General features: G+C 34.5%; 1 protein-coding gene and 1 pseudogene across 2 annotated transcripts; one reads left to right on the forward strand and one right to left on the reverse strand.

Moving 5' to 3' along the window:
* Positions 1-32,034: 32,034 nt before the first annotated feature.
* On the forward strand, positions 32,035-33,944 carry LOC110648490 (uncharacterized; annotated as a pseudogene).
* A 1,424-nt stretch (positions 33,945-35,368) lies between these two features.
* LOC110648499 (65-kDa microtubule-associated protein 3) lies at positions 35,369-40,951 on the reverse strand. Of its 2 annotated transcripts, none has more exons than XM_021802759.2 (13): positions 40,718-40,951; positions 40,218-40,306; positions 39,912-40,118; positions 38,857-39,096; positions 38,569-38,778; positions 38,333-38,488; positions 38,062-38,221; positions 37,822-37,973; positions 37,650-37,737; positions 37,264-37,337; positions 37,058-37,132; positions 36,613-36,904; positions 35,369-35,976 (listed from the first exon to the last, which is right to left on the reverse strand). In XM_021802759.2, exons 2-13 carry the CDS (start codon positions 40,287-40,289, stop codon positions 35,621-35,623), a joined length of 2,082 nt encoding a protein of 693 aa, XP_021658451.2. In that variant the 5' UTR covers positions 40,290-40,306; positions 40,718-40,951; the 3' UTR covers positions 35,369-35,620. The 2 variants fall into 2 exon arrangements, with proteins under 2 accessions (XP_021658451.2, XP_021658445.2); XM_021802753.2 differs by having other exon boundaries at positions 35,369-36,096; positions 40,718-40,946.
* Between the last annotated feature and the right edge of the window lie 31,138 nt (positions 40,952-72,089).

The following is a 72,089-nucleotide window of genomic DNA, read 5'->3' on the forward strand; positions in this document are numbered from 1 at the left end:
CAAAAGGAAATCTAAAAATAATATTATTACAATTTATTTTTACAACTACTCAACTTTACATTGATACATACACATTCCTATATTTACATCAAAATTAACTATAAGGGTATAAAATAATACCCGTACAAACAGACCGATGTAGTTCTCAAGTCAATAGCAGCTCACTCTGCTGCTTTCTCCTTGCTCTTATCTGCGACAGCAAAATAAGCTATCGCTGAGTATAAAAATACTCAGTGGTGCACAATAAAAATTTGAAATACAATACATAAATCATTCATTGATGAAACACAATTTGAATACTTCTCAGTCACATTTCACAGATATCAAAACTCATAATAACACTATTTAGTCAAATAATTTATTAAACACAGTGTTGCCAAAATCATATACACTTAAGCCATGATACAAAATTTCCGGTGAATGCCGTGTTGTACACCACGACAAAGCAATGTACAACCCCATTACTCGAGATCAAAGAGGGAGGTGGCTAGCTAGCTAATGAGTACTCATCCGATCTCAACCTCAACTGACAAGGCAGAGAAGGAGGAAAATAAACGATCTCAACCCCATAAATGGAGGAGGACTAATGTGATACTGTCATGCTAAGTGTGAACATAAAATCAATTCAAAACAATTTATTGGAAATCTGGTAAATTTTCAAAGTCATATTCACAATCATAAATGGCAACACAATTCGTAATTAACTCAAGAAAAATCAAATTTTCAAGAATCATATATTTAAACAACAATTAATGTGCACAGACCTGACGTGAGTCGCCTCTAGGCCTTGACTCAGTCTCTCAGAGCTTCCAAGTCTTTTTTAGCTGAAACACACAATTTCACAGTATTTCAGTACCATAACTTAGCATAAATCCAAAAATAAATTTCACTTCATTTTTACCTAGCTTTATTGCGCTAAATTCGACGTTCTCAAAGTTTTTATATTTCGGGTTACTATTCACTACACTATTCAAGTCAAATTGTTGACTTTTTAAGGCTTAATAGGTATGGGAACTCCAACTTCACCCACATACCACATTTTGGTCATTAAATTTGTTGGTTTTGGTCATTTTCTCAAAGCTTAAGTCCTTTTGGCAAAATTATCAAATTTTCAGTTTTGGTGTCCCTAATTTCACTGTTCCATTGGTCAATCTACTTTTGGAATTTGACAAAACTTCCTTCATAGAAAATGTTCCTTATTGTCTTAAGTTTATTCTCATTTTTGGATCACCCCAATTGGAGTTTTGTAGCTCAAGTTATGGTTATTTGAACGAGGGCTGCCGGATTGGACACAACCCAGATTTTCTGGGCAAATTTTGGTGCTGGCAGATTTGAGTCACTAACTTGGGTTGGCCAAATGACTTAGTTGCTGGCAGAATTTGGACTTGTGTTCTTCATGAAAGTTTTAGGTCTATATCTCATCTAACCACTGGTAAAATTTCAGGTCATTTGGACCTGCCTAGCTCGAGTTATGACCAAATGAACAAACACTGTTCATTTGGTCAGTTTGTACAGTGGCAGACTGCTCTTATTCAACTTTGGTCAATTGGTTCACTAAGTTTTGGTCACTTTTTGGGCATGGTTCCTAAATGAAAATTGTGTCATTTTATGTCTATTTTCATCCCCAATTGGTACCATATCAATTGGACTTGTAAAATTTCAGTTTTGGTCCTTCAAAGTTGACTTGGTCATGCTGCCAGCAGCATGACCATACAACCTCCGAATTTAGCTTCCATTCCAACCATTCCAACACAACTCATTTGGTCACAATTGACCATTTTTCACTTCACAATTGGTCAAAGATATCATTTACTCATTTCTCATATTTTTGGTTCAAACCCTAGGTTTCAAACCCTAATCTCACTACTTAATTACCATTAGCAAATTTCAAAGTTCTCAACCATAATCATTCAACTAAGGGAGGTCCATAAATTCATTCAAACCCATTAAATTCATGCCAATCATACTCTCCTTCAAGCTGGCTGAAAATTCAGTAATGGTCCTTCCCCCATATTTTTATTTCATTTCATTAGTTCTAAGCTCATTTCAACAACTAATTATGCATTTAAAATGGAAAGTAACAAGTTAACATACTAACCTCTCTTAAAACTTCAAAACCCTATCTTTAACTCTTCTTTCTTCTTGTAATCCTCTTCTCAAGTTGCAATAATAAGCTCTGGTGAAGTTTTTATGAGAGTTATTAAGGTTGAGTAAGGAAAAATTAAGCTTAAGTATAAGCTTAAATAAAGAGCTTTCATGGAGGATTTATGGAAGAAGTGAGGCAGCAAAGAGAGATGGAAGAGGACTTTTTGTTTCTTTTTTTTTTCTTTTCTTTTATCTAATTTAACTTATGGAAGACCACAAAAATCTAAATTAATAATTAACTTAATTAATTTATTTATGGCATCATGCATGAGGTCATGCATGATGTCATCACCTTTTTACTTTTTCATTTTCCTCTCTTTTTTTTTTATTTTTTTATATTAGTTCTTTCATTTAATTCTCGATTTGGAAATTTTCTTTTCTCAGATTTTATTTGACAGTTAGGTCAGGAGTCAGCTCTCGGGGTCAATTGACCAAATTGCCCCTCGCCGGTTCATCTCGGTTTATAAATAATTCCATATTTCTTTTGGCTCCCTGACCTAATTATTTGACTGGCTTAACAGTTCTTTTTCGTGATTTTCTCTTTTCCACTGTATTCATAATGGTCCTAAGGACTGCAGCGTCACATTTTACGGTTCGAAATTTGAGTTTAAAACGACTTCGCAGTCGTTCCCGAGGAGGTCACCCATCGCTGTGACTCTCGGCTCGTTTAACTTCTTATGTTCTGTTTTTCTTATTTATACTTAACTAATTAAACATTACTAATTATTTGTGTTTATGGTTTCTCTAGTTGTCATAAGTATGGTTCTAATCCCCTTAATTGTCTGGACCGACACCGGTCACCGGAACAGTGAAATCTACCAGGCTATGCAAACGGGGGTATTACAATTGGACCATATGAGGTTCTGCAAAGGGTGGGTCCTTTGGCATACCGAGTGACACTACCTTCAGAGTTGGAAAAGATACATAACGTCTTCCATGTGCCCATGTTGAGGAGGTATAGATTAGACCCATCTCATGTACTACCAATAGAAGAGATTGAGCTGAATCCAAACCTCACATATGAGGAAGAACCTTTAGAGATTCTGGCTTATGAGGTGAAGCAGCTAAGGAACAAGCAAATACCGCTAGTGAAAGTGTTGTGGAACCATCATTCAGGCCAGAAGGCTACTTGGGAACGTGAGGAGGACATGATGAGGCAGCACCCATAGCTATTTAGAGACTAATACCAAGTAAAATTTTGAGACGAAATTTATTTTAAGGGAAAGAGAATTGTAACACCCATATATGCATAGCTTGGTATATTTCACTATTCCGGTGACCGGTGTCGGTCTGGAAAATTAAGAGGATTAGAACCATGTTTAAGACACCTAGAAAGCCTTAAATGAAAATTAATGGTGATTACCAGATAGGTAAGTATAAATAAGAAAAATAATGCATGAAAAGTTAAATGAGCCGAGGGTCACAGCGATGGGTGAGCTTACCGGGAAATGACTACGAGGTCAATCCTAACCCTACTTTTGAACTGGAAAATGTGACGCCGCGGTCCTAAGGACTATTGCGAACCTAGTGGAAAAGAGAAACTCACAGAAAAGAGTTGATAAGTAGGTCAAATAATTAGGTCAGGGATCCGGAAGAAATATTGAATTATTTACAAATCGAATTAGACCGGCGAGGGGTAATTTGGTCAATTTCACCCCTAGAGGTGACTCTTGACTAACTGTCCAATAAAATTAGAGAAATGAAAATTTTGGAATAGAAAATTAAATTAAAGAACTATTGAAAAATAAAAGGGAAAAGAAAAAGACTAAAAAATGGAATTATTGCATCACTTTGATGACATCATATATGATGTCAAAATAAATTTTTTATTTCCTTAATTTTTTACTAAGTCAAATTAACATAAAAATATATAAAATTAAAAGAAATAAAATTTGCTTCATCTTCCTCAAATTGTGTCGTCCCTCTATCTCCAATTTTCTCTCAAACCTCCATTAACAACCTCCATTAAAGCTTGATCTCAAGCTTGATTCCTATGCACTTAACCCTAATTTCCCCCAAAATTCTCTATAAAACTTTGCTATCTTCACTTGAGAAGGAGATTGAAGAAGAAAAAGAAAGGAGAAAAGGGAAGAATTGAGGAATTGGAAAATCAAACAAGGGTTAGTGAGCTAAACTTGTGATCTCTAGTTTAATTTATGTGTTTCTAGTTAAAGTAACTTAGAATTGAAGAAAGAAATGAAATAAATCAAGTGGGAGGACTCATAGTGGAATTTGGCTAGCAATAAGGGGGGGTAGAAATTTCATGATTTGATGAAATTGAAGTGTTAATTAGGTTGAATGAAGTATGCAGATTAAGGATCTACACTTTGATTTCATTAAAGTGAATAAAAATTAGAATTAGGGTTCTTGAGTGTTGAGATTGGGAGAAAAATTGGAGGAAATAGTCAAATAATGCAAATGGCCTTAATTGAGATTAGAAATGGTCAATTGGGACCATTTGTGATGTGTTGGAATTGATAGAATTGAAAAGTAATTCGGATTGGTTAAGGGTCTCAATCTGGCAGTTTGACCTAGGTCCTTTTTGAGGGACCAAAACTAAAATTTTACCAACCCAATTGGTGTGAGGTCAATTGAGAATGGAAATAGATACATAATGACACATTTTTCATGTAGAAACCATGCCCAGAAAATGACATTAACATGGTAAACAATTATGTCAAATCCGGGTAATGTACACTGCCACTGTACCAAAATGACCAAATGAACAGTGTTTGTTCATTTAGCCATAACTTGGGCTAGATAGGTCCAAATGACCTGATTTTTATGGCATTGGAAAGGTATGACATAGCACTACAACTTTAATGAAGAAAATTAACCCAAATTCTAACCATAACCAAGTTAGATTGTCACCCAAACTTAGTGGTCCAAAACTGCCAAAACCAAATTAGGTGCCCAGAAATCTGGGTTAAACCAATCCGACCAGCTATGTTCAAATAGCCATATCTTGGGCTGCAAAACTTCGAATTGAGTTATTCAAAAAAGGGATTAAAGCTAAGATAATAAGGAACAACTTCTATGATGAAAACTTAGCCAAATTCTCATAGCAACATGATCAATGGAATAGTGCAAAACAGGACATCAAAACTGAAAATTTGAAATTATGCCTAGGAGACCTAAAAATTGAAAGGGCAACCAAAATCAACAAATTAAGCAACCAAAATGTGGTATGTGGGTGAAATTGAAATTCCCATACCTATTAAGCATAAGAAAGTCAACAATTTGACTTGAATAATGTCGTGAATAGTAATCTCGAAATGCAAAATTCAAAGAATGTTAAATTGAACATATTAGAGCTAGAAATAAGTAATTGTGAATTTATTATTGAATTTATTATACGTTATAATACTGAAACACTATAAAATTATGTGTTTTAGTTGAAAAGAATACCAGGAGAGAACCCAAGACATCGAGTCAAGGCCTAGAGGCGACTCGCACAAGGTTTGTGCATAACATAAAATTTTTCTATAAATTCTCTTGACAATTTGTTTTGATGAATAAATTGTGATTTATTTTTGTTGCAAATTTGTGAATGAAATGAATATTATGCTTTGGACTTAAATTGTTGGAAATTTAATTGTATGTGTTTGAATTGTTAATAAATGTTTAGTAAAATATTAAGATAGTTTTGAAACCACAGTGTCATGACCACATATTTGAATGCCTCACTAGCATGCCTAGTGGGAAAAATTAGTTTTGAATTTTGAATTGCCTATTTGGCTGAAATGTTTAGGTGTGTGCCAGTAGAGAAAGAAATTGAATGGGTACTCATAGTTTGAGCTAGCTAGCCTTGAGATTCCTCATAAGCCTCTGGCTATTGAGATGAACATTGTATTGATGACATGATATAATTGTGTGTTTTTATGAAATCTGTTTTGGGACTTCCAAAATGAGACTGTTTTGAATTAAATTATAAATTGTGCTTTGTATTTGTTTTTCATTTTTAGTACTATATTTGAATAAATGTGATTTGATTTATGCATAAAATTTTATTTTAGTATGTTGTGCACCACTGAGTCATAGTACTCAGTGATGGCTGTTTATTGCTGTCGCAGATAGAGAGACTAGTAGAGCAGTGAAGTGAGCTGCTTAGAATTTCAGAGTTACTTCTGGACCTTTTGTCAGGTATAATTTTATACATGTTTATTTTGATGTAATTGACTGTATATACATTTGTAAATTGATCATGAGCAGTTGTACAGATTTTGTAATAATTTTATTTTGGAATTTCTGATGTAATTTTTGGACTGATAAATGTAAATTAATTTTTCTTTAATGCAATGTATAAGAAATTAATCATTACTATTTTTGAAAATAATTGAATTGAAATTTTGAGTTATGACATATTGATTGAATTGTGGAGTTTGGAGGAAATTTTGCTGATTTGAGTTATAATGGTGGCTGTGATTTGATAAAGTGTTATATTGAAAGTGTTTTCTACAGGTTAAATTTTTGATTTTTCTCAAATACTGCCAGCATACTGCCAAAATTTTTTTAAAATTTACGAAAAAATCAAAATGGAAAAAAATTTTATCAAATCTTTAAACTTCAAGTAAATATTTTTAATACCTGCTAGAAAAGCTCACCACTTTCAAAAAGTAAAAAAATTGTTTTAAAATCCCTTGTAGTATATTTAATGGGTTATTGGTAGATGGAGTATATAATTCATTAGGTATACTACGGGATCATGTTATGCCTTACAGAGGGGTAAAGTATGACAACAACTTTCTATATTTCTCTCCCCAGTGAACTTTTTTCGAGTTTTCCCATATATGCCTGGCATAATTCTTGTGCTCAGTAAGAGGGGCCAACCTATTGATGGCATTAATAAGACCCTGCAACAATATCAAAACATAGTTATTCAACATTCATATGAAATAATATCTGCAACAATTAAGTTTAAGAGAATGACTTACTTTTTGTTGGTCACTAATGAAGGCCCATCCATATCCATCCCTTATGTTTAGTTCTTCAAATAATATCCATAAGAACCATTGCCAACTATCCTCTTTTTCACCCTCAACTACTGCCCAAGCCACATGGAACCTTTGATTGTTCCCATCCTTGCCACCAGCTACTAGGGGAGCACCACCATCTAATGTCTTTAAGAATGTACCATCAAACCCCAATATAGCCTTACATCTTACCATAAATCCCTTCCCTAAAGCACTGAAGCCAATATAAAACCTTTTAAATATTGGTTTCATGGTCAACGGATCATTATCCAGCATTAAATTAAACCTTCCTTCCCTATCAGTCCTTATCAACTCAGCCTTATATGACCTAACTCTTGCATAATGCTCTAAAAATGACACCCTTTCAATATATTCAGTGCCTTCCACTTGCCTCTATACCCCTGCTATAATGTCATAGTCAAAGAATATTTCTCCTTCAAACTTGCAACCATGTCTTTCACAGTAAAATCAGGGTTTAACCTAATTTTGTCAAGAAATTCATGTGCAATCCATTTAGATTTAGCTTCCCTATTTGTTAGAGATCTAAAGCATGAATGTTCCTTTACAACTGTTTTTATAACAAATGCACATTCATCCTACAATTGACTTCCATAAATCCTCCACTTACATCCATCCTTACACCTAACACCTAATTTTTTTCTTTTCACTTTTTGCAAGCCAAACATTAAATCCATTACTTAATGCATACTTTTGCACTGCATGTTCGCATTGCTTGCTATCTGCAAATTTCATACCAACCTCAAACACAATGCTGTTATGGTCATAAAAAGGATCATATACATAATCTCTTCTTTTTCTATTACCCTTTTGTGCTATGTAATCATCATCACTTCCTACTGGTGTATGTGATAAGTCATCAAAATCAAACTCCTTAGGCATATTATCACCCATAGTACATCCTCTGCATCTTCATTTTTATGAGGGATTTCAATAAATGGAGCATTAGGCAAAGCAAGAATACAATCCACGCCTGACAAAGGTTGTTCATCATTTTTCTTTCCTTTCCTTACAATATGATATTCACTGTTATCAATAATGTAGTCCTCAAAGGCTTTATCATCATACTCATCATCAATTGCCTGAAGCCTAGTAAGGAAGGCTTCATAATCTTCATCTGTGCTATCACCACTATCTTCATTCACATCATCTTCCTTACTAGGATCATTTTGCAAACCTAAGTTAACACTGTGATTGTCACCCACAACCTCAATATTCTGACTACAAGCATCCTCATCATTTAACTTTGATTTTGGTGTAAGATTCACATTTGCATTATCAACTATTGGGTTGTTTTCACCCTCAGAAATTATTCCTTTCTTTGCCTCCACATAGATATGAATGTCACCATCCTCATCTGTGAATTTTAGCATGTTTAATAGATCTCTATCATTATATTTCCTAATAAACCTAACTCCATCTTTCTTAAGCTTACCAAGCTACCAGGCATCAAGTAAGCCATTTTTCTGATTTCCCCATAACCCAGTTTCTTCAACTCTTCCTCTATTTCTAAATACCCCATTAAGTCTGGGTCAAGGTATTCTAAATACCCCATTAAGTCTGGGTCAAGGTATTCCCAAGGAAACATATCACCACCCTCATGCTCATAGGTCCCATCCCCATCCCTTACCACCCCACTATGGTGCAAAAGAATGGAAATATACATTCTCTAAACCTTTATAACCACACAAAATAAACAAAGAAAAACAGAGTACAATTAATAGCATATCAAACCCATGCTACATTTTTCACAAAAGAACAAACACTAACATATTATGCATGCAAAAAAGGAGTGCAAATTTCACAAAATTTATACCTTTACGTCAAGAAGACAACAAAAGGCATCGATGCTCTTATAATTCTTTGGCTTTGATACGGGACCACACACTACATCTGCTAATTGCTTCTAAGAACGAATTGCTTTTGAGAATTTTTAATTGAAATTTTGAAAAATGGGAGAGAGTTTATAAGGGACTACAACCATTTGCTTCTTTAAAGGGGAACACAACTTACTGTTCTTATGAGGGTGAAAATGGCCTTGTTTGACATTAATTAGGGTTTTTTTAATATGATAATTAGGGGGTAATAATGCTGACATGACATCTTTTGTTATATTTAATGAGTATTCTGACGGTAGGGTAGAATCATAAATGATAATATAAGCTAAAAATATTTTTGTTGAAAAAAAGTTTAGGATAAAATTATTAAAATTTTTAAAGTTCAGGATTTTTTTTTGCTGTCATCCCTATATATTATTGATTAACATTTACTTTTTGTAAATAGGAATAAATTTATTATTATGATATTTTAATTTTAAGTATTTTTTATTATAAATAGTTAAATATTATTATTTAAAATATTAATGAGAAATCAATATATTTTATAAAATATTTATATATTAAAATTTAAGTAAATAATATTAATTATAATAAAATATTATTAATTTTATAATATTTATTCAATAACGTGTCAATTAAATTCTCATTCGATTTTAACCGTAAATGATTCTACCCTCATCCACTCATTATAATGTACTGTATAATTACACAAGATAGAGCGTGGGCAGAAATGGAAAAGCAAAATCATTGGTCTGTGGGACCACCAACTGTCAAGGAAGCAAGAGATTCGTAAAAGGTGTAGTGGGGACATGGAAAAAAAAAAATATATATATATATAAATATAAAAAAGGAGAAAGAATGGAAAAGCCGAAGACCGAAGGTCTTTCTCAGCTTTATAGAGCCTCGCTTCCTTGCACTTCAGTAGTTCCATTACAGGGTTTTTAACCGTACCAGTATATAACATTATGGGATGAAAAATATGAGAAAAGAGTTTGAAATAGTTAAATTATTAAAAGAGTGTGAATCTTTTACGTTGAAATACCTAGACGCCACTCATTTAGTGTAGCGTGCAAGGTATTTTTTGAGGAGATTATCTGCAAACTCTCAAGTCATGGAGAGAGATATCACTCAAAATGACATGCAGATTTGAAAACGCTAATTAAAAAAGCGTTCAAGCTATTATGGGTATTGTATTCTCGCACATATATATGCTTCGTATTTATCTTTGAAACTGTATCACCGAAAGTATGGAATAGAATTTCTGTACTAATTCCACTTGTAAACACAGTACTAGGCAATGAAACAGTCCCTACATTCACACTTCTGAACAGTCCAAGAGCATGCTCAGGAGATTCGCTCCTTGTGTTAACCTGGAGATTCGCACCTTACTTATCCGCATGAATTTTCTTGTACGTCTGTCTGGATGGGTAATTGCATCCTAAGGACACCCTCTTTGCAACCTTTCCACCTCAGCTCAATTTACCCTTCCCCATAAATTTTTTCATTGACACCCTTTTCCCCTAATTTAAGTTGCACAGGACCCCTGTATGGTCATATTCCCTCCATTCTATCAGTTTGATCGTTATAAACCGCCCTCGGTAACCCTGTGAGTCCCTTCTGCCGAATTAAACCGCGTCTTTCTGCCGCCGGCGAAACTAAACACATTTACTCTAAGCTCCTCCTACTTGACCTTCTCGCACGTTCCGCGCCGGTTTTCCTCTTCAGCTATAAAATCCAACGGAAAAATCAGATTAAGAACTTGGAGTTTAAGACTCTTGCAGTCGATTTAAGATATTGTTAGAGCATCTAGGAGCGTGGTGTTCCTGCGAGTCGCCTGGTTATTCGGTTCCAGTTCTAGTATCCGGCGAGGTTCAACAGTGGCAGCGGGACTGCAAGTGCAGAGGAAGACTCGTTTTTGGTTAAATGTCGACAAGCCATTCTTGATTTACCTGCGATTTCTTGCGAACACAGCAGGTAAAATCACACAAATCCTGCCTCCGGTGTTAATGGCTAAAAATGTGACTTGTTCAAATAAAATCCACATTTTTCTGGTTAGATATCGTAAGGGTTTTCGTGGAAGAAGAATGGATTTGGGATTTTGTTTTATTAAAATTTTTAAAAAAATTGATAAAGTAAGGCTTCAGTTCAACTTGTTGCTTCTACAAATTTTGATATTTGGCTATCGGAGTTATATAAGACGAGAAAAGAAAAAGAAACATCAATTGATATTGATGCAAAGAAATTAAATTTTTTACTTAATAAAATTAAAATAAAATTTTTGCTATTTCATTATTTCCTTTTGTTTCTTTTTTTTTTTTTAAAAAAATCAAATGAAAAGTTTCTGGGTTTCCTGAATTAATTGCGATTATTTTTGTGATTTTGAGGATGTTAAATTTTCCTAAGTTCTCTCTGTCTATTGAATCTTTCTTTGTTTTTGAGAAGTTTGAATATTTCCTTTCTTTGAAGTAATTTTAATGCCTGTGGATTTTGGTGGTAACATTGTCTAGGATTGATAGGGATATTTTGTCAGACTGAAGATTCATATACTCTTATACTGTTAGGCTTATAACAGAATCATAGTTGCTTGCATGATCTTAGAAACAACTTTAGTTACGTGCAGAATTATTTGTTTGAATTTTAGATAATATTGTGTTTAGTTAAGAGAATTTTCATTTGAATAATTTTTTTAAAATTTTTTTTATGAACATATATATACACATATGGATTCTTACTTGTAGTTTAACTCTTCAGGGTCGAGTTCTTTTCAACAAACTGGGAACAACATAGGAAATACTAGTAATTTTAGGAAAAAAATGTAGGAAGTAGAGTTTTATTTTATTTGGCGTTTTGTGTGATTTGAAATTCTCATTTGATTGGGGTTCCTATTTCTAGTGTTATTAGGATTACTAATACTCTATTTATAGGCCTTAGGTTCTCTCCATATTTGGTAGATTTTTGTTATGATTAAGAATTGCTTTGAGCTAATAAAATTGATAATGTGTTTCTATATTAGTTGAGAATGTGTTTATTTACCCCTTGAGAATTTGTTTCTTACCTCTTGTTCCCTTGGTTTTATATCAGTAGGGACTCAAACCCTAAGCTCTAATACCATGAAGAAAAGGAGAGGAGAGAGAGAAGAAGAGAATGGGGAGTTGAAAGCTTGATTATTTTCTCAAGCTGATGGGTATATACTGATATACATACTGATAAGGTACAACAGCTATGAAAAGAATTCAATTGATTTCCTAAGATTACTGCATATCATTAGTTTGTAATTCTAGCATAATTTACAGTACAAAATCCCTTGATTTCTGCAATCATCTTAACAATGAATAAACAAGTCACTAGAAGGACTAGAAACTACTTTATAATACCCAATATGATATGTAGACCACAATTTTAAGTTTCTTGACTCTTTTAAACTTTATTTTTCTTAAGTTTCTTGTAGTCTGTATCATTCTCCCTTGGTTGGAGAAAATTGACCATGAATTTTGAAATGCCTTAGTAACAAATATGACAATTTGTTTAATTGCCATTTTGCCCCAGTTGCTAGCAGCACTTTAAACACTTTAGAACTCCCTTTTATCAACTTTTTGGTAATGACTATGTTTCTGGAGGTAGCAGTGCACACAGTGTTGTCAAAAGCGCTAGGCCCCCTTAAGGCGAGAAGGTCCTCCATCGCTCAAGGCGCTAGGCACTCGGCCCAGCGAAGTGAGGTGCTAATTCATTTTAAAATAATAAATAATTAAACATACAATGTAAAAAACTCTAATATATTACACAATCAATAAATTGTCAAATTTCATAATATATTATATGTTTTAAGCTTCAAGATCAAAAGCATTCATCTATGTTTTCATGTTGGATCCTTTTTATTGTTTGTTTGTGATGATGCTGTAGATTTTTCAGCTATTTGTTTTGATCCCAATCAAATAAAAAAATAGAAAATAAAAAAATTCTATCATAAGAATTAAGAACACTAGAATAGATTAGAATGGTAACTTATAAATACTATAATAGACTAGATTATTATAATAGAGTACTTAAATAGATTGTAGTATGTAAATTTTAGAAAAATAATATTCATTGAATGTATTGAATGTTTCCTTAAAAAATAATATTCAGAGGGGTAAAAAAATTTGGGATGGGCAGTGTATTTGATGGAGTTAGGAATTTAAATCATAGATCAATGAAGGAGAAGAATGAAAAAATTCTTTTATTTCCACTAACTGAGTATAAGAACAATGAAATCCAAAGAACTCCACGACACTTCTAATAAGGAGTAATAAAAACAAGAAAGGAACAATAAACATATTCAGTTGGAATAACAAAAATGTGACAGAATTTAAACAAAAAAATAGAGAATACGTGCAGAATTTCAAATAATATACTGGTTTAAGAAAAAAAGCGATAGCAAAAAGAGAATTTCAGAATTTGAGGGATAGAACAGAAGAATGAAGAAAAATAATGGAAATGTTTGACCAAAAAAGAAAAAAGAAAGAAAGAAAGAAATAAAGAAAGAGGAAAAGATGATTATGTTCTCTCAACCTTTTTTTTTTTTAAAATTTCTTTCATTTTCTCGCGTTTCCTTGCCTCGCCTAGGCCTTGCCTGGGCGCCTAGGCAGCACTTGATTGAAGTCACCTCGCCTAGAGGCTTCCCAGGGGAGGTGCCTTGATTTCGCCTTGCCTGGGCGCCTAGGCGACTGCCCGGGCGCCTGATGATAACACTGGCATCACAAATTATGCATCTTTACCAACTTGAACAATGAAGTCAAATTCCTTTTGTCCCTTTTATTTTCTTTGTTCTGTTTTGAACCTTGCCCATGCTTGCATTTGCAGCTGCTTGGTCACACCATCCACCCATTATTTTTGTTGGGTTTGAGTGCAAATTGAATCACAAAACCCCAAAAGATCTTCAACAGGAGGGGCATATTTGCAATAACAACTTCTCTTTTACGCAATTTTCATAGCTATTTTGGTAATCCACACTGTCATTAATGATTTTTATCTGGTGAGAAAAAGACCTATATTAAAGTATCTCTCCTCTCATGAACCTTTTGTCTTTCCCTTTGTCATCTCTTTAGCTGTACCCTCTCCAACCTTTCTTTCTTTTCAATTTTGATAGCTTTCATAAGTAACACGAAGATTGGATTATATAAGATGATGAATCCCTAGTGGTCGAAGGCATTGGTGCTTTTTGGATTTTTTATATTTTTAACATGTTGGACCTAGTTTCATGGAATATTCTTTCACTTTCAATTAACCTTGGTCACACAATAGGTAAGTTTCGCTTTCATGGTATACTCTTTCACCTTCCATTAACCATTATGACAATGGTAAGGTTTGTGTTTACTTTCTTTGTTTCTCCATTGGAATTGTTTTATTGATTTTCTAGGGTTTATTTCTTTCCTTCTTCATATGTCACATTTTCAATGAGGTGTGCTGTAAACTTCAATTTGCACTTTAGTTTCTTAGTGGAGTTTCTTTTTTGTAGTCTTGATCTTGGCTTTGTTACTTACTTTCAGTGATCTTTATGCGTGGGTTGTTGGAAGGCTTCATTAGATTGGGTATGAACTATGAAATGATGTCAAGCTCTAAATAAAGTTTCAGATGATATCTTATGGGGCTCATAATTTCACTTGGGTTAAAAGTTACAACTATTTAAGCTTTAAACTATTTGCACTACATTTGAACCTCAAAGAATGTTTATGTGTGTGACAATTGCTATTAAGCACTATCTAGGATGTAGCTCTTTAATTGAAGCCTCATTTGTAAATGAGGAGTATTTTGGCTTTTGATTGACTAGACTTTGTCACTTCTAAATAAGTTGATACATGCTTCTATGCATAAAGAATGGTGGTTGTGCAGGTACTGCGAGAGTGAGAGAGTAACTATTAAGCATGAGAATAATTGAAGGCCATGATTGGTATATCTTCCTCAATTTCTTGAACAAATAACAACTAATGTGGATGCTTGTCATCATCTCTTGAAACATCTCTCAAGGTGGGGCCCATAAGATTTGATCATGTCCCTTCTGATAGTTTCTCCGAGCTTGCAAGAATTGGCAATTACATATGTAAGTTCAATCACAAAACTTAAGAATTTTGTTTTGGAGTCCAAAGCAATTGGAAAATTTCCTAAAATAGAATTCATACTTGTATAGCTTTGAAACGTCCTTTGCATATTTCCCATTGTGGAAACTATCATTTTTCATATTGGAAAGGCAACAGGGCAAGGCAGGGAGCCATTCGCCATCAACACCTTGTGAGCCTAACAAGGAAAAATTTCCCCTATCTCCATCCCTATGGGATCCCACGGGGTCAAGGAACCTTATAGGGATTTCAATTCCCACATTTTAAAAGAAAATTATTTTATTATTATCTTTTTCATTTAATTGTGTATGTATATAATACTAATCTATTATTTAGAAAAATATAAATTATAAATTAAATAATAATACAAAAAATAGTTAATTTTGTTGGAATTGATAAGATTTTTCTTAATGCATGGATGTCTCATTGAAGATTCCCTTGATTATGAGCAAATCATAAAACTGATTACCAAAGTTTTAGGAGTGATTTGTGATTTATTGATAATATTCTGCATATATCATGTATCTTCTATTATAAATATAGAGTTCTATGTATTATGTAAGAGATGCAACACAAGTGAATAAAATATAGCCCTTTTGAGATTTTATGTCTGTGGATGTAGGCTCTCCGTAGCTGAACCACAGAAATCCTTGTCTTGCTACTTTTCTCCCATCTTTTCTATCCTTTTAAGTTCAACATTGTATCAGAGCCTCGGTTTAAGTCCCTGCACTTCTTCTCCTCCATTAGACCCAAGGGTTGAAGTCTCTTCTCTATTTTTCTTCTTCATCAAAGCCAAAGGTTGAAGTCTCTCCCTACTCTTTTTTTCTTCCTTAGAGCCAAGGGTTTAAAGTCCCTACTCTGTTTCTTCCATTTTTCTCCTTTATTTCTCAAGAAAAGGAGCAAACCCAAGAAGAAAAAAGAGACAAATTTAAGGGAAAAAAAGGGAGAGACAAAATTTAAGAAAAAAAATTCAGGTTAAAAAAAAGGAAAGAGAGGACAGATTAAGAGAGAGAGAGACAGAGAGAGAGAGAGAAAGAGAGAGAGAAAGAGAGAGAGAGAGAGCTTGATGATGAATTCATGACTTTAGCAAAAATCTCATAAAGAATGAGTGTTTGAAATTGATGAGATTTTTCCTTAATGCATGGGATAACTCATTGAAGAATCCCATGATTATGAGAAAATCACAAGATTGATTACCAAAATTTTAGGAGTGATTTATGATTTATTGAATATTGATAGCATTACATATGCATTATGTATCTTCTGTTATAAACATGGAGTTTTTTTATATTATGTAAGAGACACAACACAAGTGAAAAAAATGTAGCCCCTTCGAGGTTGGGTGGGAGTCCAAATCTTTGATATTTCATATCTCCCAAAGCTTGATGCTCCATATATATATATACATGAAAAATTGTTAATAAGGGTGATGAATACCATATTGGAGTCCTAAATATGACCGAAACCCATATTGGAGAGTACCTATTTCACAACTACTATTCTTCCTTTATCCATTCTAGTAGCTGGAAACTTAATAATTAATTAATTTTATGTTTCTGTAGATTTTAGCAATTTTCTACCTTGTTTTGGTTAAATTATACTACTTTGGGTACAGGAACCCAGGATTTTCTACATTGAAGGGAATGAGGGAATTTTGGTCTAATCTTTTAACTAGCTTGAAAATTGCCCCTCTTGGCTTTACATTTGTTCTTCAGTGACTCAGACACTCAGTTCAAAATACCTTGTTATTCGTTTTTTTATGGTTCAACACTTTACCTCTTCTTGTGGTTTGTGTAGATGCCTTTCCAATGTGGGTGCTGAATGATACTTGGTTTGAAGTCCCCAAAGATTTGTAGATCAAGATTTTGCAGTTTGTCCTGTAACACCCCTATGTTCGGTAGTGCGTTCTACTGTTCCAGTGATCAGTGTTGTCCGGACAGCTAGTATGCCTAGAACTACACTTCAATATGAGTGAGGAGACATAAAATAATGAAATACAAGAAAAACAAAGGAAAAATAATAGTAAAGAAATGCAATCAAGTTAAGCGAGCCGAGAACCCTAGCGATGGGTGACCGCACCGGGAAGTCACGGCGTGGACCGTTGACTAGCCCTGGACCGCGGGGAACCCTGGAAAATATTTTTAGGACTTAAAGAGACATCAATTGAAGTATAAATGCCATTAGAAATATCAAAGAAAAATTAATTAATTAGTACAAAGAAAAGTGAGAAATCGAAAAACGAACAAAACCCGGTATTACCGAAAAATCGGGAATGCAACCCGAACAGGGGCATTGTGGTCATTTGATACCCCGAGTTGTCTTTTGACCTAAATGTCCATTAAAAATAAATAATATTACACTTGGAAAATGTCATGAAAAATTAAATTAGGGGTACCTAATGTAAATAGCCAAAAGTGGAGTATAAGTTGGATAATTAGCACTTAAATCATATTTAATTATTTTCTTAGGTGAGTGGACCACTAAGGATTTAAAATATGCATTAAGTGGGCAGATTACCTCCACTCACACTTCATCTTCAACCTTAAAAATCACCATTGCCGAAATGAACTCCAACAAAATCCTCCCATGGCCGCCCCATTTGCATGCCACACTCCACCCATTTTCAAGTTAAATTTTCCTTACTTGTCTTAAGTAATTTTGATCCCCACCTCACAAGGAAGAAGTAGATATCAAAATCAAGGGAGTTTAGTGAAGATTTAAGAAGCCTCATCCATAGGTAAGTTTGAGTTTTTTATTGTTGCTTTGTTAAAGTTTGTAAGGATGTTATGGGCATTTGATTTATGGAGAGATTTTGAAATTTTGGTGAATTGTTGTTATGCACTAGTTAGGCAGCCATGGCAACTTAAGAATTTGAATTATTTTCACATGCATTTGATGGGTATTAGTGTTGATTAAAGTAAATCAAAGTTTAGTAAGTTAGTTATTGATGTATGTTAAATTGAACACTTGAATTGGAAATTTTTGTTGAATTTGGAATTATATGTGTGATTGTCTAAATGGACAGCCATGGGATTGTACACTAAATGAAATATAATTACGTGTATTGTGGAGAATTAACTTTGGCTAATGTGATTCAAAGTCTGGTAAGTTAACTTCATGTATGTGGAATGGTGACCAAGTGAAAATTTTGAGTTTGAAGACAATTATGGAGGTGTACCATTGTGGCAGTTTGTTAACTCTTGAAGAATGTTGGAATTCATGCTTGGTTTATGGAATAATGATGTTAAATTGTGTTAGTTGTTATGGCAGTTTGGGTATGTGTGTGATGGTGTGAAGTTGGACATGTAAAAGTGTTATGGTTAGGTGATTGAATTGTTGTAAATTTGGTTTGAAAAATTCTGCACTTTATGGTGTATGTTGAATGTAATTGTAAGCTGCCAAAATGACCTATAATATGTTGTGAATTATGTTTAGGTCATGGTACAGCCAGAATTGGCTTGAATGTTAAGTTTGGTAAGTGTTAAAAGTGATTCTTGATGTGTATGAAGGAAATGCAATAAGGCAGTTTGTGTTTTAGGCCTAGAACTTTAAGTGTGTGGCTCCAATTGGTATGAGACCAATTAGAGGTGAAACTAGGCACAAAATGTGCCAACTTTCATGAAGGAAGCATGCCAAAATTCTGCTTGCAAGGTAGCTTGAAAAATGACCAAATCCGGATTAAGTGCAAATAAGGCCTGAAAATTGACCATTTGGGCAGCAGTTAGTGTTTAGGCCATAACTCACTGAAAACAGGTCCAATTGACCTGAAATTTTTACCATGAATAGTTAAGACCCATATCTACAAGTCTTATGAAGACACCAAAACCCATAAATGACCATAAGCAAGTCAAACAGCTTGCACAAGTTCGAGTCCAAAAACTGGCCGAACCAAAATTGACCTAAAATGACCAATTTTGGTGCAATTTGACCAGCAATAGTAAAATGACTATAACTTGGTCTACATAACTCAGAATGACCTGAAATTTTGCCCCGCGTGCAATAAGACATAGATCTACAAGTTTGTAGTTTTGACCGAAACCCAAAAATCGAGGGAACTAGGTCGTCCTGCTAGGTCAAACTAGTATCTCGGAATCCAGCAAATTGCAAGAAAATGCAGTATACACGGAACTGAAATTAGTAACATGTACTAACCCTAAAAGACTATCAAATGTGACATATTAGTAACACTAAAACCTAATTTACCTAAAACACATCGAGGGTCGATATATTAGGTTGATTAAGCAAATAATAGCGTTCAGTGAATTACTTATCAAGCATTATCGTTAGAGACAGTTTAATTTAGTACTGAAACACTTCAAATTGTGTTTCTCAGTTAGCAAAGACTCAGGAAAAGGGAAGGAAACACTGAGTCAAGACCAGAGACAATTATCAGAGGTTTGTGCACAACAGCTATTTCTTTTGAATTATTTTCAGTTGAAATAAATTATGACTATTTGTATATTGTTGTTTTGAATTGTGAAACTGTGAAAAATTGTTTGAATGATATTTGATGGATATTTATTGCTTGAAAAGTATTGTAAATGGTTTGAAACTATGAAAAATTGTTTGAATGATATTGATGGATACTTATTGATTGAAAAGCATTGGAAATGATTTGAAACCACAGCTATCATGTATATTGATTGTATTCCTCGCTAGCTTGTCTAGTGGGACGAATTGAATTCCCTCTCTGGCTGAAGTGTTGAGGTGTGTGCCTGTTGAGGACGAATCGAATGAGTACTCATATTTTTGCTAGCTAGCTATATTATTCCTCATTAGTCATCGACTTTTTGGATGAATTGAACTTTGGAACATGATTAAGCTGTGTGTGATTTATTGATTTGTATTATGAGATTGTGAAATGGAGTTAAATTCTTATTGACATTCACTGTCTTTTGAATTTAATCATGATTTGATTTATTGAAATTATTGTGATATTGAGAAATGGAGTTTAAATTCTTGTTGACATTTATTGTCTTGAATTTAACTATGGTTTTGAGTATCCACTCTTTATATGACTTATCAGTTGTGATTTAAAATTTTATTGGTTAATGTTGTGCTTATGCCCCACAAATAGGACTAGACAGTGAGAATAAACAAAGGTTTTGGGAAGATATGGATGATTTAATGCAAAACATACCGAATGAAGAGAATGTTTTCATTGGTGGAGATTTGAATGGACATGTAGGAAGTGATAGACAAGGTTATGAGAATGCTCATGGAGGTTTTGGTTTTGACAGTCAAAATGAGGAGGGAAAAAGCATCATGGATTTTGCTATGGCATACGACTTAATACTAGCAAATACCTACTTTAAAAAAAAGAGAGTCACATTTAGTGACTTTCAAAAGTGGGCAACATAGAAGTCAAATCGACTTCCTCTTAACCAGGAAGACAAATAGAGTTCCATGCAAGGATTGCAAGGTCATTCCAGGAGAGGCTCTAACAAGTCAACATAGGTTGGTGGTCTTGGATGTCAAGTTTAGGAACAATTCAAGGAAGGTCAGAAGAAATAGTATAACGTGAACAAAGTGGTGGGAGTTCAAAGGAGTAAAGCAAGTGAAGTTCAAAAATGAGCGTCTCGAGTCCGAAGTATGGAAACTAGATATGGAGGCCAATGATATGTAGATACAGATGGCATCAAAGATTAGAGAAGTAGCTAGAAAAGTACTTGGAGAGTCTAAAGGACATGGACCACCCTCAAAAGAGAGATGGTGGTGGAATGAGGAAGTACAAAAGGCAGTGAAGAGAAAAAGGGAATGGTATAAGAAATTACCTAAATGTGATAATAATGAGGCATATGAACAGTACAAGATAGCAAAGAAAGAGGCAAAAAAGGCAGTTAGTCAAGCAAGAGCACATGCTTTTGAAAAGTTATATGAGAAACTTGGAACTAAAGAAGGGGAGAAAGATATTTATAGATTAGCAAGGAGTAGAGAAAGGAAATGTCAAGATCTCAATCAAGTTAGGTGCATTAAGGATAAAGAAGGAAAAGTGTTGGTGAAAGATGAGGACATTAAAGAAAGATGGAAAAATTATTTTAATGATCTCTTTAATAATAGTCAAAATGGTAATAGTGTGAATATAGATTATAGAACAATAGAAAAGAATGTAAATTATACTAGAAGGATTCGATCTTTAGAAGTAAAGGAAGCACTTAAGAAAATGAAAGTGGGTAAAGCCTGTGGACCCGATGAAATACCAATTGAAGTGTGGAAGTATTTGGGAGATATAGGAGTGGCATGGTTAACTAAATTATTTAATAAGATTCTAAACTTGTTATGGAAAGTCAATCATTATATTATTTCTGTGTATATTTTGTATTCTGTATTCCTATTTAGGATTTCTTATTTAGGATTTCTTCCTAATTAGTATAACACAATTATAGGAATCAATTGTATATAAATACCCATGTACAGATTAATTGAAATATATGAGAATCATCTCTTTCTACATGGTATCAGAGCAGGTCATCTATCTAGGGTGATTATTTGTTCTCACCACCCAGTTCAGGAGAGACCTTGGCCGCCGACCGGCTGTTTCGACTCCGATCAACATTGCCAGCGTCGCCTCAATCTCCTCATTCCACCACTGTGTCTTTGTTCGATCCAAGACACCATTAAAGGACTTCCGAGGTTTGGCTCTCGATCCTATTTCGGTATTTGCTTGATTTGTGATTTTGGATTATTTTGTTGTCACAAGACTTTGGATTAGCATTTCGTTAGTTTTCTTTGTCTCAACAAATGGCGGACAATAAGAATGTTATTTCGATGTGATTAGATGATGACTAAGATCACGGAACACAAACTTAATGGTTCGAATTATCCGGAGTGGAGTAAGATCATAGGGTCTATTTGCGTAGCATTGATAAGGATGATCACCTTACTAAAGATCCACCTACTGATGATACACAACAAACTTGGCTAAGGGAGGATGCTCGGTTGTTTTTGCAGCTTCGGAACTCGATTCACAGTGAGGTAATTAGTTTAATTAATCACTGTGAATTTGTTAAGGAATTGATGGATTACTTAGATTTTCTCAGATTCTCGTAAAGGGAATATCTCCGTATTTATGATGTTTGTAAGGCATTCTACCGTTGAGAAAGAGAATAAGTCTCTCACGCTTATTTTATGGATTTTAAACGGTATATGAGGAACTTAATGTATTGTTGCCTTTTAGTTACGATGTGAAAGTTCAAAGAGCCCAACGGAGCAAGCTGTTATGAGTTTTCTTGCAGCCTTCCTTGAGTATGAGATCGCTAAATCTCGATTCTTTCCGCTCGAGATTTCCTCTTTGCATGAAACATTCACATGGGTCCTTCGCATGAGAGTACCCAATCTTCACGACATGCAAGAGTGCTCTTATTAGCCGTAATCCAAATGGACAACGGGTAATAGAAGAGGAAGTAGAGGAGGAATTACAGCAATGTAAGTAATCAGCGTAATGGAGAGGCTAGTTCTAATCAGGGACTCAAGAGGAGTCATTTGTTATTATTGTCATGAGCACGGCCATACAAAATATAATTGTCCGCAACTTCAGAGGAAAAATCAGCTATCACAGATGGCAAATATGGCGCAGAGGATTCTACAAGATCTTCCTCCGAGAAAACTGTTTGGTATCCGCAGAGGATTTTGCACGCTTTCCCAAAGTCGTGCATCTCTAAAGCCTACCAGTTCCCTATCATCTGCGATCACGAGTCGAGTAAATCCACTACATGCCTTGTGTCTTCCTCATCCAAATGGGTTATTGATTACGTGCAATGCATCACATGACAGGTAATTCTAGTCTTCTATCTGCTTTTCAGTCTAATCTCACTTCCTCTACTATTACTTTAGCTGATGGTTCTACTTCTTGTGTCATGGGTTCAAGAACTGCGAACCCGACTTTGCCAATTTCTTTGTCATCTATTTTGTGTCTACCAAAATTCTCTTTTAATCTACTTTCTGTTAGTAAACTTACTCATACCTTAAATTGTTCTGTTTTCTTTTTTCCTAATCAGTGTTTGTTTCGGGATCTTACGACGAAACAGATTATTGGTAGAGGACGTGAGTCAGGTGGTCTCTACATTCTGGAAAATTATATACCGCGGTCGCTTATTTGCTCAAGTACCTTAACACCTCTTGAAGCTCATTGTAGATTGGGCCATCCTTCTTTGTCTACCATGAAGAAGCCGTGTCCTCGCCAGTCTTTATCGAGACTAGAATGTGAGTCGTGTCGCTTGCAAAACATCATCGTTTGCCTTCGTGTCTAGAGTCAATAAATGGGCTTCATCCCCTTTGAGTTAGCTCATTCGATGTTTGGGGTCCTTGTTCTTACTTCTAAACTGGATTTCGTTATTTTGTTACTTTTGTTGATGATTACTCGTATTACTGGTTATATTTAATGAAGAATCGTTCGAGTTGTTTTCTATCTTTTGTGCCTTTTGTAATGAAATCAAAACTCAATTTAATATTTCATGCGCATATTAAGAAGTGACAATGCTAAAGAATATTTTTCAGACAATTTCAGTCTTATATGACACAAAATGGCATTCTTCATCACTCTTCTGTGTGGATACCCCATCCCAAAATGGCGTGGCGAAAGAAAAAATCGGCATCTTCTTGAGGTAACTCGTGCTCTTCTTTTCGGATGAAAGTTCCTAAACACTTTTGGGCGGATGCGCTTCTACGGCATGTTTTTGATCAATCGTATGCCTTCTTCCTTAATGGGGATATTCCTTATCCGCTTTGTTCCCTACAAAATCTTTGTTTCCGTTGAACCTCGTATTTTTGGTTGTACTTGTTTTGTACGTGATGTTCGTCATGAGTTACTAAATTGGATCCAAAGTCTCTCAAATGTGTCTTCCTTGGGTACTCCGGATCCAAAAAGGTACCGTTGTTTCTCTCCTACTCTTAATCGTTATCTTGTTTCTGCAGATGTCACATTTTTGAGTCCACTCCATTTTTTCTCAATCATCCGTGTATGAGAATCGGGGAGGAAGATGATATCTTAATATATCTTGTCCAACCAATGTCTAGTCCTCTCTCACACCCTATTTCTTCCGTCTCTAGACCTACTCGGCCTCCCGTTGTTCATGTTTATTCCAGAGATTGGAGATTCGACTGGATCCTCCACCACTACTTCGTTGGGAGATCCTGCACCTCACCGATCATGATTCCGATCTAGACTTACCCATTGCTCTTCAGAAAGATAAACGTTCATGTACTTACCCTATCTCTTCTTTTGTTTCTTATAATCAATTGTTTCTTGTTCTCGGTGTTTTGTTACTTCTTTAGACTCTATTCCCATCCCTAATATCATTGGTGAGGCCTTTGTCTCATCCCGGCCGTGTGTCTTTATGAAAGAGGAAATGGAGGCTTTAGATGCTAATGGTACATGGGAGCTGGTTTTGCCCACCGGGTAAGAAAGCTATTGGTTGCAAATGGGTATTTACAGTAAAGGTAAATCCTGATGGTTCTGTGGCTAGATTAAAAGCACGCCTTGTAGCAAAAGGATATGCTCAGACATATGGGGTTGATTACTCTGACACTTTTTCTCCTGTAGCTAAACTTACTTCTGTTCGCTTGTTTATCTCTTTAGCAGCTACATATGATTGGCCCCTGCACCAATTGGATATCAAGAATGCCTTCCTTCATGGTGATCTTCAGGAGGAGGTGTATATGGAGCAACCACCTGAGTTTGTTGCTCAGGGGGAGTTGGGTAAAGTTTGTAGGCTTCGGAAGTCTCTTTATGGCTTGAAACAAAGTCCTAGGGCCTGGTTTGGGAGATTCAGTGAAGCAGTACAGGAATTTGGTATGCAAAAGAGTAAGTGTGATCACTCAGTATTTTATAAGCAATCTGAGGCTGGTCTAATTCTCCTGGTAGTCTATGTGGATGACATTATCATCACTGGGAGTGACTCTGTAGGTATTTCATCTCTTAAAACCTTGGGATTATTAAAGTATTTTTTGGGTATTGAAGTTATGAGAAGTAAGAAGGGTATTTTCTTGTCTCAAAGAAAATATGTCCTTGATCTATTGACAGAGACAGGAAAATTAGGTGCTAAGCCTTGTTGTGCACCAATGACTCCAAATTTACAAATCAAGTAGGGATAGTGAGTTGTTTGAAGATCCAGAGATACAGAGATTGGTAGGAAAATTGAACTACCTTATCACACTCGTCCTGACATTGCTTATGCGGTTAGTGTGGTAAGTCAGTTTATGTCTTCCCCAACTGTTGCTCATTGAGAAGCCTTGGGACAAATCTTGTGCTATCTGAAGGGAGCTCCAGGAAGAGGTTTGTTATATGGTAATTATGGGCATTTAAATGTTGAATGTTTTTCAGATGCCGACTGGGCTGGATCTAAGGTTGATAGAAGGTCAACTCTTTGGATATTGCGCTTTTGTTGGAGGAAATTTGGTGTCTTGGAAAAGCAAGAAGCGAGTGTAGTTTCTCGATCTAGTGCTTTGAATCCGAATACTGAGCCATGGCACAATCGGTATGTGAGGTAATGTGGATATTTCAATTACTAGATGAGACAGTTTTAAGACCCCACTGCGAAATTGTGGTGTGATAATCAAGCTGCTCTCCATATTGCTTCTAATCCGGTATTTCATGAGCGGACCAAACATATTGAGATTGATTGTCACTTTGTTCGTGAAAAGATTCAACAACAGATCATCTCAACAGGACATATCAAAACTGGAGAGCAGTTAGGAGATATTTTCACAAAAGCTCTGAATGGAGCTAGGATTGACTACATTTGTAACAAGTTGGGCATGATTAACATCTATGCTCCAACTTGAGGGGGAGTGTTATGGAAAGTCAATCATTATATTATTTCTGTGTATATTTTGTATTCTGTATTCCTATTTAGAATTTCTTATTTAGGATTTCTTCCTAATTAGTATAACACAATTATAGGAATCAATTGTATATAAATACCCATGTACAGATTAATTGAAATATATGAGAATCATCTCTTTCTACAAAACTCAATGAAAATGCCTGATGAATGGAGGAAGAGTATTTTAGTACCTATTTTTAAAAATAAGGGAGACATACAGAGTTGCTCAAACTATAGGGGAATTAAACTCATGAGCCATACTATGAAGTTGTGGGAGAGAGTGGTGGAGCATCGACTACGTCATGATACTTCTATCTCTCTCAATCAATTTGGTTTCATGCCCGGTCGTTCAACTATGGAAGCGATCTTTCTCATTAGAAGCTTGATGGAGAAATATAGAGATGTGAAGAAAGATCTACACATTGTTTTTATTGATTTGGAGAAGGCTTATGATAGTGTTCCAAGAGAGGTCTTATGGAATGTGTTAGAACAAAAGAGGGTATCTATTAGGTACATACAAGTATTGAAAGATATGTATGAAGGAGCAACTACTATTGTGCACACAGTGGGAGGGGACACAAGAGATTTTCCGATCTTAATTGGATTACACCAAGGATCAGCCATAAGCCCTTACCTTTTTATATTAGTTTTAGATGAACTGATGAAACATATACAAGAGAGTATTCCTTGGTGTATGATGTTTGCGGATGATATTATTTTGATAGATGAGACACGAGAAGGAGTCAATAGAAAGCTAAAACTTTGGAGAAATACTCTAGAGTCAAATGGTTTTAAGTTAAGTAGAACGAAGACAGAATACATGCATTGCAAGTTCAGTGAAGGCCAAACTGGTGATAGGGAAGGAGTTAGTTTGAATGGAGTGGTACTGTTACAAAGTAATCACTTTAAATATCTAAGCTCAGTCCTTCAAGTAGATGGGGGATGTGAGGAGGATGTTAGTCATAGGATTAAAGCCGGATGGTTGAAGTGGAGACGTGCCACGAGAGTTTTATGTGATCGTAAGATTCCCAATAAATTGAAAGGAAAATTTTACCGTACAGCCATACGACCGGCTATATTATATGGTAGTGAGTGTTGGGCACTGAAAGAGTCGTATGCATCTAAGATAAGAGTTGCAGAGATGAGAATGTTAAGGTGGATGAGTGGCCATACTAGACTAGATAAAGTCCGTAATGAGAGTATTAGAGAAAAGGTAGGAGTGGTGCCAATTGAAGATAAGTTAAGAGAAGGGAGATTGAGGTGATTTGGTCATGTGAAGCGTAGACATACGGAGGCTCCAGTTAGACAAGTAGAGCACATTAGGTTAGAGGATAGAAAGAAAAAAAGGGGTAGACCTAAATTGACTTGGAGGAGAGTAGTACAACATGATTTAGAAGCATTACACATTTCTGAGGATTTAACCCAAAATCGTTCAGAGTGGAAAAAGCAAATCCATATAGCAGACCCCAAATTTTTGGGATAAAGGCTTAGTTGAGTTGAATTGAGTTTAATGTTGTGCACCACTGAGACATTGTCTCAACGATAGCTTTTTATTGCTGTCGCAGGTAGACAGACCGACAGGGCAGCAGACTAGACTGCTAGTACATCCAGCAAGAGATTATCGGGTATATTGAGTATACTACATTTTGCATTTTGCACTGCAATGTATGACCACTGTATATATATGTTGTTTTTGGTTTTGAGCAGTTGTAAATTAAAATTGTACATTGAAGTTGTAAAGTAAATTATGAGATATTTTGACTTGTAAAATTTGTATTATATTTCTTTTATCTCATCCTTTGAAAATACTGAAAAATTGTTGTGGATTTGAGTTGAGAAAAATATTGTGCAATTTAACTGTTGGAGTTGAGATTGGGAAATATATTTGAAGTGCTTTTTACAGGTTTTCTGAAGAACTGTTTTATCCAAAATACAGATGGCACTCTGCCAAAATTTTTATAGAAATTACTAATAGTCCAAATGAGTTAGCTGTTTCACTTCAGTTCACAAAGGTTTTTAACACTTGTAAATAGTGCTCACCACTGTAAAAGAAGTAAGAAAAGTTTTTAAAATCCCTTGTAGTGTATTTAATGGGTTATCAGTAGACGGAGTTGGTAATTCATTAGGTATACTACGGGATCATGTTATGCCTTACAGAGGGGTAGGGTGTGACATGTCCCATTTCCTGCATTGTTCTCTGTTGCATTTGATCATCGCCATGAAATTAGGTGAGAGATTTTTGGCTGATAATGTGAATGAATTTCTTGATTACTCGGTGTGTGTGAGTGTTTTTTGGCTTTCTTTTCCCCAGTTAATTGAAATGTTCTTCATGGCTAATAATATTAGAAATTCAGAATCTTTGAAATTATATATAATAATAGCTTTATTTGCTTAAAAGTGTGTTATCTATTGATTATGATTTCAATTAGATATTTTATTTATCTTTTCTGGCCCAAGCATTTTTTTTTATGATGAATAATGCGGCTATGACAACCATGCTTTGTGGTAGAGATCTAACTCTGTGAAGTGCAATATAACAATTTGGATTTGCAAAATTGGCACAATTTCATCTATGGTCATTAAAATTATCAGTTCCTCTAAATTTTATTGTCCACTAAATTTCAACTTATAAGTTTTGATTGTTTCCATAAGGTCATTATTGCCAAATTTTTTATATGGTAATCAAGTAAAATTTTCTAATATACTTCTACCATTAAAAATAGGCTATTTCTTAGTTAACACATCAAAATTTGGCTAAAATCTCAACAAAAATTTGTCAATAGGGACCTTGTCCTTTAGCTTTTGTTAGGCTTGATGATGGAGTATAGAATCTGATTCTTGTTGCCAATGTTTGGTTGATGATCAGCTATTGCTGCCTCAGTAATTTTCTTTGTGTATATCTAGTTGTTTGCAATGAGCATTTTTCTAAATTAAATTAAATTTTTTTCCCTTTTTGTCTTCTTTGATATTAAGTTGATGACATTATAGCATTCTGATGATTTCAATGCAAACTGATATATGATAACATATGCTGTAATTTTAGTACTCCCATTGTGGGATGTGTATATGCTGAGCAATGCTGGCCACCATGGTTTTCTTCCTTCTTTTAGCATTTTGGTTTGAGGAAGTATTGCATGATTTTAGACATCTGCTTAGCTCATTTACCGAAAGGTCTCTTTCTTTTGATTGGCATTTCAATGAATTTCAGATCCATAATCTGCAAAGGTTTTGTTAAGGGGATGTTTTTTTTTGTGTTTGAATAAGCATCAGATTTTGCATCAGGCCTCTAGCATAATTGATCCATTAATTTAACAATTAATGTGATTTAGGTTGTCAAGTAATTGTACAAATTCCACAGGCGAAGTTTGAATGTAAGTATTAGGAAGATAGTGATGCAGTGCTAAGTAAAAAGGAAGTATTTGAAGTCCCACTTAGTTTAAGATTTCTATTATAATTTGGATTCTTTAATTCCTATTTAGTTTTGGCTCGTTATTCCTAGTTTATTCAGGATCTAATATATTATTCCTAATTAGTTTAAGTCTTTTAAATTATTTCTTTATTAGATTTGGATTTATAATTATATAAATACTCATTATATTCTTATATGTACAAGTTTTCAGATTTATTTTAATGAAATTTTCTTCTTAATAAAACTGGTTTGTGTTATTTTCTTCTTAGATTCTGAATTGAATATTGTGTTTCTTAAAATCTTGTATTAGATCTTATTTATTCTCAAGGGTTTGATCATGTGTCGATAATTTTCCGTACATGCTGCGTCAATAAGATCATAATCTATTTAGATTCACTTATCTAATCGTGAACACTATTATTTACATCATTTTGTTTATGATGATACACATATTTGTGCTGTGTTTAAGTGGATATTTGGACTTTTTGTTAGGAACACTTCATCTAAGGGTTTGAAGTTTAATCGTAGCTGTGCCTGTGCTTATATTTATTAATGGAAATCAAATGCAGAAACTTTTGTCAGTTTGTGGTAGTTCAAAGTTATAGCATAAAATACTGAAAGGTTTAACATTTTCACCCTTTGATGAGTTTAGATAATTCATGTGATTGTTTGCAATGTAATGGAGGTATGTTCACCTATTGACATTCTTAATTTCCAGATCTTTGACCAAGCCTTGGTTGAAACCCTTTACTAATATAATGGATTTGGCATGGAGATGTAGATAATCAACCCAGAATTAAATTTGATGTTCTTAAGTGTGATTGTTTTGTCTCATCTTTTTTTGTTAAAAAGTATAAAAATTCCTTAAATTTGATGCTTTTCAACTTATTGCATTGATTGGACAATAATTCATCAATAAATAAACAAACCATGTGCTTATAACCCTCTTACTTTTCTCTCCAGCTGCTAGAGCCTTTGTATCTTCACCTTTTTGCTTTTTCACAAATGGTCTGCTAAAAAAAAATTGCATTTCTGACTGTAGTTCTGAAATTGATAGTGGTCTATAGTAATGAGATTGCCCATGTGTTCAAGTGTCATACATAATAATAATCCAATTTTATGTTTATAACTCCTCTATATCGATATATATTGTGCTCCTCCCTTGCTGCATTATTCTGGATGGTTGAATTTCAAGCCAACTGTCTTGAATTTTATTTATTGGTTAAAAAGGTAAAAAAAGTTTATTAAGAAAGAAACATTAGCAGTTTCGAAACTTCAGAAAAAATATGATGGGTTGCCTCAGACTTGTAAGAAAGTGGCTGACTCAAGGGGAGCATTGCTAAATCCAAAGACATTTATTTGATTGCTATCGCAGCAGTGATGAATGACTGTGCTACCATTAAAGTGTCATAGTTTTACTTCATATAGAATATTAATTTAGGTATATGGCTGTAGTTGTTAACCATGCTGTCCATAATTTGTTTTAGGCCTCTCTTACTTCAAGTACCTATTTTGCTGTCAATTTTCTGATTTACATGAAGGGGCATATGCAGTTTGTTATTAGAAGCAAAGATCTTGCTTTTGGACTTATTGTCTTTCTGCCATTTTGTTTTGCAGTAAATATTTTCCTCTTTCATAAACTACTATTTATATTTTCCTCTTTCATAAACTACTATTTACCATATGACAAAATAAGGTAAACTACATTTTAGCCACTGAGGTTTGATAAAACCTACAACTTAGTCCTTGTGCTTTCAAAACCAAGCAATTTAGTCCCTAAGGTTGCAAAACCTACAATTTAGCCCTTTCAATTTTCCATTCAATTTACCATTAATTATATAAAAAATGACTAAAATAACATTAAATTAAGGGAATATTTTGTTTATAAAGTTTCAATCAAGGGACTATTTTGTTTATAACACAAAAATTTAGGGACTAAATCATTTTTGTTAGAAAATATAGAGTTAAGGACATTTTGGTCATTGGTAATTAGACAGAAAATTGGATGGAGGGGCTAAATTGTAGGTTTTGCCAAATCTCAGGAATTAAATTGCTTGGTTTTGAAAATACAAGGATTGCTTGGTTTTGAAAATACAAGGACTAAGTAATAGGTTTTGTCAAATATCAAGGACTAAACTGCAATTTACCCAAAATTTACCATCAATTTCCCACTGTTCTAATGCATTCTCTCTCTCTCCAGCATAGCTTGCCATGCTATCAAATTTCACAAATGGGATTATTATGGCTCAGGGTTTTCACAAAATGATTTGGAGGACTTATATCATGGACAGAGTTTGGATGGAATTTTCAGGAAGTCTAGCTCTGGTTTGTAATAGTGATTAGTCTTTTAATTTTTCTTTACCCCTTTTACATTTCCTTTAGAAGGTACTTTGTTCTCTATTATACATCTGTCTATTTTCTGCTACTTGTTAAAGTTCACAGTTAATATGAAATGGATTTCTGTTGGATGCTGTTATCTCTACCCATAGCGTATCTAGCGTTTCTGCTTCAAGCAAGTTCATTCCTACTTCTAGAAGAGTGCTCAAGGCACTAAAAGACTATGGAAGGAAACTTGCCAACCTAGAGTTATTTAAACAGAGTCTTGAGGATTGGGTTTTGGAAAATTTTCATGAAGATACAATCAGTGACCAATCTTTCACATCTCCCTTCTCAATTGATGAATTGCGCAAGCTTGATTTAGCATTGGAAGGGGTGCTGTTTCAGCAACTATTCCGTATGCCATGCTCACCATATGCTTCTGATGATTCAAAAGAAGATGAATATTTTGCAATAGAAGATTTTCTTCATGCTGTTGTTAATGGTCTATGGCGTACATTTTGGCACAAAAGTCGGCCACTGCCATTCATTTTATCTTGTCCCTTTCGTCCTGGATCAAAGTTTTACACTGTACAGAAGGCAATATCAAGGGGAAGGCTTGAAGAGCTTTGTGGTTTAGCTTTGATATCAAAAATTGGGACTAATCCACAAGTTCATCGGGGTCAAGTGGTGGAGCTTTCCTCATTTAGACCAGATATACTGTCCGGTAATGAGTTAAAATTATCTACCAGCTACATATGTGAAGCCCTCTTCTATGGCATTCATATACTAATTGCTAGGAGTTTGAGCAAGCTCAACACAAGTGACAGTGATTCTGTTTTTCTTTTGGTTTTTTATTCTAAATTTGCTAGTGTGGTGAAGCTTGGAGGTGATCTTAGTACACTTGAATTGAAGTCAACTAATCTATACCAATCTGTTACTGAATGGATCAAACGTCATGCCGAAGTTAGAGTTTCCCCTGTTGACCAGGTGTGGAATAAGTTAGGCAATGCAAATTGGTGGAACATAGGAACTCTGCAAGTACTTCTGGCAACTTTCTATTCCATTTTCCAATGGAATGGACCACCAAGAAAATCAATTGCTTCATTGGTCTTAGATTATAGTCTACGTATTCAGAAGCGTAGGACAGAATGCTTCCTTAGTCAAGGTAAAACTGCCTCGGTACATTTCCAACAGATGGGACATCAAGGAGAGGTAGTACAATTTAACCAAAGTGATGATCCTTCTAGAAAGCAATCATTGTGTTTGAAGCTTAGGCAGGGTGAAGTATTGCTGCTGGAGGACCAGCAGCAGGGCCATAAGAGTTTTCAAATTCAGAATTCTTTAGTCGGAGGGAACTATTTTCTCTATAGTGCTGTTTCTCTGGATCATCCGACAGAGTTATTGACTTTATATGTGGGTGCCCATCCTCATAGGCTAGAGCCATCTTGGGAAGGTATGAGTTTGTGGTACCAAGTACAGAGACAAACAAAAGTACTAAACATCTTGAAGCAGCGAGGAATTACAAGCAAATATTTGCCAGAAAAAATCGCCACTGGCCGAATTTTGCATCCTGGTCTATGTAAGAAGTAGAGCCCTGGGGATTGTTGTAATCATCCATGGTGTGGAACGCCAATACTTGTGACATCTCCAGTTGGGGAGCAACTCTCTTTAGTAGTTGCTCAGGATAACTCATTTTCTTCGGAGGAGGCAGTTCGCTACTGCCGAGACTGCCTAGTTGGAAATGTACTCCCTCGGGGTAAGAAACAGATTCTTTTATATGCCAATTTCCTGGGGACGAGCAGTTCTGGAAGACAGGGACAGCCCAGGAATAAATCTACAGTTCTCTTCATCGCACACACTTCAGCATGGGAAGTTTTGTCTTATTTATCTCCTCTATTTTGTCTGTGGAGGGCCTATGCAGCAACAGGATTCTATTGAATCTGCCTTGCAATGGAGAGAGAGAAGCTGGGCAAACCGTTCAATTCAACAGCAACTTGGTGAGGTTTCAGCTCTTTTAAAGGCGTTTGCTGATTATGTTGATAGCCTTTGTGGAACTCCATATCCAGTCGATTATGATGTTTGGCTAAAGAGGCTAAACAGGGCTGTGGATGGCTCAGCAGATAGAGGTAAAATGGTCCAACGATTAGCAATAATAAGGTTAGAGGATGTTGCTGAGTGTTCAGGAGCTTCTGGAGGTGGCATTTAGATATCATGCTGTACAAGGGTAATTTTCTGCTAAAAATTTCTTCTGCCAGCTTTTGTGATTCTGGCACATATATTTGAGATGGTGCAATGCAATGTATTATCATTTTTATTGTGTTCTTTTTTATTGCTTGTTTATGAAAATTTCCTTTCATTTGATATTAAGATGGATGTCTGATATTATGATGATAAGATAATAAATAACCACATCAATCAAAGAATGTGATAAGATTAATAATAGCCACATTCACTATGTAGTGTATGTAGCACACATTGAAGATAAAAATAACCGTCCATTTTGATGATTTGGTCATGTTCAACATAAAAAATTAAATGTTTAAGTATAAAATTTGATAAATTAGTAGTGAAAGAAGTAAGGAAGAAATAGATTTAAAATGATGCGGAGAAAAAATAATATCAAAAGTTTTACAAATTTTCAATATTGATAACATTGATGTGAAATTATTTTTGAGTTTGGTTTTTTAGATGATATTTTTAAAAGATAAAAATAAATTTATATAATTGATTTCAATTTGTTTAAAATTAAAATTTAATTATTATATAATGAATTAATTTCATCTAATTTAAAATTAAAATTTAATTGTTGTGTTGTTGTTACCCACTCTCTTTTAAAAAGCAATACAGATTGTCCTTTTTTTCATCTGCCAATACGGATGGTCCTTACAGAGGCTACAAGCCCTCTTTTATATAAAAGCAAGTCTGCATGTTTATTCTAAAAGCAAATCTACATCTTTTATTCTATGTGATAGGAAGCGTCACAGCTTTTTCTGATTAGTTTGCTCCGTATTTATAATGTTTAGGCGCTTAGAAATATTTATCAATGGAATATATTCAATAATAATATGAAAATAGCTAAAACAATAAATTGAAATTTGTAGAAGGTTAAATAAAATCGAACTAAAAATATTTATCAATGGAATATATTCAATAATGATATGAAAATAGCTAAAACAATAAATTGAAATTTGTAGAAGGTTAAATAAAATCGAACTAAACTGGTTCGCTTTATTGTTTTGAAATTTATCTTGAATTTCTTTTTTTTAAAAAAACTTATTTAAAATTCATTTTAGACTTAATTTCAATTATCGTTTCTATTTTTAATTCTAATTTTAGACTTAATAATAATTAATTAAAAAACTATTTGATTTAGTTCAATTGACTTTTCAGAAAATAGGACCAAATCAAATATTCTGAATTGTTTAAAATAAAAACTAGATCTTACCTATTTATCAAGAAAGTCAAATTAGAATTTTGAATTAAATCAGTTCAATTGATTTTTTTTTTTTCATTTAGAACTTAATTCTAGTCACTCCTACAAATGTATATATACTAATTGTTTAAAATATTCTGAATTGTTTAAAATATCATCACTTTCCTTTGGAAGTCGCAGAATCCTAATGACAAGATATTGATGAATGAAAGCATTAAAGGGTGAAATTCTAAGACGAAGAGGTGTAGAAATGTTTAATGCTTAATGTTTTCATTATTTTCCGGTCATCAGAATATTTCATACGATTTAAAAGGAAGGTTAAGAATAAAAGGAGGTTTTCCATTCAAATTTCAGCTAGCAAACAACACCGATGCAAAATTTAAAAATTGAACCTAACCTTCTGTCAGTGGGGTACATTTTTTAACAGTCAGTAGTAGTCCACGTTTAGTACTCGTAGACTATATACACAATGGTAAAAGCCAATTACAATTTGACTTATCCCATAACACCAACAAAATCAAACATGCAATAACAGTTACAATTCAAGTTCACCTAGAACTCAGCATCACATCAAACATGTATTGACTTGATATGAATTCTGGGAAGAACAAATCCAGCTCTTCTTTCCTCAAACGAATACTCAATTTCTTCAGGAAGCTCTTCTGCTGGAGAAGCACCACATGGAACTGGTGGAGGGGCTGGGGTCATAGCTGTCTGCATTGGAACAGATAATGTTGAAGGTGTTTTTGGCACAGGAATTGACATAAACTTAGGAGTCCTGTTCTCTTCATCTGCAACACAAGTTTTCAAAGGGGTAGTAATAGTCGTAGTAGTAGTGAAGGACTGTTCATTAGTTGCAAGTGTCTTCTTGATTGTCTCGGTATTTGCTGTGATCATATCTTCTAATATGTTGGCTTTTGATGATCCTGTGGAAGAAATAGGTGAGAATGGTTTCCGCAGCATTGGTGACTCTGGTTCATGGGCATTTACAGTACTGAAGGAATATTTTCTAGCAGCAAGACCAGCAATATCCGAACCTCTCCTACCTATGTAAACAGTCACAAGAAAATGACGAACAAATTAAACAAAGAACTTCGATAATGCCAAACAAACATCAGATACCCCATCTTATCAAAAATATCCACCCTTGCAACATTCATAATTTTCGTTTCATTTCCTTTTATCTAAAACCATCATTAGTCCATGTTATTGTAGTGCAAAAATACGATTTTTTAGAATTTTTATTGTTTTTAATAGAATGCGTGTTAAGTATATAAAGAAGTGTCATTTTTGAGCAAACATTATGGAACAAAGGAAAATTTAAAGAGAAAAAACCTACATCTTCAACAATCAACAAATTAGAATGTTGAAATGAAAAGAACCAGTTGGTGTTCTTTCCAGACTCTGAAGAAGAGTGTCGGGTTATTGCTCTGTTTCAATTATACCATCTTCCACAAAACACAAAAAGGAAATGATGAAGAAAAATGAAATACTTGGTGAAGATTTTGTGTGCTACCAACTCCTTGCGTGAATGTGTAACTTCACATTGTCAAAGAACTTACCAGCTGATAACACTGAAAAGCCATCATCCTGCCGCTGATTTAAAGGATCATATTGGTTCATTCGGTCAACTTTCTTCCCAGAACGTGAATGTGGTGTAGCTTTGTTGAAGTGAGTTAAATCAGGTTTGGGAGTTTGGAGCACTGCTCCTCCAAGAGAGAGTCTTCTGTTGCTTGCACCTCCAGTTGAAACTCTGGAAGCTTTTTTCACATTCTGCGTCTTTGAAGGGCTTGGTTTTGACCCATAAAGTGCCTCCTGCTCTGCTATCAGCTGTCCCTGCAATTTCTTTTGATCCTGTACCAGAGAAACAGCCAAGACCAGACAAAATTAGCACATAATGTGTACAAAAAATCCATGATACATGCTAAAGCAATAGAATCAGCCTATGGAATGCTGAATCGAAAGAGTTAGTAAGATGTATGATTCGAGTAAATGACAGGTGCATACCCGCTGCCTCCGCCTTTCTTCCTCTTTCTCCTGCCGTAATATGGTATACTCCTCAAGCATAGAAAGAAGGCGAATCTGTAAAATTTATTAGCAAGTGGTTCAGCTGAACTTTCTACACAATATAGACTTTACGAATAACTATTCCATTATCTTCTACTCCATGCCATTCACTAAACAAAACCAAGCCTAATAAGTACTAGACTTACACCATCATACAAAAACTCAATGCCTCTCTCCTTTTCCCATGCCATGGTTTTTGACGCCAATGCCTCCACCATACCTGAACCAACGTGTACAAAGCAACTTACTATGAGATGTGAACCAGACAATCTAAAATAATGTTCATGATAACTGTGTGTTGCCAGGTGTAGAAAGCTCTTTAGTAATCGCGTTAAAATAATCAAACCAATAAGGCCCAATTGTGTCTCCATATATCATGACAGAACAAATTAAATAGAAAAGCATCCCATTTACAATAGTTTATAGGATGAAATTTTTATAAATGAAGCCAAGTTTATGTGTCGAAAATAACATCTAGCAGATTTTATGACACTGCCAGATGAAGTCTGTCAACTGCAGGAAGGGCATATACCTGGAAGTTTATTAACCAAAGAACGAGCTTTTTCCGCACGCTTAAGAGTAAGATGAGTTCCTCTCCCAGCATTGTATCGGTTCTCATCCTGTACATTGCCACCAAGTCAAAATTAAGCAATAAAATTAAGAACTGAATAAGTAAATATATAAAGAAGTGATTTGGACTTAACCCTGTTATACTCCTCAAGCCAGCACTCCTCGTCACATGCACTCAACCATTTATCAATCTTTTCAAGGATTTCCTTCCTGCTAAAAGCTTCTTCCTTAACTTTAGCTATTTGAAGTTCAATCTGCTCAAGGACACTAGCAGGTTCCACATTTCCTGCAACAATATGAACAATAAATGATACAGTGCTACAAAGGATTAAAAGTTACATTAATACAATACCATCAAGATTCAAGACAAATACCAGACCCTATTGCTTCTATAACATATTCCATTTCTGTATCTGCTTCTGGAACCATATGCGTCTTTCTACAGATCTCTTCCAGCTCTGACCTCTTCTTCAGAACAAGATCTTTCATCTTGCTTGATTTCAACTCTTCCAACCTAGAGACTTCTGTCTCAACCTGCAATTAAATTCTTGTAAGATTAATATCTAAATTTTAATGAGAAGAGTGTTTAAAATAACAATAACACACACACACTCACACACATATTCTTAAACGTTTGCTACCCACATAATTGATGAAGTCCACAGATAGAGTGTTTGGTTCAGTGATTTCATGTTCTGAAGCTGCTATTTTACATGTAACACTCTGGAACATTTGCTGCTCTTCAATTGGAGTGTCCATCAAATTCCATAGCTCCAACATTGTAGTTGCAAGATCTTGGAGCTATCATAACTCAAAGCACAATGTTGATCAATAACAAAACTTCTTGCAAGAAAAGTAAACTAAAATTACACAAATATTACCTTCTGCATTCTTTGGATTTTGATCTCTCGCAACTTGAGAATTGCAGTAGCCAAATGCTGAATTGTATCAGTATTTATGTTCCTTGATCCTTCATTATCACCAAAACTTGAATGAATCTCACTAACAGTGTGCTTGAAATCCATACCAAGCACTAAGCAAAGTGAGTTTAAAGTATCTAGATACTCCTGAACCTGCATCAAGCGATCACTCTGCAAAAAGAAAGCAAAATATCAGCAATATTAAGAGGTAAAATTTAAAAGCACAGGAGAAAGGAAACAGTGTCATACCTTCTCTTTTTGAAGTGCATGCAGCTGTCTCTGCAACTCTTCCAGTTTTCTCAATGAAAGATCAGCTTCATCAACAAATATATGAACGGCAGATCCATATATCTCATTTGAGATCTTCTGTATTTCCTCCAAAACTTCTAGGAATTGACTTCTTCTATCTAATTTCCTCTTCCGCATCTCGTCAAGCTGTGGAAGAATCCTTTGCAGTTCTTCCTTCAAGCTTCCAGCATTTTGATCAGCCTGAAATAATAAAAACTTAGAGAAAGAGTGAGCCCAATCCTCAAACCTTTATAAGATGATGTTTTAAAAGAAACAGATCAGCAAGCTACTCTGACCAAAAGTAAACTTTTTTCTAAGAATTTATGCTATATATGTAAAAGGACTGTTAAGTAATTTGGACGAGGGGGTGGAGGATTCAAAGGGGAAAAAAAAAATTTCATGTCCAACCGTTTAAATTTTTTTGCATCAAATGGTTGGTCTTAATGATTTACAATGTCATGCGCTAACATTGTGTTTGTAACCAAGTGAAAATAAAATGTAGTTCATATACAAATAGATTTCACAAAAGGATTTATTTGCAAACGAATTTCATGTTTGAAATCTTATTATATATAATTCATTTAAATAAAGTGAAATCATTGTGAAAAATTACGGGACTCTATAGTAGAATTCATTTGCGAATTCCCATTTTTGATACAATTTGACATAAGTAAACCCAATTAAATTTAATTGAACATATAGATTTCTGAATGAAAATTTTTGAGGTTTCAAACATTTTAAGTTTGGATTTTCAAATGAATTCCGTAAAAATTTAAGGAATTCATTTGTTCCAATGCCTGTGTAAGTAACTTCTGATTAGTCTCATCGCACTATTACATAACTATAGTAATTCAATTATTTCAAAAATCAAATACAAGAAATTTGAAAATTAAAATTCTGCTTCACAATGCTTTGAATTGCCATGATAGAAAATTTAGTTGGGAATAAACCATATTAGTAACTCGTAACTACTAAAGGAGGAAAAGGGCTCAGTATTACTTCATTCTATTTCTCACCTGCCTAATATGTACAGGTCGCTCTCCCATAGCAGAACATATAGCGGCAAGTTCAGCTTCAGAATCAGCAATGGTTTGCCTTAACTGAGCTCTATTCCTGTTTGCCTGATCCACCTTTCTTCTGTATACTTCAAGACATTCTTGTTCAAGCTCCAGCAGCATTTTATCTCTATCAGTATCTGACTCCCCAACCTCATTCCAGATGACCTGATTTAATGATAGAATAGAAAAAGAAAAATAATAAAGTTCAGCAACTGTAGTAAGCAAAAGACCATATGGTATCTTTTATCTTAAAGTTCTATATACCTGCAACTCATAAAGAAGGGATCCACAGGTGGTTTCCACTTGCAGAAGCGGATCATTCTGAATACCAGACATGTCAATACAACTCGTGCCTGCCCAACAAAAGAAAAATGTTAACTCCACTGTTGCAGATCGACATTGACTAGATGTGAATCAACATTTAGTGAACAGCAAATCAAACAAGTAGACACATGGGTGCTGGTGCCTTTTTCCCGTGATGCAGAAAACATTTGATAAAAAAGAACAGGAAATATATTTTCTTTTTCCCTTTCAAATAGAGAGTGTCAATTTCTAATTCTGCTTGAATAACGACAAAATCCATAACCAAGAAAACAGAAAATTTTGAAGTTTAGTTTATGATGTCAAAGTTCCGAAAAACCAAATGAAATTAACTTGATTTGCTTTTTCTTGCGTTTTGCAACATTTTTCTCAGCAATCAAACATAAAACTAGCAAAAAAACGAAAAATGGAATAGAAATGTGAGTGGAAATCTGAGGACAAACCTGAACAGTAGAGGTTCAATGTAAATTTTCTCGAAAAAATTGAGCTTGTTCCCAGGAAAATGCGAGAAATAAGGTCTGAATTTGATGTCCAATTGTGTGTTTGTGAGAGAGAGAGAGAAACGCTTAAGGAAAAATGGACCGTTAGAACAGTGGGTGTTGAAGATTTTGCAATTCTGCTTCTTTTTAACGATGGTGGGTTTGGATTCCTTTGGAACCACAGATGATTTGAATTTCAAAATTCTAATCAGCCGACGGATGTAATCCTATGCGGCCACTTTACAAATTATATTAAATGTGGACGGTAGCTATTTTCAATCCAACGCTCCAGATTCTATGACATTATGATTGGATCTAGCAGTAATGACCAATAAAATAACGCCATATCAGCTTCACGGTGGGATGGAATGTGCGCAACCCACATTGTTTCGATTTGGACTGAGGATCCGTGCGCTTCCAGAGGCAAATGCACTTAGGTTTTTCTTCAAGGGTATTTTATTAATTTCCTTATTTTTATGAGAAATAGTCTCATTAACAAAATAAAATTCTTTAAAAAGTTGTTGTTAGTCAATCATAATTAAAATTATTAGTTCAAATTAAAGAGATTAAATTGTTACAAATATTAAAATTATAAAATTAAAATACTATAAAAAGTAAAATAAAATGTATTAAATTATTACGGTTTTCAACTAATTAATAATGAATTTTAATAGAATAAGTTTTTTATTAATAGAAATATATCTTATAGGCCAATTTGTTTCTTACAAAAAATATAAGGGTTAAGCTGTGATTTTTATCATATCATAAAGATTAAATTATAAATATATTTTTATGAGAGCATTTATTAACTGATACGCCTTGTAAAAGAAAAAGAGAAAAATGTTGAGTTTAGATCAACAGGGCAATTGACTAAGCAAAATAAACAAGTATGCTAAAATTGAACAAGTACAATTTAAGTAGAAAACAAGCAAAGACACGCCAAGTACAAAGGAATGAACTTCAGCAAAAAAAAAAAAAAAAAAAATCTTCTTTCTTTTTTTGTATTTTATGCTTAAGTTGCAATAAAAGTAGAAGAAAAGCAAAAGAAGAACCATTAGTAGTTTTTATGTTTTAGAGGTTGAAACAAAAATAAAAAGAAATAAAATAGAAGAAATGTAGTAAGTAGAAGAATAAATAGAAGAATGAAGTTCTTTGACAAGAAGAATCACCACAAACAAACTTATCTCCTAAAGGTAGACGCCACACTTGCTCCAAGCTAGGGGTAAGTGATAAGTCAAGTAATTTACCATGAACAATGTATGTTTGATAAGAATTTGGCAACACTTTATTATTGATCTCAAAAACTTTAAAAGAAATATTACATAAGTTGGCCTATTTATAGGCAAAGTTACATGAACTAAATAAGAAGAAAATAAGTTGTAACTCATTAGGAACTTATTAAAACTACTTAACAAGAAAGTACTTAGATTACATAATAGAAAAATAAAAGAAAGCTTCCATAATCATGCTAGTTGTGTAACACTCCTATAATTGGTAGTGTGTTCTACTGTTTCAGTGACCAGTGTCTGTCCGGACAGCTAAGATACTTAGAATTATACTTAAATATTAGTGAGAAAACATAAAATAATGAACTACAATAGAGGAAAATACAAGAAAAACAAAGGAAAAATAAAAGCAATGAAATGTGATTAAGTTAATCAAGCCAAAAACTGTAGCGATGGGTGACTACACCAGGAAGTTGCGGCGAGGACCTTTGACTAGCCCTAGACCGCGGGGAACCCAAGAAAATATTTTTGGGACCTAATTAAACATCTATTAAGGTATAAATGACATTAGAAATGTCAAAGAAAAATTAATAAATCAGTACAAAGAAAAACGAAAAAATCAAGAAATAAACAAAAATCGGTGTTACTAAAAAATCGAGAATACAAACCGAATAGGGGCATTTTGGTCAATTGACACCTAGAGTTACCTTTTGACCTCAATGTCCATTAAAAATGAGTGATAGCACACTTTGAAAATGTCATAAAAATTAAAAATGTGGTACATAAAATAAATGATAGAAGTTTGGGGCATAATTACAATTAAGGGAAATTTTGGATTATTAAACATTTAATCCACCTTAGTGGAGCACTATAGATTTGTATATTGATTAAGTGGAAAACATATCCCACTTCAGCCACTTCTTCTTCTTCATTTCATCTTCAAGCAGAATCCAATCCTCCCGAAAACTCCATGGATGACCAAAGCTTCAAGCTCTCATCCACCAAGATCAAGCCATGAAATCTTCAAGGTTCTTTCATTAAACTTTATCCTCATACCTTGGGCAGCATATTGGGAGCAAAAAGAAGGAGTTTTGTTAAGGTTTGACCAAGCTCCAAAAAGAGGTAAGGGTCCAATTCACTTCCTTTCTTAAGAAAACTTTATGTTTAGCTTGAGATGAGTTGATTGGTGATGAAAATTGATAGAATTGTTGAGTTATTGGACTGCCCAATTTTAGGCAGCCATGGGAGCCTATATTATTTGAGTATTCTGCCCAATTTACTTTGCTGGAATTGTGTTGAATAAATATAGAAGTTCCAAGAATGAATATTGAAGTATTGGGAGGAGGAGGATTGCTAAATTAGAAGTGCAAATTCTCTTATACAGGTTGTGATTGTTGGCAGTATATAAATTAGGTTATAAGTGTAAAGTTGTGACTCCAATTGGTATGAGGCCAATTGGAGGTAAAACTAGACTCAATATAGACCAACTTTCATGTAGAGAGCTTGTCCAAATTCTAACTAGAAGTGACCTAAAAGAATGACCAAATCCAGAATTACATGATATGAAAACCCAGAATTTTGACCATATGAACAGCAATCAGTATTTTGGCCATAACTCACTCAAAATAGGTCCAAATGACCTGAAATTTATACCATCGAAAGCTTAGACATAAAGCTACAACTCTTATGGAGACACTAAAGCCCAGACATGACTAGAACCAAGTCAAAATGCTTGCACAAGTTGGGTTACAAAAACTGGCCAAATTGACTTTGACCTAAAAATGACCTAAACTTTGCAATATAAGTGCAACTTGACCAGCATCAGTAAAATAACCATAACTTGGTCCATAGAACTCCAAATGATATGAAATCAGTCCCAAAACTTCAATAAGACATAGATCTACAATATTGGTAATTTGACCAAAACCCAAAAATCAAGGAAACTAGGTCAATTAACTTGATTAAGTTGGCACACTAAATCTGGAATTAGCACATTTGACCATAAAATCTAGAAAATTCAAATAAGCATATTTCCCACAAGAAGTGTCCAATTTAAATGAGCAATGCCAATCTGGAAAGCTAAGAAAGAGACCTAAAACATTGTTTTAGACAACTTCCTCAAATTATAAATGTATAAGGTCAGAATTTAAGTTCAAAGCCATTGACCTAATTGAGGACCATGCTAATATAGGACCTTTGAGTCCAAGTTAATAATTTGTCTATAAAGAATTCTATAATACTTGAAAAATGGTAAGCAAAATTTCTGGTTGTCCCTAAGACATAGGGCAACAATACTTACGCAGAATGCTGACCTCAATGTGATTACAAACAATCCAAATAAATAAGTAAATTCAGAACCGAAAATGCCTAAAAAGGAAACTAAAATTTAGATTTAACCTAGTTATGGTTAATTGACTATAACTTGAGCTATACAACTCCAAATGGAGTGATTCAAAAAGGAAATAAAAGAAGACACAATGAGAAACAATTTAATAAAGAGAAATCTATTAAATTTACACTGTAGCCTGGTCTAATAGACAGTAAACATTGGCCATGAAATCTAGAAAATGGCAATAAAATGCAATAAGCTTTAAAATGAAAATTTAACATATACCAACACTTAGATACTATAAAATGTAACAAATTGGGAACATTAAAATTAACTCACTTAGAGTGCATCAAAGGTCAACATTATAGGTTCACTAATGAAATGAATTGAAGGGAATAGTACTAAGAAAATTTAGATATTGGATTTTATTGTTAGAAACAAGTTAACTGAGTACTGAAACACTTTAAATTGTGTGTTTCGGTTGAAAAGGTTATTGAGAAGCATAAGGAACATTGAGTCAAGGCCTAGAGGTGACTCAGATCAGGTCTGTGCACAATACTTTTTATATTCACTGCTTTTACTAGAAACTTTATTTGGAGAAATGAGTTATAAATAATTTTTTTTATTGTTTTGGCTTTGAGAATTTTATTTGAGAATTATTGTGTTGCCTACTTTGTAAATGGAAAATTTGAGATAAAATGTGTTTAGTGGTATCAGAGCAAAGTAGGGACGGCAATACGTAACGCCTACGATTCCTGGGAACTCTCACGCATGAACTGTGGCGAAGCATGACTCTCTACCCAGGAGCTTGCAGGGACGGCAATACGTAACGACTGCAAGTACTCTGATAGGGTCACTATATTCCTCCTCCATTTATGGGGTGAGTATGACTATATTCCTCCCTCTTTGACTTGCCAGCCTGAGGTGAGTATGGATGAGTTCTCATTAGCTAGCTAGCCACCTCCCTCATTGATTTCGATTAGTGGGGTGAGTTTGCCTTGTCGTGATGTACAACCCGGCATGTTCGAAAAAGTTTGTGTCATGACCTAAGTTGTGTTATTGATTGGCAACACTGTGTTATTCAATTGTTTGATCAAATTTGTGTTATATAAGCTTTGAAAATTGTGAATTATTTGAATTGTAAATTGTCAATAAAAATTTTATATACTGCATTTTAAATTGTTATTGTGAACCACTGAGTAAATTTTACTCAGCGATAGCTTTTTCATTGCTGTCGCAGGTAGACAGACAGACAGAGCAGCAGAGTAGGTTGCTTGTGCTACACTTTGGGATTTTGCTAGGTATATTGAGTATACCACCTTTTTGTAATTTTTGTTATAATGTATGTGCACTGTATGTATATATTGTACTTGGTCTTGAGCAGTTGTAAACTAAAGTTATAAATTATTTTGGCCTGTAAAAATGTTGTACTATAATTTTCTTATCTCAGCTTTGAAATAATTAGTCATTTTGTATTCTATTTTTGAATCTACTGAAAGTAATGTTGAATTGAGTTTGACTTATGTTTGAGAAAATTGATTTGTGTTGAGCCATATTAGAGTTTGGGACTGAAACAAATATATTGGAAGTGTTTACTACAGGTTTTTGAAGAACTATTTTTCTCCAAATACGGACGGCACTTTGCCGAAATTTTTACAGAAATTATTGATACTTCAAACTTGTTATTTGATTTCACTTCAGTTAAAAAAAAAATTTTAAAATCTGTCAAAAGTGCTCACCATTGTAAAAAGAAATAAGAAAAGGTTTAAAATCCCTTGTAGTGTATTTAATGGGTTATCAGTAGACGAAGTTTGGTAATTCATTAGGTATACAATGGGATCATGTTATGCCTTACGGAGGGGTAAGGTGTGACATGTTTTAGTGGTATCAGAACAAGTTTTTAAATTTTGTTTTGACCTATAATTTGAATATTTTTCCTTCATAGTACAACTGCTCAATGTCATGGTTTGATACGTACAGTACATTACATCATAAATATGATCTAATAGAGAGAAATCTCCTTGTGTTGGTTGTATAAGAAATAGAAAATCCTGTGAAAAGATATGGAAGAGAAGAATAAGACAATAGAATAGTCTATAACGGTGGAAGTACAAGGTGAGGCCCCAGCCCCTCAGAGAGTCGGAAGTCTGACTTTATCAGTCCCACCTGTACAAATTACTGCACAAATGGCTCAGCAAATGGCCACTTTCTTTTAACAAATGGCTGATAATCTGTCAGCCCAAGTACAAATCCAACCCCACAAGGGTAACGTGAAATAAAAAAGGGGGAGAAACCTATGAGTCAGAGCTCGAATAGTCATTTGTGAAATAGATACAAGACACAAAAGAACAATTTCTTTTTAGGAAATGAGGCCAAACAGCGGTCATAAACTGTCCAAAGTGATATGCAAAGTTAAAATCCCGAAATTGAACCTAAAGAAAGGTTTTTGAAAAACATTATTAGCTTATCCTTACTAAGTCACTATATACTAAATTTCTTGAAACAGGTATGTGGGACCTACTTTCCCACTTTACATTGACATGGGAATTTCGTTATCACTACATGCTAAATCACATGAAATAGTGATGTAAAACCCACCTTTTCCACAATACATGGACATGAAGATTTTGTTAGACAATTAATAATGCTTAATTACTCAAAGTAAACCTAGGCTTATGTATATTATATGGATCGATTGGTATACCAATTAGGGATTATAGATAATAGTACTGCCTACATGAAAAGTCATGGATTGACAATATATGGTTGATATGATTTTAAAAGACAATGAATATCGGTATCAGGGGGCTTGCAGGGATGGTGATACGTAACGTCTACAAAGTGCTCTGATAGGTACCACCCAAGGGCTTGCAGGGACGGTGATACGTAACGCTTGTAGGTGCTTTGATAGGTACCCTTAATTGCCACCAAAGACAGAGAAGGGGCTTGCGGGGATAGTGATACGTAATGCCTGCAAGTGCTTTGATAGGTTACATGGGCATAAATATAAGTAATGAGTTTTAAATTTAAATAATTATATGAAGAGACCACTGATATGACTTTAAAAGACAGAGAAGGAAATAAGTGTACAGATAAGATGTTAGAAAACCTAGTCCATGAGGTTATAACGTAGTGACTATGTAATGTTCTCGATGTTTGTATTGTAAGCTACAGATTACAGTACTGAATGGGATTATTGTGTAGAGCTATGTGCTTCCTTGTGGTACAATAAAATAAGAATATTTGTAAGTAATCTATAAATTGATACAGTTACGCCTGAATAGAGTACTATTACAGAAATAAATGTGAAAATTTTAGTCAGAAATTTAAAATTTTAGAACTAGCCTATTGAAAGACTACACTTGTAAGGTAGCTGGAGTCAGTGACTCGGCTACATTAATGTGAACTAGCTGTACCATAGTAATTGCTATAAGTTTAGAGATATCAGTACAACTTATCATCCTCAGACAGATGGACACTCGAAACAAGTAATTCAAGTAAATTTTGAAACTTACTGAATTTCTGTAAACAATGAAATGAAATGATAATAATAACCTGTAATATGTAATAAGCCCTCGAGAATATACTGAGAACTTGTGTCATTGAATCCGAGGGGAGATGGGACAGATACCTCCCACTAATAGAATTTGTATACAATAATAAGTGTCAAGCTAGCATACAAACGGCACCCTATGAAACACTGTAAGGGAAAAAGTGCAGAACACCAGTACGTTGAACTAAGTTGGGTAAAGTTATCTACACATTGATATAGAGTCTTATAATTATTTTGATATTTTTGTCAGAAAAGAATGATTTAGGTATTTGAAAATATATTTAGAAGTTGTAGTGCTATTCCCTTTGGAAGCAAGAATAGATACCTTCCATTGATGGAGTTTGTGTATAGTGATATTTATTAAATAAGCATGAAGATACCAAGGTATAAGGTCTTGTATGAGATAAATGCAGAATACCTAAACAAAGGGTAATTTAACAGAGCTGGAATTGGTAAAAGAGATTGAAGGACCAATAAGGATTCTAGTATGAGAAACCAGAGAACTAATGAATAATAGACTTTCATGAGTAGAAATAATAAAGGCAAAAGAAAACATTGATGGGAAAGTGAATAGAATTATGAGATAACGATAAGCACAGTTGTTTAAATCCGATGAATTTCGAAGATGAAATTCCTTTTTAGAGAGGAAGAATTGTAACACCCCTATATTCAGTAGTGCGTTCTACTGTTCCGGTGACCAGTGTCTGTCCGGACAGTTAGAATGCTTAGAATTATACTTAAATGTTAGTGAGGAGACATAAAATAATGAAATACAATAGAGGAAAATACAAGAAAAATAAAGGAAAAATAAGAGCAATGAAAAGTGATTAAGTTAAACGAGCCAAAAACCGTAGCGATGGGTGACCACACCAGAAAGTTGCGGTGAGGACCGTTGATTAGCCCTGGATCATGGGAAACCCAGGAAAATATTTTTGGGACCTAATTAAACATCTATTGAGGTATAAATGATATTAGAAATGTCAAAGAAAAATTAATAAATCAGTACAAAGAAAAATGAAAAAATCAAGAAACAAATAAAAATTGGTGTTACTAAAAAATCAGGAATACAAACCGAATAGGGGCATTTTGATCAATTGAAACCTAGAGTTGCCTTTTGACCTCAATGTCCATTAAAAATGAGTGATACCACACTTTGAAAATGTCATAAAAATTAAAAATGTGGTACATAAAATAAATGATGGAAGTTTGGGGCATAATTAAAATTAAGGGAAATTTTGGAAATTTTGGATTATTAAACATTTAATCCACCTTAGTGGAGCACTATAGATTTGTATATTGATTAAGTGGATAGCATATCCTAATTCAGCCACTTCTTCTTCTTCATTTCATCTTCAAGCAGAATCCAATCCTCCCAAAAACTCCATGGATGGCCAAAGCTTCAAGCTCTCATCCACCAAGATCAAGCCATGAAATCTTCAAGGTTCTTTCATTAAACTTTATCCTCGTACCTTGGGCAGTATATTGGGAGCAAAAAGAAGGAGTTTTGTTAACGTTTGACTAAGCTCCAAAAAGAGGTAAAGGTCCAATTCACTTCCTTTCTTAAGAAAACTTTATGTTTAGCTTGAGATGAGTTGATTGGTGATGAAAATTGATAGAATTGTTGAGTTATTGGACTGCCCAATTTTAGGAAGCCATGGGAGCTTATATTATTTGAGTATTCTGCCCAATTTACTTTTTTGGAATTGTGTTGAATAAATATAGAAGTGCTAAGAATGAATATTAAAGTATTGGGAGGAGGAGGATTGCCAAATTGGAAGTGTAAATTCTCTTATGCAGGTTGTCATTGTTGGTAGTGTATAAATTAGGTTATAAGTGTAAAGTTGTGACTCCAATTGGTATGAGGCCAATTGGAGGTAAAACTAGACTCAATATAGACCAACTTTTATGTAGAGAGCTTGTCCAAATTCTACCTAGAAGTAACCTAAAAGAATGACCAAATCCGGAATTGCATGACATGAAAACCCAGAATTTTGACCATAAGAACAACAGTCAGTATTTTGGCCATAACTCACTCAAAACAGGTCCAAATGACCTGAAATTTATACCATAGAAAGCTTAGATATAGAGCTACAACTCTTATGAAGACACCAAAGCCCAGAAATGACCAGAACCAAGTCAAAATGCTTGCACAAGTTGGGTTACAAAAACTGGCCGAATTTACTTTGACCTAAAACTGACCTAAACTTTGTAATATAAGTGCAACTTAACCAGCATCAGTAAAATGACCATAACTTGGTCCATAGAACTCCAAATGACATGAAATCAGTCCCCAAATTTCAATAAGACATAGATATATAATATTGGTAATTTGACTAAAACCCAAAAATCAATGGAACTAGGTCAATTAACTTGATTAATTTGGCACACTAAATCTGGAATTAGCACATTTGACCATAAAATCTAGAGAATTCAAATAAGCATATCTCCCACCAGAAGTGTACAATTTAAATGAGCCATGCCAATCTGGAAAGCTAAGAAAAAAACCTAAAACATCGTTTTAGAAAAATTCCTCAAATTATAAATGTATAAGGTCAGAATTTAAGGTCAAAGCCATTGACCTAATTAAGGACCATGCCAATATAGAACCTTTGAGTCTAAGTTAACAATTTGTCTATAAAGAATTCTATAAGACTTGAAAAATGGTAAGCAAAATTTTTGGTTGTCCCTCAGACATAGGGCAACAATACTTATAAAGAATGCTAGACCTCAATGTGATTACAAATAGTCCAAATAAATTAGTAAATTCAGAATCGAAAATGCCTAAAAAGGAAACTAAAATTTAGATTTGACCTAGTTATGGTTAATTGACAATAACTTGAGCCATACAACTCCAAATGGAGTGATTCAAAATGTAACATCCTCCCGGTAGCAACTCCGTACATTCTACTGTTCCGGTGACCGGTGTCGGTCCGGACAGCTAGACCTTCTGGAAAAATATTTAAACTAAAGTCAGGAATCATAATTAACTCAAATATTAATAAGAAACACTTAGTAAAAATTTTAGAAATAAAATACAACCAAGTTAAACGAGCCGGTGCCCTAGCGAGGGGTAACCCAGAGGAAAGTTGCGGTTCTCGCAACGAGGAGCCCTAGACCCGGGGGAAAAATTATAAAATAATTTTTGGGACTCCAGAGAAGGGTCATTGAGGTTCCTATGGCATTAGAATGCCAAGAAAATATTTAGAAAAATTTTTCAATCGGTACAGACAATTTTGACCCGTTAAGCCAAACGGAGGGCATTTTGGTCATTTCGCCTTCAGAGGTGATTTTTGGCCGACTTGTCCAGTTAAGTAAATAATTATTATGATCTTAAATATGAATAAATATTGCTAAAAATTAAATTGAAATGTGGTAGAAAAGAAAAGAAAAGAAAAATAAAAAATTAAGCAAATAATGACATCACATGATGTCACTCACTTACTCCCACCCAATCACCACTTGACAAAACTAATAAAAAGAGATAAAATGAACTTAAAATGAGATAAAAAAACAAAAGAACCAGCAGCTTCCTTCTTCATACGGGCTGGAATAAGAGAGAAAGAGAGAGAAAAGGAAAAGAAAGAAAGAAAGAAAGGAAGAAGGAGAAGGAGAAGTAGCAGAAATAGGGGTTCAGCAGGGCAGCATATTTCTTTTCCGTCCAGGTGAGTTTGGCTCAACATCTAAGGCTGATTTTTGGATATGTTTAAGCTATGTATGTGTGGAAGTTATGGTAAAAATTTGGTGATTGTTCAACGGTTGGATTTGGAGAAACATATTGTTGAACACAGGCTGTCTGTAGGTTGAATTTTGAATTTTGGCTACTGAAATTTGAGAAAAATAAATAGTTAGGATGCTTATAAAATTATGAAATTTGGTACAAATGATATTTGGGATGTTGAAGCTGCTGTGTTAAAATTTGGTGAATTTTAGACTTGTGGTTTATGAGATATAAATTGTTTTGCATGAGCTGTCTGAGTAAGACTGATTTCTGCAAAAATTCAGATTGTGAAGGGTTGAATGAATGTTTTGATATCTCATGATATAGAGATGATTTGATGCTGAAATTTTTACTGATATTGTATAGGGATGTCTTGAATATATGGTATAAATTTGGGATTTATCTAACGGTTAGATCATTATATATAAATTTGAATGCATAAGCTGCCAGATTGGGTATTAATGGGTTGTGGATTTAAGATTTATGATGGGAGTTTAGTCCAATTTAAGGGGAAATGCTATTGAATTTTTATTGGATATTTAATTTAGGAAAGTGAAGTTATAATTGATTATGATTATTATGGTTCTAGGAGAAATCTTGAAGAATAACAAGCTCAAGGTTGGTTTCAAAAAGGTTAGTGCATATACTTATCTTCCTTTCTTAAATTTTGTTAGGAAGTTAAATTGAATGAGAAATTGATGAAAAAATTGAACAAAACATATCTGTGGGAGTGTGCATGAATTTCGACAGCTTTGATGTATAAGGGTATGTTGAGTTTAATTGATATTAAACTTGCCTAGAGATGGTATGAGATATGTATATATGTGATGGATGGGTTGATAAAGTATAGGTTGCATGAAATGAATATGAAAACTAGGGTTTTGGGGAGTAAAAATTAGCTTGGCTTATGAAATTGTTAAAGTACATCCTAATGGTCAATTAGTGACCATTCGAAGGAATTTGACCTAAATTGGGACTGGAATAAAGCATGGCAAAGGGAAGGTGTGTACTGCCTAGAGAGTGCAGAATGGTGACTGAAAATTCAGTCCATTTACACAGCCATAACTTTGGCTGTGTAGGTCCAATTGGTGTTTGGCCAATTGGACATGAAACTAGGCTTATAATGGCACATTTTTGCTGAAGAAACCATGCCCAAAAGACCAAAGCAAGTGGACCAAAAATTGGCCCCAATCCGGATACCCTGCAAACAGCCCCTGCAGAATGACCAAATGAATAGTAACTGTTCATTTGGCCATAACTCACTGTAGATTTGGTCAATTGGCCTGAAATTTTTACAGAAACAAGTTAAGACATAGACAAACAACTTTCATGAAGGAACCTACCCCAAATTATGGCCAGAACCCATTCAACCAAGTGACTCAAGTTACTGTTCATGCACTGTAGATATGGTAAATTTCTGCAGAATGCATATCCGGACAGCTTGGGTTTTTGAGCCATATCTGGAGCTACAAAACTCCAAATGGAGTGATTCAAAAAAAGGAAATTCAACTAGACAAAATAAGGAACAACTTTCATGTTTTACATTTCTTCAAATTCCAACAGTAACAGTGTCCAATGGAACAGTGAAGTTGACTCACCAAAACTGAAAAATCTGCTCCTTTGGTTTAATGCTTGGAAATTGTATTAACACTTAATGCCAACAAGTTTTAAACACAAAATGTGGTATGTTGGGAGTGCCAAAGTCAATGTACACATTTTTATTCTAAAAGTCAACATTTTTGTTGACCAATGAGGTGAATAGTGACACCAAAACCAAAAATTGACAATTTTGCCAAAATGACCTAAGCTTTGAGAAAGTGACCAAAACCAACAAGTTTTGAATACAAAATGTGGTATGTTGGGAGTATTAAAACCAATGTACCTATTGTTTATGCAAAAGTCAACATTTTAGTTGACTAATGAAATGAATAGTGACACTAAAACTTGAAATTCAAAATTTGAAATTAGAAATGCATCTAGGGGACTTTAAATTGTAATTGGCAATTAATACTAGCAAATGTAAAACTCAAAATGTGGGATCTTGGTGTAATAAGAATTAATATATTCATTAAGTATAAAAAGGTCAACATTTTGGTTGACTAGTAAGGTGAATAGTAATCAAAATGATTAGTAAATTAAGATGAAGACCTAGAACCAATTCTAAGCTTAAATGCTTAGAATTGTATGACAAATATGGACTATGCATCATAGTCAAAATTGTTAAAAAGAAATTTAGGCCATAAATTTGAAATCCATGAAATATTCATGGATTACTTGAAACATGAAAAATAAGTCACCTAATTGATGTGAATAGAAAGTTAGGGCATATATGCCCATCACAAATGGAATTCATAAAATATTAGAAACTCAACTTGAAATATAAAATTTGTAATTACATAAGTAGATTCTTGAATGTATAAATGAGAAAGGAAAAATGTTTTGAATACAATGGTACATGTGAACCATTGTTTAGAATTGTGATCAATATGAATAACATAATGAATGGACAAATAAACCGTATTAATGTATGAATGAGATATTAGTTCTCATTATTGTGAAGAGGATAAGTATTTTGAGTACAATGGTATAAAAGAATAATTGATGTGAATTGTGATCATATAAATGATCAAATGAATGTATGAATTATGATTGAAATTTATCATGAAAAAAATGAAGTCATAAAGCACAATATATTAACATTTTAAAATATCAAATGCCCTAGTATACCTAACAAGATTGGTTTGGATAGTTTGGCATGCCAATAGGGTATTGTTTTAGCAGTACTGCGAAAGGAAAGGCTTTATGCCGTATTCATGGCTTTATGCCGGTATTCATGGCTTTATGCCCGTATTCATGGCTTTTATGCCGATTATGTGATATCATGGCTTTTTAGCCATACTGACTGCATACGTGGTTGATGTTCTGCGTCCCATGGTATGACGGCCCGAGGCACCGCGGTGTCCAGTGCCAACGACCCGTTATCGATCGATCATTCAGTATAGGTTACTTGGGCATGGAAAAGTATAACTGTAATTGAACTGATTGTTAAAGAAAACACGAAAATTAAATATCAGGAATGATTACGACAGAATACAAAGAAACTCAAGATCATGAAGAAAATAGTTAATAAAATGCATGAAGAAGTTAATATCATAAAACGTAATTAGCCCACGACTAAACATTAAGTTGTTAATTACTCAGTTCTTATGAACACAATGGCTAAGAAATTATGATTTTTATTTGCATATTATTTCTTTCTATTTTATTATTTGCACCACTAAGCTTTATGCTTAGTGCGTCGCTTTTGCAACGCGTAGGTACTGAAGATACTGATCGAGAGCCAGTAGACCACAGATTGGGTAAGTCCATCCTGCAGCTCTGCATAGTGTCCCAGTCACCTCAACTTCTGCAGTGCATTGGTAGGACACTAGGTGTCATTTTGGCATTCTGTAATAAATTTTGATTTTCTCATATGTAATGAAACTTATGTAATGTATTTTGATATTCATGTAAATAATGAAAAGTGTGGTTGTAAATGGAAAAGTGAATGTTTATATATGAATTATGCATGGTATCATATGAGATGGATGAATGAGAACTGAGATTGAACATTGTTGAGAATTTGATAAATGGAGTTGAGATGATGGAAAATGAATATAGGAAGTGTTTTTCACAGGTTCCGAAGAACTGTTTTCTCCATTTTTAGCCGTTATTCTGCCGGATTTTCTTTAAAATTTTCGGAACCTCAAATAAATTACAATTTCAATAAATGAATTATAATTCACAAGTTATATTCAAAAGGAAGAATAGAAATGAATTAAGATAAAATAGAGTGCTCGGCACACTGAGTGGCATAACTTGCTCAGCTACACTGTAGTCGGGTAAGGGGTGTCACATTTAGTGGTATCAGAGCGCGGTTTAGGCGTTTCTGGACCTAGATAGATTGCATATCATGCATTGCATTCATAAGAGTCGAGGTGACACAATTGCAGATCTGTATTTCCTGTTTATTTTAGGTTAAGGTATGGAATAAGAGAGTGAAGAGACAATGAGATAGTGAATGGAGATGAGAAGGAGACTGTATTTAAGATGAAAAAGGATGAGTACATAACTGTTTGAGGATAGGATTGAGACTAAGGAGAAAGTCAAGTAGGATAACACGGAAAGGTGAAGAAATAAAGAGGTATTAGCTCATTGGCTATTTACATTGGGTAAATTTCGAGGACGAAATTTAAATAAGAGGGGAAGAGTTGTAACATCCTCCCGGTAGCAACTCCGTACATTCTACTGTTCCGGTGACCGGTGTCGGTCCGGACAGCTAGACCTTCTGGAAAAATATTTAAACTAAAGTCAGGAATCATAATTAACTCAAATATTAATAAGAAACACTTAGTAAAAATTTTAGAAATAAAATACAACCAAGTTAAACGAGCCGGTGCCCTAGCGAGGGGTAACCCAGAGGAAAGTTGCGGTTCTCGCAACGAGGAGCCTTAGACCAGGGGGAAAAATTATAAAATAATTTTTGGGACTCCAGAGAAGGGTCATTGAGGTTCCTATGGCATTAGAATGCCAAGAAAATATTTAGAAAAATTTTTCAATCGGTACAGACAATTTTGACCCGTTAAGCCAAACGGAGGGCATTTTGGTCATTTCGCCTTCAGAGGTGATTTTTGGCCGACTTGTCCAGTTAAGTAAATAATTATTATGATCTTAAATATGAATAAATATTGCTAAAAATTAAATTGAAATGTGGTAGAAAAGAAAAGAAAAGAAAAATCAAAAATTAAGCAAATAATGACATCACATGATGTCACTCACTTACTCCCACCCAATCACCACTTGACAAAACTAATAAAAAGAGATAAAATGAACTTAAAATGAGATAAAAAAACAAAAGAACCAGCAGCTTCCTTCTTCATACGGGCTGGAATAAGAGAGAAAGAGAGAGAAAAGGAAAAGAAAGAAAGAAAGAAAGGAAGAAGGAGAAGGAGAAGTAGCAGAAATAGGGGTTCAGCAGGGCAGCATATTTCTTTTCCGTCCAGGTGAGTTTGGCTCAACATCTAAGGCTGATTTTTGGATATGTTTAAGCTATGTATGTGTGGAAGTTATGGTAAAAATTTGGTGATTGTTCAACGGTTGGATTTGGAGAAACATATTGTTGAACACAGGCTGTCTGTAGGTTGAATTTTGAATTTTGGCTACTGAAATTTGAGAAAAATAAATAGTTAGTGTGCTTATAAAATTATGAAATTTGGTACAAATGATATTTGGGATGTTGAAGCTGCTGTGTTAAAATTTGGTGAATTTTAGACTTGTGGTTTATGAGATATAAATTGTTTTGCATGAGCTGTCTGAGTAAGACTGATTTCTGCAAAAATTCAGATTGTGAAGGGTTGAATGAATGTTTTGATATCTCATGATATAGAGATGATTTGATGCTGAAATTTTTACTGATATTGTATAGGGATGTCTTGAATATATGGTATAAATTTGGGATTTATCTAACGGTTAGATCATTATATATAAATTTGAATGCACAAGCTGCCAGATTGGGTATTAATGGGTTGTGGATTTAAGATTTATGATGGGAGTTTAGTCCAATTTAAGGGGAAATGCTATTGAATTTTTATTGGATATTTAATTTAGGAAAGTGAAGTTATAATTGATTATGATTATTATGGTTCTAGGAGAAATCTTGAAGAATAACAAGCTCAAGGTTGGTTTCAAAAAGGTTAGTGCATATACTTATCTTCCTTTCTTAAATTTTGTTAGGAAGTTAAATTGAATGAGAAATTGATGAAAAAATTGAACAAAACATATCTGTGGGAGTGTGCATGAATTTCGGCAGCTTTGATGTATAAGGGTATGTTGAGTTTAATTGATATTAAACTTGCCTAGAGATGGTATGAGATATGTATATATGTGATGGATGGGTTGATAAAGTATAGGTTGCATGAAATGAATATGAAAACTAGGGTTTTGGGGAGTAAAAATTAGCTTGGCTTATGAAATTGTTAAAGTACATCCTAATGGTCAATTAGTGACCATTCGAAGGAATTTGACCTTAATTGGGACTGGAATAAAGCATGGCAAAGGGAAGGTGTGTACTGCCTAGAGGGTGCAGAATGGTGATTGAAAATTCAGTCCATTTACACAGCCATAACTTTGGCTGTGTAGGTCCAATTGGTGTTTGGCCAATTGGACATGAAACTAGGCTTATAATGGCACATTTTTGCTGAAGAAACCATGCCCAAAAGACCAAAGCAAGTGGACCAAAAATTGGCCCCAATCCGGATACCCTGCAAACAGCCCCTGCAAAATGACCAAATGAACAGTAACTGTTCATTTGGCCATAACTCACTGTAGATTTGGTCAATTGGCCTGAAATTGTTACAGCAACAAGTTAAGACATAGACAAACAACTTTCATGAAGGAACCTACCCCAAATTATGGCCAGAACCCATTCAACCAAGTGACTCAAGTTACTATTCATGCACTATAGATATGGTAAATTTCTGCAGAATGCATATCCGGACAGCTTGGGTTTTTGAGCCATATCTAGAGCTACAAAACTCCAAATGGAGTGATTCAAAAAAGGAAATTCAACTAGACAAAATAAGGAACAACTTTCATGTTTTACATTTCTTCAAATTCCAACAGTAACAGTGTCCAATGGAACAGTGAAGTTGACTCACCAAAACTGAAAAATCTGCTCCTTTGGTTTAATGCTTGGAAATGGTATTAACACTTAATGCCAACAAGTTTTAAACACAAAATGTGGTATGTTGGGAGTGCCAAAGTCAATGTACACATTTTTGTTCTAAAAGTCAACATTTTTGTTGACCAATGAGGTGAATAGTGACACCAAAACCAAAAATTGACAATTTTGCCAAAATGACCTAAGCTTTGAGAAAGTGACCAAAACCAACAAGTTTTGAATACAAAATGTGGTATGTTGGGAGTATTAAAACCAATGTACCTATTGTTTATGCAAAAGTCAACATTTTAGTTGGCTAATGAAATGAATAGTGACACTAAAACTTGAAATTCAAAATTTGAAATTAGAAATGCATCTAGGGGACTTTAAATTGCAATTGGCAATTAATACTAGCAAATGTAAAACTCAAAATGTGGGATCTTGGTGTAATAAGAATTAATATATTCATTAAGTATAAAAAGGTCAACATTTTGGTTGACTAGTAAGGTGAATAGTAATCAAAATGATTAGTAAATTAAGATGAAGACCTAGAACCAATTCTAAGCTTAAATGCTTAGAATTGTATGAAAAATATGAACTATGCATCATAGTCAAAATTGTTAAAAAGAAATTTAGGCCATAAATTTGAAATCCATGAAATATTCATGGATTACTTGAAACATGAAAAATAAGTCACCTAATTGATGTGAATAGAAAGTTAGGGCATATATGCCCATCACAAATGGAATTCATAAAATATTAGAAACTCAACTTGAAATATAAAATTTGTAATTACATAAGTAGATTCTTGAATGTATAAATGAAAAAGGAAAAATGTTTTGAATACAATGGTACATGTAAACCATTATTTAGAATTGTGATCAATATGAATAACATAATGAATGGACAAATAAACCGTATTAATGTATGAATGAGATATTAGTTCTCATTATTGTGAAGAGGATAAGTATTTTGAGTACAATGGTATAAAAGAATAATTGATGTGAATTGTGATCATATAAATGATCAAATGAATGTATGAATTATGATTGAAATTTATCATGAAAAAAATGAAGTCATAAAGCACAATATATTAACATTTTAAAATATCAAATGCCATAGTATACCTAACAAGATTGGTTTGGATAGTTTGGCATGCCAATAGGGTATTGTTTTAGCAGTACTGCGAAAGGAAAGGCTTTATGCCGTATTCATGGCTTTATGCCGGTATTCATGGCTTTATGCCCGTATTCATGGCTTTTATGCCGATTATGTGATATCATGGCTTTTTAGCCATACTGACTGCATACGTGGTTGACGTTCTGCGTCCCATGGTATGACGGCCCGAGGCACCGCGGTGTCCAGTGCCAACGACCCGTTATCCAGTCCAGTCATTCAGTATAGGTTACTTGGGCATGGAAAAGTATAACTGTAATTGAACTGATTGTTAAAGAAAACACGAAAATTAAATATCAGGAATGATTACGACAGAATACAAAGAAACTCAAGATCATGAAGAAAATAATTAATAAAATGCATGAAGAAGTTAATATCATAAAACGTAATTAGCCCACGACTAAACATTAAGTTGGTAATTACTCAGTTCTTATGAACACAATGGCTAAGAAATTATGATTTTTATTTGCATATTATTTCTTTCTATTTTATTATTTGCACCACTAAGCTTTATGCTTAGTGCGTCGCTTTTGCAACGTGAGTGCGAAGATACTGATCGAGAGCCAGTAGACCACAGATTGGGTAAGTCCATCCTGCAGCTCTGCATAGTGTCCGTGTCACCTCAACTTCTGCAGTGCATTGGTAGGACACTAGGTGTCATTTTGGCATTCTGTAATAAATTTTGATTTTCTCATATGTAATGAAACTTATGTAATGTATTTTGATATTCATGTAAATAATGAAAAGTGTGGTTGTAAATGGAAAAGTGAATGTTTATATATGAATTATGCATGGTATCATATGAGATGGATGAATGAGAACTGAGATTGAACATTGTTGAGAATTTGATAAATGGAGTTGAGATGATGGAAAATGAATATAGGAAGTGTTTTTCACAGGTTCCGAAGAACTGTTTTCTCCATTTTTAGCCGTTATTCTGCCGGATTTTCTTTAAAATTTTCGGAACCTCAAATAAATTACAATTTCAATAAATGAATTATAATTCACAAGTTATATTCAAAAGGAAGAATAAAAATGAATTAAGATAAAATAGAGTGCTCGGCACATTGAGTGGCATAACTTGCTCGGCTACACTGTAGTCGGGTAAGGGGTGTCACACAAAAAGGAAATTAAAGAAGACACAATGAGAAACAATTTAAAGAAGAGAAATCTATTAAATTTACATTGTAGCTTAGTCCAATAGACAGTAAACATAGGCCATAAAATCTAAAAAATGGCAATAAAATGCAATAAGCTTTAAAATGAAATTGATAACATATACCAACACTTAGAGACTATAAAATGTGACAAATTGGAAACATTAAAATTGACTCACTTAGAGTGCATCAAAGGTCAACATTATAGGTTGACTAATAAAATGAATTGAAGGGAATAGTACTAAGAAAATTTAGATATTGGATTTTATTGTTAGAAACAAGTTAACTAAGTACTGAAACAATTTAAATTGTGTGTTTTAGTTGAAAAGGATATTGAGAAGCATAAGGAACATTGAGTTAAGGCCTAGAGGCGACTCAGATCAAGTCTGTGCATAATACTTTTTATATTCACTGCTTTTACTAGAAACTTTATTTGGAGAAATGAGTTATGAATAATTTTTTTATTGTTTTGGCTTTGAGAATTTTATTTGAGAATTATTGTGTTGCCTACTTTGGAAATGGAAATTTTGAGATACAATGTGTTTAGTGGTATCAAAGCAAAGTAGGGACAGCAATACGTAATGCCTACGATTCCTGGGAACTCTCATGCATGAACTGTGGCGAAGCGTGACTCTCTGCCCAGTAGCTTGCAGGGACGGCGATACGTAATGCCTGCAAGTGCTCTGATAGGTACACTATATTCCTCCTCCATTGATGGGGTAAGTATGATTATATTTCTCCCTCTTTGACTTGCTAGTCTGAGGTGAGTATGGATGAGTTCTCATTAGCTAGCTAGCTACCTCCCTCATTGATTTCGATTAGTGGGGTGAGTTTGCCTTGTCGTGGTGTACAACACGGCATGTTCAGAAAAGTTTATGTCATGATCTAAGTTGTGTTATTGATTGGCAACACTATGTTATTCAATTGTTTGATCAAATTTGTGTTATATGAGCTTTGAAAATTGTGAATTATTTGAATTGTAAATTGTCAATAAAAGTTTTATATATCGCATTTTAAATTGTTATTGTGCAACATTGAGTAAATTTTACTTAGCGATTGCTTTTTTATTACTGTCGCAGGTAGACAGACAGACAGAGCAGCAGAGTAGGCTGCTTGTGCTACACTTTGGGATTTTGCCAGGTATATTGAGTATACCACCTTTTTGTAATTTTTTTATAATGTATGTGCACTGTATGTATATATTGTACTTGGTCTTGAGCAGTTGTAAACTAAAGTTATAAATTATTTTGGCCTGTAAAAATGTTGTACTATAATTTTCTTATCTCAGCTTTGAAATACTTAGTCATTTTGCATTCAATTTTTGAAACTATTGAAAGTGATATTGAATTGAGTTTGACTTATGTTTAAGAAATTGATTTGTGTTGAGCCATATTAGAGTTTGGGACTGAAACAAATATATTGGATGTGTTTTTTACAAGTTTTTGAAGAACTATTTTGCTCTAAATGCAGACGGCACTCTAACGAAATTTTTACAGAAATTATTGATACTTCAAACTTGTTATTTGATTTCACTCCAGTTAAATTTTTTTTTTTAATATCTGTCAAAAAGTGCTCACCATTGTAAAAAGAAATAAGAAAAGATTTAAAATCCCTTGTAGTGTATTTAATGGGTTATCAGTAGACGAAGTTTGGTAATTTATTAGGTATACTACAGGATCATGTTTTGCCTTACAGAGGGGTAAGGTGTGAGAAGTTGAATCCTTAAAGAAGAAGACATGAAAGCACATGTCCAAGTAGGAAAGAACTCTGCCAGACGAATTTGAGAAGGAAAAATGAATGATCTTTGAAAAGTTAATTCCCTCTTCAATAAGGATAATCTTCTTTAAGCAAAATAATCTTCCTTAATTGAAAAAGTGCTCCACTAGATCTTCTTTAATTGTAAAGTTATATTTGACTTGTCAAGCTCCCAAACAATAAAGGAAGCTTACCACATGCTACTTTTGCCTTCCTTAAATGAATTGGAGATAAGTTGGTCAATACAAGTTGTTTTAGGTTTACTTTGTGTTGACTGGTTTACAACCCTGTAAGTGCATGGATCGTGAACAAGTAATATAGTAGTGAATAGAGTATCGTTCCCATGAGGAATTGGTAAATACCAAACTAGATAGCAACTTTGACTATTTAGACTACCGAATATGATGAAAGAGATTTAAATTAAACTAATTTAAACTAACTAAAGCTGTTGAGAATAAAAGAAGGCAAAGCAGTAAACTTAAGCAAATTACAAAAACAATTCTAGAATTAAGATTTCACACTTCAACCTTACTATGGATTTGACCTTACCTATTCAACAAATTGAGAATTGTTACTTTGATGAAAATTAATCCTAAGATATTTTAAGTCCTCTCTCAAGGCACTTAAGATATATTTTAATTAACTTGAACCCTGCTTTCGTAGTGCACAATCTTAATTAAAATCCTTTAAACTCTTTGATTAATTAAGGAATTTCACAAAAGATTTTAGCCTATCTCTATGTCATATTTCCTAGGTTTAAAATCCTGATTTCCAATACTAATCTTCACTTTTTAGTTTTTCAATTAGTATCTTATATCATAACTAAGTGGATACTAACACATAACATGCATTAAAAGCATAAAAAATTGAATCAAAGAACAAATTCAGATTTATTAAATAACTTTAGTATAGATCCATAATAGAATTTGAGAATGCTACTTTCTTAACCCTAGAATTAAACAAACTACTCACTCATGATGAGTTAAACAAACATAATGAAATTAAAATAAAAGAACATAAAACAATATAAGGAAATAGAACAAAAGAACCCAAAACGAAGATCTACAACCTTGGACTTTTGGAACTTCAGCTGAAAATCTTTCTTCTTGAGCTTTGATGCAGAATCTCTTTAAGTTGCGTAGAAAACTAGGGTTAAAAGTAAAGTGAATTCCTCAGCTTGTTTCTGTCCTCTAGTATTTATATCAGGTGCTTAAAGGTCTTGTTTCAGAGTCCTAAAAGCCTTAGAAGTTTGTTCAAAATGAGTGCGAGAATTGGAAGTCTTGTTTAGTGCATTTTACACGGCCTGTGTGGCACTACAGGGGTCAGATCATGTCAGTCTCTAGACTACTTTGTGCTCCTTGTTTTAGGGGGAATAGAAGTTTACATGGGGTATGGCATGTTACACGGGGTCAAATGCATGGCCCATGTACTTGAGTTCTTCCAGGCTTCTTTAAGTTTTCTTAACTAGAATGTTACACGGGGTGGGCTTTAGCTGTATGATACACTTGTATTATATATATATATATATATATATATATATATATATATATATATATATATATATATATATATATATATATATATATATATATATGTATGTAATCAGGCCCGTGTAACTACCTGAGGTCCTTGTAAAGTCTTGTCCCAATACAAGATACAATAACTCAAGCTTCAGTAAACTACACGGCCCTGGGCCGTGTAGTGACACACGGGTCGTGTATCATGCGACAGCCAGTTTCCTGATTTGGCTCTAGCTCTAGTTTTTAATAGAAAAGAGAAACTTCTAATGCTGCTAGGACTCTAAAAACCTAACCCTAGACATGGTATATAAATAAAAGTAGTAGAAAGCAAAAGAGAGAAGTCGAACAATATCACCTTCACTATTTTCACACAGTCGTCTAGAAGAATAGTGCATTGGCATCAAGGAGGAACCCTCAGTTGAAGTTCCACAAGATCAAAGCTGCAGATTCTCTTCAGTTCTTTTATTTTATTTCTTTAAGCAGATATTTCATGTTCTTTTATTTTATTTCTATTATGTTTGTTAAACTCACCATGAGTGAGTAATTTCTTTATCCTAGAATTGGGAGAGTAACACTCGTACTTATTATTATGGATGAATATTGAGTTTTATTTATCGGATCTGAGTTTTGTTCTTTGATTTAATTTCTTATGATCTTAATGCATGCTACGTGTTGGTACCCACCTAGTATTAATTATAGATATTAATTGAAGGACTGAAAGGTAAAGATTAATATTAGAAAATCGAGATTTTGAACCTAAGAAATCTAACCTAGAGATAGGCTGATGACCTTTGTGGAGTTCCATAATTAATCAAGATCTTAAAAGGTTTTTTTTAGGACTAATCACCAATGAAAGTATAGTTTAGCTCTAATTGAAACACACCTTAGGTGCCTTGAGAGAAAACTTAGGATATCTTAGAATTAATTTCCATCAAAGTAACGATCCTCAATCCAATGAATAGATAAGATTAAAACCCATAATAAGATTATAGTGTGAAATCTTAATTCTAGAATTGCTTCAATAGATAGTTTTATTTAAAGTTATTTTTAGCATCCAAAATAGATTTAATTCACTCTTCATACATATCCGGTAGCCTAAACAATCAGAATTGCTGTGTAGCTTGGTACTTGCTAACTAAATTCCTCATGGGATGATACTTCTGTAATGATCGGGCTCTAACCACTAGAGGAATTGTCCGCTTTGGCCATAAGCCTCACAATTTTGTCCCATAGGTGGAATGGAGAACTTCCCAGTAGGTCACCCATCCTAAGATTTCTCTCAAGTGAGCACGCTTAACCCTGGAGTTCTTCCAACTCTCCAGCTCATTTCACCAAAAGGCGCCTATAGTGATTAGTTCCCCCATTCTATATATCATTACTTTTTGAAACCAAGACCATCTTCGTGCTTTGCTAATGTGAGATTTGCTTAAGGGACCTTTCTCACCCCCTTTTGGGACTCAGCGTCCTCGCTGAGGTTTGCCCCACCATCGCCCAAGAGGACACGCGAGTGGCTCTGATACCAATTGTAACGATCGGGCTCTAACCACTAGAGGAATTGTCCGCTTTGATCGTAAGCCTCATGGTTTTGTCCCATAGGTGGAATGAAGAACTTCCCAGGAGGTCACCCATTCTAGAATTTCTCTCAAGCAAGCACGCTTAACCCTGGAGTTCTTCCAACTCTCCAGGCCATTCCACCAAAAGGCGTTTCTAGTGATTAGTTCCCCCATTTTATATATCATTATTTTTTGAAATCAAGACCATCTCCGTGCTTTGCCGATGTGGGATTTGCCTAAGGGACCTTTATTGTAACGATCAGACTCTAACCACTAGAGGAATTGTCTGCTTTGATCGTAAGCCTCACGGTTTTGTCCTATAGGTGGAATGAAGAACTTCTCAGGAGGTCACCCATCCTAGGATTTCTCTCAAGCGAGCACGCTTAACCTTGGAGTTCTTCCAACTCTCTAGGCCATTCCACCAAAAGGCGCCTCTAGTGATTAGTTTCCCCATTTTATATATCATTACTTTTTGAAATCAAGACCATCTCCATGCTTTGCCGATGTGGGATTTGCTTAAGGGACCTATGGGTTATGGGCCCACTATGCTTTCGTTACGCCACTCTGATCTGATCAATCAACACTGGTTGTACATGCCATGCAACTGTTGTCTACCCCTTGTCATTAATCTCTAAGCTGGCATGTAATGATCTCAACTCATGTACCATAGACAAAGGAGTAACCCATAGATTTGCCATAGTTTTGCGACTTAAGGCGTCAGCCACCACATTAGCTGTCCCTGGCTGATAGTCTATTAGATAATCATAGTCTTTTATCAATTCTAACCATCTCCTCTGTCTCAAATTCAACTCTTTTTGGGTGCCCAAATACTTCAAACTCTTATAATCTCACATCGGCAAAGCACAGAGATGGTCTTGGTTTCAAAAAGTAATGATATATAAAATGGGGGAACTAATCACTAGAGGCGCCTTTTGGTGGAATAGCCTGGAGAGTTGGAAGAAATTCAGGGTTAAGCGTGCTCGCTTGAGAGAAATCCTAGGATGGGTGACCTCCTGGAAAGTTCTCCATTCCTCCTATGGGATAAAACCGTGAGGCTTACGATCAAAGCGAACAATTTCTCTAGTGATTGGAGCCCGATCGTTACGCACCAAGTTAAATGTGATTTAATTAATTAGTTAAAAAGTTTAATTGATTAATTAAATAGGTTTGGTTCACAATTAGATTGCAAAGTCCCTAGCATGGCTTGAAACCAAATCTAGGTTATTGGACGTATAGTATAAGTTAAATTTATATTTAAAGTGTTTAAATATGAATTTAATTATGAGAAATTAATTAATAGAGATTAATTAATTAATTTATATTTGATATAAATTGATTAGAAGAAGAGAAATAATTATTTTGGGTTGAGAACTCAAAATTAAGACACAAGGGTATTTTGGTCATTTCATAGGGTGACATGTGGCACCATGAGATGGTGATACATGGCACTACACATAAGCTTGCCATTTGTCTTTTAATCATGTAAGATAATCAAAGTCAAGATTAAATCTAAGTTTGACACTTGGCACAATGTGATTGGGTCAATTAAACTAAGAGCCAATCAGAAGATGACATGTGGTAAGGGTTTTAAGTGATGACCTAGCTATATAAGGGAAAGGATGAAAGAACAAACACATAATCTTTTTTTTTTTCAAAAGAGGTGCCGCCACCTTGTCTTCCTCTTCCTCTTTTCTTCTTCATCTCTCATCAATTCAAAGAGAATTGCCAACATTCTCTTGAATTAAAATTGCTAGAAATCATTTCTAATGTCCTGTATACATCTATAACATCTCTAAAGGAAAAACCTTAATTTCTAATTAATTGGAAAGGCTTCAAAAGCTATTCAAGGGGCTGCCATTGGTGATCTTGGTGTGGACAAGCTAGAGGGACAACATCTGGTGTCCTAGGTGCATCCCAAAGGTACCAAACACAACTACAGTGCATCAAAAGGTTAGTGCACTTGTTCTTGAATTAATCTAGGGTTATAATGAATTAATCTATTAATTCTAAAATCTTAAATGGCAAATGCAAATCCAAAAACATATTAAAAGTGTTTTACTATGTGTCGACACCATATTTTGGCCGATCCCCAGAATTAATAAACTTTGAAACTGATCCCCAGTACTAAGTCTCCCTTTGACAGCTAACCACATTTCCGATCTCTCTTTGCTAGATAATAACATTTTCGATCTCTCCTCACAAGGAATTGAATCAATACTAAGTCCTCACATCAGTCAAAGCCTTATCGGTCTATTAAATCACTCACCGATCTCTCAAACCCATTGTCGAATCTCCTGACCAGTCAAGTATATTCCTGATCTCTGTTGACAAACGAAATTGAACTGACACTAGATCTTTGTTACCATTTTTGTTGCCGATCTCCCTTTCAAAAGTTTAAGAATAATCAAAGGTTCCATTCCGGTTTAATGATGATCCCGATCTTAAATGTTCAAGCCAAATTTCTAATTTTAATAAAGTCCCGTTTAGCGTTGGTTCCCTACCGATCTCATGCTCATTGTGTTTTCCGATCTCTCACACTTAGGTTAATAATCACTTTCAGTTATTTCAACATACGAGAGCAATTGGCTAACCCCACCCCTATTTATACTCGTCCGAGCATTTAATGCTCACGATGTTCCAGGCACTGCATCGGTTAGCGGGACTCGCCAGCTGTTCTGACACATCTCACGAATATTCCAAAATTCCATAAGGAGGGACCGGATAGTTAGGGATTGACAAATTAAAAATGATGTTTGGAAGTATGGATCGAATAAAGACTATTCAGTTGGGAACCAGATCGGACAAACACTTCAGAGATCGGAAGCAACAATAATAAAATGATAACTGTCAAAATAAAATTTTATTTCCAAAAGCCAGATTATATCATTTGGGCGATCCCAAGAGATCGGATTACATTTCCAAAAGTCAGATTACATCATTTGGGTGATTCCAAGAGATCGGATTACATTTAAGGACCTGACTACATCAAAAGCCGATCTCTAGCGATCAGCGGAACATCCCATCTAAAGGGCCTATGTCAAAGCCCAGGCTGTGACTGATCCAAAGGCTGTGTTCAATCAGAAGACCGGCCAACGACATTGGATAGATGTACAGCTTAGATGGCGGTGACAACGACTCTCATGAGAATGAGAGAGATCGTCACCGGTATTACCGCTCGGAACCGAGCCACTGTCGGAACACCCAATGCGGTGAGAAGCCGAATAAACTTGGAAGGGCAACTGCCAAGGGTCGACGGAACATTAGCAGTTTTCTCGGCCAAAATCGGTTCGCCGGTTATACCAATCGAACAGCTCGAGATCGGCACGATCAAGGTCCTCAACCCGGATCGGTTAGTTAGTCCAGTTCTCTCACCATCATCAGATAAGGTCATCATAATTCCTCGATCACCGGGATCGTAAATTTTCAGTCGGGGAATAAAGAGGTCCATCAGAAAAGGATCAAAAGCCACAATCGTGGCCGGAACTTCTGCCAGAGCAGCTAGAACTTGAAAGTAAGAAGGAAGAGAGGAAAATCGAATGAGGAAAGTCTCTTCCGTCAGGGGTATATATAGGGGAAAATGGCATTTATTGCTAAGCAGAAAATGAAGCGGACGCTTCGGGAATCGAGGGGAATTAATGCTTTGACTGGACCGGGCCTGATTAAGGGAAATATTGGAATAATAGAGATCGGAAGAGGGGAGACCGGTATGAAAGATCGGAGAAGGATCATGTTAAGAAGATCGGAAAGGAAGAGAGAGCAGAAAACAAAAAGAATAAGGCGCCTACTGCCGTCGCCATGATCAGAGCCGAGGTAGTTAAAGCGTTGCAAGTAAAATCTCAACCGCACGCCTGAATCTCCCGTGACATCGACAGTGCGAATATGTCATGACAAATACTGTACCTCCCAATCTCCACCGTTGATCCAACTTGTAAGGATGAGCCCAAGGCCCTTGGATCAAAGAAGAAGACGACAAAACCAGCGCTTTCACTCCTAGCCCTTGGATTGCGCTGACAAGAGAATTTGGGACCGCAGACAGAGGAGGAAAAAGACAAATATTCAAGTGGATCTCACTGCCTATTCTGATTCTCTTTAATTCTTGAGCTTAGGATTATGTCCTTTGAAATCTTGACCCTCCATCTCCCTCAAGATAGATCCTGACCCTTCAAGGGGAACACCCGGTCCCTATAAATACCTGCATGAAAAACTGTTTAATGGACGGAAAAAAAAGGAGGAAGTTACTATAGCGGAAGAACTCTGAAATTTAATTCAGATCGTTACTCTACTTTCATAAGAAGAACTTTTGGAACCAGTTTTCTGAAGTGTTTTCTTAAAAGATTTTGAACACTGAAACTCTCCATTTTCAGCTCGTTCATTATCCCGTAGCGTTCACATTTTTCAGTTCCTTGTTATCTTTATTTTCACTTCCATCGCCCATGCTTAATCTCATTTAAACTCGGGTATAATTCTGACTCGATTGCATTTAGTGAAGCACTCTTTGTTCCAAGGCGAACCTTAGTCTCCAGGCTATCAACTTGCAATCTTATTGCGTTTTGTGATTCTCGGTTAGTTCACTAGAATCGACTCCTTACAGTCGAGATTCATGTTGGCATTTTTTTAAGTTTAGTTCTTGTTGTACGCATTTCCATTCTTCTTTCTTTACGTATGTTATTTTCTTTAAGTTCATATCACGCTAGAAAGATACAGAGAAAGGTTGTGCTCTAGTTTATTTCCGTGTCGATACCTTTGTTAATCTTTATTATTTCTGAGCGTAAGTCATCTAGTTCCAAGCGATACATAAGTGGTTGGATGAGATGTGGGTAACGGCGACTTAAGAGTCCTTTTGAAATAATGAAAGGTCTGAATAATAAGCCTGGAAAATGGTAAAGCTGAGTCACTAGAATGACTCAGTAGGTCATAGGGCAAGACGTCATAAGACAGAGTAAAACCAAACCCTGGATAACTAAATGGAACAGATCGGCTACCAAAAAATGCTGGTGAGGCGACCATATAGGAAGGTCAGAGGATTCGGTTTGGCATCCCCTGCCCAGTCCTAAGGTACCAATAAGTTAAAGAAGTCTTGCACTTCGACACCTTTGAACGTCAGAACCCTTAGCCTTAGGCCCTCTCGATAGGTAAAATTTAGAGAGATCAAAAAAATCCTTATCCGACTACCATTTAATTAAAAGAGGTTGGAGGAGAGTTCTTATCCGATTCTCAATCTAAAATTTTAAAAAATATTTTAAAGGAGATCGGAGGAGAGTTCTTATCCGGTTCTCAAGCTTAAAAATTTTAATAAATATTAAAAGAGATCGGAGGAGGGTTCTTATCCGGTTCTCAAGCTTAAAAATTTTAATAAATATTAAAAGAGATCGGAGGAGGGTTCTTATCCGGTTCTCAAGCTTAAAAATTTTAATAAATATTAAAAGAGATCGGAGGAGAGTTCTTATCCAGTTCTCAAGCTTAAAAAATTTTAATAAATATTAAAAGAGATCGGAGGAGAGTTCTTATCTCGTTCTCAACCTAAAATTTAAATGAATATTAAAAGAGATCGGAGGAGAGTTCTTATCTGGTTCTCAATCTAAAATTTAAATAAATATTTTAAAGGAGATCGGAGGAGAGTTCTCATCCAATTTCAAAAATTGGATTCTAATAAAATAGCCCTTCAAACAAAACTAACATACAACAGTAACTCACTAAGGTTGTCTCATTTACATATGTATCTGGGTAATCCGAATTAGTGAAAAATCAAATATTCCTTTTGTCAAAAGGATTAACATTTCCATTCAAGTCCTCCTAACTAATTTATAAAGAGTGCGAAGTTAAATCTACTTACCCTAATTAAGGGACGAGGTGGGGTGCCTAACACCTTCCCCACCCGTTTACGGACCCCGAACTTAGAATCTCTATTTTGAAGTGGTTTTATTTCAATTTATCTTCACAAATGGTTTTCTTTAGTTTCCCTCAAAACTAAAGTGGCGACTCCTCATTCTTTTCCACTTTGGTGAGGGTTCGTTCAGGCGACCGCAAAACACCTTGCGATACTATGCTGTTTAACATTGAAATCAATTAGGTAAATAATGAATCTTGCATGATGCATGAGACCCTAAAAGAAAATTTTTGAATTCAATGTTCTAAACTTATTTTTTTCATGCTTCCGCTCCTTCAATTGGTATCAGAGCCACTATATTTGACATTTTGATTATTTAATATATGATTTAATTGTGTGATTTGATCATGAGATAATTGATTCATTGCTGGTTGCAAGGAATAGGTGGCGTCATGTTGATGAACACCATTAGTGCGCATGGTTTGATGTATTCAACCATGCACATGGCTTTTAGGCTTGAATGTGGGCTTGGTTTCAAGGTCCATAATTAGGCCCATGACCAATTAAAGTGTTTAATTAGGAGTTTTAATCACACAATTAAATTTTGATTCAAATATGAATTTTTAAATTTGTTTGAATGTGATTCAAATATGAATTTTTAAATTTGTTTGAAAGTGATTCAAATCTGAATTTTTAAATTTGTTTGAATCATATTCAAATCTGGATTTTTAAGTTGAATATGAGATATTCAATTTAATTTAAGTATGTATGTTTTATTAAATAGTTAAATAGTGATATGCGTGATGGATGATCATGGACAATAAA

Source organism: Hevea brasiliensis, chromosome 10 (genome assembly GCF_030052815.1).
Source record: "Hevea brasiliensis isolate MT/VB/25A 57/8 chromosome 10, ASM3005281v1, whole genome shotgun sequence".
Taxonomy (NCBI): domain Eukaryota; kingdom Viridiplantae; phylum Streptophyta; class Magnoliopsida; order Malpighiales; family Euphorbiaceae; genus Hevea; species Hevea brasiliensis.

Bases quoted from the DNA above. Each gene is read 5' to 3' on its own strand.
- LOC110648499 (XM_021802753.2), bottom strand. From the start codon at position 40,289: ATGTCTGGTATTCAGAATGATCCGCTTCTGCAAGTGGAAACCACCTGT. The intron at 38,489-38,568 runs GTAATATTTGTG...GAGTTATGATAG, and splicing joins AAATCCAAAGAATGCAGAAG to CTCCAAGATCTTGCAACTAC. The intron at 36,905-37,057 runs GTATGCACCTGT...TCTCTGGTACAG, and splicing joins AAGAAAGGCGGAGGCAGCGG to GATCAAAAGAAATTGCAGGG.